Source organism: Somniosus microcephalus, chromosome 34 (assembly GCF_052327205.1).
Source record: "Somniosus microcephalus isolate GS21.2 chromosome 34, FLI_Smic_1.0, whole genome shotgun sequence".
NCBI lineage: Eukaryota > Metazoa > Chordata > Chondrichthyes > Squaliformes > Somniosidae > Somniosus > Somniosus microcephalus.
In genome coordinates, this window is record NC_141020.1 from 18,612,583 (window position 1) to 18,684,251 (window position 71,669).

General features: G+C 49.0%; 1 protein-coding gene across 1 annotated transcript; it reads right to left on the reverse strand.

Moving 5' to 3' along the window:
• Nucleotides 1–16,014: 16,014 nt before the first annotated feature.
• Nucleotides 16,015–59,005, reverse strand: LOC147096854 (uncharacterized). Its single transcript, XM_085973160.1, has 5 exons — nucleotides 58,875–59,005; nucleotides 35,346–35,604; nucleotides 30,965–30,998; nucleotides 21,325–21,436; nucleotides 16,015–17,876 (listed from the first exon to the last, which is right to left on the reverse strand). Exons 1-5 carry the CDS (start codon nucleotides 58,915–58,917, stop codon nucleotides 17,572–17,574), a joined length of 753 nt encoding a protein of 250 aa, XP_085829286.1. The 5' UTR covers nucleotides 58,918–59,005; the 3' UTR covers nucleotides 16,015–17,571.
• Between the last annotated feature and the right edge of the window lie 12,664 nt (nucleotides 59,006–71,669).

Genomic DNA, 71,669 nt, shown 5'->3' on the forward strand with positions numbered 1-71,669 from the left:
AGGCGTGACAGCCCATCAGCATTGCCATGCTGCTTCGTACCTTTGAATTCTATTTGATATTGATGTGCCCCTAGGAAAAGGGACCATCTCTGGAGACGCTGTGCTGTCATCACTGAAACACCCTTCTTAGGGTTAAAAATGGATACCAACGACTGATGGTCTGTCAGAAGTGTGAATTTTTGGCCCTGCAGGTAATGATTAAACTTCTTCACTCCCCATACAAGGCTGAGAGCCTCCCTATCGATCTGCGCATAGTTGCGCTCAGCGGAGGTCAATGATCTGGATGCAAACGCGACTGGCCTTTCCGTGCCATTTGGCAACTTGTGTGAGAGTACTGCCCCAATACCATATGGAGAAGCATCACAAGCCAACCGAATAGGCAGTGTCGGGTTGAATTGAGCCAACACTTCCTCTGAGGTGATCAATTCTTTGCTTTTGCGAAGTGCCTTCTTACAGTTTTCGCTCCATTCCCATGGTACCCCCTTCTGTAAAAGAGCGTTTAGCGTGTGCAGTACCGTGGATAGATTTGGTAGAAATTTATGGTAATAGTTAATCAATCCTAGAAACGACCTCAACTGAGAGACATTATCCGGAGCGGGAGCCTTTACAACTGCCTCTATCTTGTCAGGAGACTTATGAAGCCCCTCCCGGTCAATGACATGACCACAGTACGAGATCCGCTTCTGGAAGAACTCACATTTCTGCCGATTAACTCTAAGTCCATACTCTTTCAGTCTGTTGAGCACCAGTTCCAAGTTTGCGAGGTGTTCTTCATCACCATCACCTGTAATCAGAATATCGTCCAGGTAACATTGTGTGCCTGGAATTCCCTGTAATACCTGCTCCATGGCCCTCTGCCAAATTGCTGGAGCCGATGCCACTCCAAAAACCAGCCTATTGTACCGGTACAAACCTCGATGCGTGTTGATCGTGAGGTATTGGCGTGACTCTTCTTCAACCTCCATCTGCAAGTACGCCTGCGCCAGGTCTATCTTGGTGAAGTGTTTCCCGCCAGACAACGAAGCAAAAATATCCTCAATCCGCGGAAGCGGATACTGCACCGTGTGAAGCACCGGATTAACGGTGATTTTGAAATCTCCACAGATGCGAACCTTCCCTGGTTCTCCTGGCTTGTTGCTCGAAGGACGTTTCATAACGGGAACAATGGGCATAGCCAACTCACTCCAATCTACCTTAGACAGTACACCTGAACGTTCTAGCGCTTCCAGTTCCGCTTCTACAGTAGGTCGCATTGCATAGGGTACCGGTCTGGCTTTAAAAAATTTTGGGTGTGCATGTTCATCAATCTTGATGTTTGCCGTAATTCCTCTCAGTGTTCCCAGTCCCTGCTGGAACACCTCTTTAGCATCATCCAATATTTTGGACAATCGTTTAGGTTTGACATCTGTTTCCCCGGAATCTACCATTAGTGCCTTCAAGGAGTGCCAGTCCATATTCATTTTCCTAATCCACTCCCGTCCCAGTAGTGGTGGACCTCCTTCAGGTAGCACATATAAGTCCATTACTTGGCTTTCTTCGCCCTTGTGGACCACTTTTACCTCTATCTTTCCGATGGGGTACACTCTTTGCCCCGTGTATGTTTTCAATATAATCTCCGTATCCCGTAGGGGAATATGTTGGAATAACCTTTTGTAATCTTTCTTATTCATGACCGTCAATGCCGATCCAGTGTCCAATTCCATCTTTACTTGGACTCCTGCTATCTGAAGGGTGACCCAAATTGTCTGGAGATCTGCATCCTTACCAACGTTGTGTACTCTTAAGCTACCCAGTTCATTACTGCTAGCGTCTGAATCTGACTTCTGTTCGGTCGAACTGTTCTTTGTCACCTTGTGTACCTTTATGTATTTTCCTTGCGGTGACTTTTTGTTGCTGGTCTTCTTTCCTGACCGGCATACTTTAGCTATGTGGCCAAGCCTGCCACACGTTCTGCATTCTTGGTTTTTAAACCAACACTGGTTCTGATCGTGCGTTGTCTTTCCACAATGATAACATTTTACAGTACTCAAACCCAATTTATTTGTACTGAGTTCCGGTGACCGTAGCTGCATTACTGCCGTGCCTCTCGCTGCGGCTTCATGTGCTGCTGCCATAGTGACCGCTTTCTCAAGCGTCAGCTCATTCTCCTCGAGCAGTCGCTTTTGTGTATCTTCTTTTAATAAACCACACACAAATTTATCTCGTAGCGCCTCTGTCAGTCTCGTTCCAAACTGACAGTACTTTGTTAGCTTACGCAATTCCATTAAATATTCAGCATTGCTTTCATCCTTCAGCTGCCTTCTGCTGTAAAATTTAAATCGTTCCGCTAGCATCAGCGGCGTGGGGTTTAGATGATTTTTCAGGACAGTAACAATCTCCTCGAACGTCTTATCCGCCGGTTCATCTGGTGATAAAAGGTGTTTCAATTGCCCGTATGTCTTCGCACCCATTAAGTTTAATAATGTTAGTGCTTTCTCTTCATCTGGGATTTTATTTGCTTTACAATAATTTTGTATGCGTTCTACATACATGGCCCAATCTTCGATGTCGCTATCAAAGGTATTAATGTTCCCATGTTTAGGCATCGTTGCAATTTAATGTATTTTTATTTTTATCCAAGATGGCGGCTTCCCGCTCTTGTCTTCGTCCTCCGCCTTCAAAATGGCGGTTTTCCCACGCTTGGCGGTCTTCACCCGTCCCCCGACGCTGTCTCCGCTTCACCGCGGCTCTCGCGCCTTCAGTTGCCCCAGACGCTGCGCCTTTATAGCCCGAATGCGGCCCGGCCCTTATCACCAGCCGCGATCGATGTCCCCGCGCTGCGCCTTTCGGCCCGAATGCGGCCCGGCCCTTATCTCCGGTCGCGATCGAGCTCACCGCCCTTATTCCTCCGTCTTCCCTCCCCGTCTGTACAGCCAACGCGGCCGACTTTCTGGTCGCGTCGCTGCCCGGCTTACCCACCACCGAGGTAGAAAGAAGATAGCTGACAGCCGCTGATGGAGGCTTCGAGTTCAGGATGTCTTCTGCACTCTGGTTTCTCGCTGTCTGCCGCGCGACGTGTCTTCCAGCAGGGTGATGAGGGTGGAAGCCTCTCTTCGACGTCCGTTCTGTGGATGAAGCCGCCGTGGATATAAACTGCCACAGGGTAAGAATCGGACTCGTCGCCACTGTTAAGTCTGTGTGTTCTAGTTGTAATTACTAACACAGACTACAAGATTAAAGTTCAACAGGTCTTTACTGGTTGGAGGTCAGGACTAATACTAAATACAATATTACTACACAGTGCTTATATACCGGTGGTCACCACCGGTATTACGTATACAGCAGCCAGAGAAAGTCGTACATCTCTTAAGGTGGAACAGGCTTAAGTTCTCTTAAGGTGGAACAGGTTACATACACCACAGGGTGAATGACCACTTTGCCTGTTTTGGGTGGAGTTGGTTGAAGGGGGCGACTGTCGCCAGGACGCCAGCTGGAAGCCCTGCCCTTTGGAACTTCCAGTGGTGGAGCAGGACCTTTACAGCCAATACCTTTTTTGAGTCAAAGGTCTCCTCCTCATTTCAGTTGATGGAAACAACACTGAGGCTTTACACAGAAGCCACTCACCCTGTCCCACCCTGTGGCGCTGTAAGCGGGAGTGAGTGATCAGAAAGTCGGCTCCTTCAAAAACACACTTTGGAAAACTAAGGTGGAAGGGAATCAGTATTGAGAGCATTAACCTTTTCTCCAACCTCAACTGGCTTCAGCTCTCCGCCATGTTGCTCCTGTAAATCACAGCTCGACCATGAATGTAGCTGCTCTTTATGGCCTATGTCAGTCGCTAATCCTGCCAAGTCCCAGCACTCTGGTCTGGGCCCTATATGAGAGGGGAAAAAACAAGAACTCGCACCACCTCAGGACGTCTCAAAGCTCTTCAAAGCCAATGAAGTGTAGTCGCTCTTGTAACGTAGGGAAACAAGGGAGCCAATTTGTGCACAGCAAGATCCCACAAACAGCGATGAGATAAATGACTGGCCAGTCTGTTTGCAGTGGTATTGGCTGGGGGGATAAATGTTGGCCAGGGCGCCTCTCCGAGAAGTGCCATGGGATCTTCTGCGTTGACCTGAGAGGGCAGATGGGGTTTTAACAACTCAACCAAAACACAGCACCTCTAACAGTGCAGCACTCCCTCAGTACTGCCCCTCCGACAGTGCGGCACTCCCTCAGTACTGCCCCTCCGACAGTGCGGCACTCCCTCAGTACTGCCCCTCCGACAGTGCAGCACTCCCTCAGTACTGCCCCTCCGACAGTGCGGCACTCCCTCAGTACTGCCCCTCCGACAGTGCGGCACTCCCTCAGTACTGCCCCTCCGACAGTGCGGCACTCCCTCAGTACTGCCCCTCCGACAGTGCGGCACTCCCTCAGTACTGACCCTCCGACAGTGCAGCACTCCCTCAGTACTGCCCTTCCGACAGTGCGGTGCTCCCTCAGTACTGCCCCTCCGACAGTGCAGCACTCCCTCAGTACTGCCCCTCCGACAGTGCGGTGCTCCCTCAGTACTGCCCCTCCAACAGTGCGGCGCTCCCTCAGTACTACCCCTCCGACAGTGCAGCACTCCCTCAGTACTGCCCCTCCGACAGTGCAGCACTCCCTCAGTACTGCCCCTCCGACAGTGCAGCACTCCCTCAGTACTGCCCCTCCGACAGTGCAGCACTCCCTCAGTACTGCCCCTTCGACAGTGCAGCGCTCCCTCAGTACTGCCCCTCCGACAGTGCAGCGCTCTCTCAGTACTGCCCCTCCGACAGTGCAGCGCTCCCTCAGTACTGCCCCTCCGACAGTGCAGCGCTCCCTCAGTACTGCCCCTCCGACAGTGCAGCGCTCCCTCAGTACTGCCCCTCCGACAGTGCAGCACTCCCTCAGTACTGCCCCTCCGACAGTGCAGCACTCCCTCAGTACTGCCCCTCCGACAGTGCAGCACTCCCTCAGTACTGCCCCTCTGACAGTGCAGCACTCCCTCAGTACTACCCCTCTGACAGTGCAGCACTCCCTCAGTACTGCCCCTCCGACAGTGCAGCACTCCCTCAGTACTGCCCCTCCGACAGTGCAGCACTCCCTCGGTACTGCCCCTCCGACAGTGCAGCATTCCCTCAGTACTGCACTCTCGCGTCAGTCTAGATTACATTGCTCAAATCCCGGTGTGAGGCTTGAGTCCATCATCTTTCCTGGCTAGCAGAAGTGAGAGTCCTACCACTGAGCCAAGTCTGACAGCCCAGCCTCTGTTAAGAGTTATTTATCGCACAGATTTTTAAAAGGAGGCCCCGAACCCCCAGAAGTCCAAACAGGCAGTTCCAGAGATCTGATTGTCATCAAATTCCTGCATTTGTTGTCTTACTGACATCGTATTTCTATTGCTGTATACCAAAATAAAGATTTTCTGCAGCGATGGCACAGTTTCCTTTGGGCATTGACATTTTCCATAGAAAGTCAGGATTGAGGATTCTATTAGTGTCAGTATTTGGAGGGGGTCCCTGGGAGTCTCAGTATTTGCAGGGGGTCCCTGGGAGTGTCAGTATTTGCAGGGGGTCCCTGGGAGTGTCGGTGCTTGCAGGGGGTCCCTGGGAGTGTCAGTGTTTGCAGGGGGTCCCTGGGAGTGTCAGTGTTTGCAGGGGGGTCCCTGGGCGCGTCAGTGTTTGCAGGGGGTCCCTGAGAGTGTCAGTGTTTGCAGGGGGTCCCTGGGAGTGTCAGTATTTGCAGGGGGTCCCTGGGAGGCTCGGTGTTTGCAGGGGGTCCCTGGGAGGCTCAGACAGCGATTGATATCGGAGTGCTCAGTATGATCCAGATTTAGTTATTAATTTTCAATGAAGTTTCATTTACAGCAACCCTCTCTGCTTCAGGATTGAGGCAGTGAGCCCACCCCCTGCCCTAACCAGCCACCTAGTCTTGGCAAACGAAGGTAATCGTAACACGAGTTGCCATGCAGGGCCCAAGTCAAGTCCTGAGACTCAGCATCAATCAGTGGTCTGAAACTTTTCTATACGGGGAGACCCCATACAAATACCCAGACTCTCCCAGGAACCCCCTGCAAAAACTGAGGGCCCAGTATTGACAGGGGTGGGTTTACCGAGTGGGGGGAGGTGGAGTTTCGGACAGGAAACCGGAAGTCCGGGATTCCCCGCATGCTGTAGAGTTTTAACTTTTTTTTGACAGAATCTCTGCTTGGGAGTCAGCCTGATTGACAGGTCAGAGGGGAGCATTCCGGAGCAGGCCGCAACTACAGGGGAAGTCCAATCCTGGGGGGGGGGGGGGGGGTGGGGGGGGGGGCCCGATCCCCAATCGGGGGGGGGGGGGGGTGTTTTGAATTGGGGGGGTGGGGGTCTGATCCCAGAGAACAATTACTCTTTCTCACCCTGGCTGTTCCCCCTGGTACAGCCCTCATCTTTGCCCCCTTAAATCCAAGGGACGCAGACTGGAATGGATATGGCGGACAACTGGTTCAGCCATTCACTGCCAGATCTGGCTGGACCACATAAAGCATTATCGGGTCCTGCTCTCGTCTGCCAAAACTGCTCACTATTCCAGAAACATTCTGGAATGCAAAGATAACCCCCCGGCTTCTATTCTCTACTGCTAACCGTCTTTTTAAACCCCTGTCCCCTGCCTCCTCCACCCTCACCTCCGATAACAAGTGTGAGGAGTGATGCGCCTCAATAACTTCAAGACTCAAAGTTAACTGAATAAAACAAGGCTTTTGTTAGCAAAGAAAGATGCCTGTGTCTTCACCTAGCTTCACCTAGCACTCTGCTGTTCTACTGCAAGACAAGCTTGGGCTTGTCTTAAGTAGGGCCAGGTATGGGCGGAGCCGACACATCCAATGGGGAGAAAGGGGGCGGTGCACTATATACAATACAAGGTAAAAACACCGGAGCAGGCAATACAATATGTGTAGTTAAATACAGAGTCTGATGAATGACATATTTCATCACATTCACCCCTTCTACAGATTTAGTCTGTCCGGGGGTGTGATAGTCCTCTGTGACCGACGTAACGGTTGTGGTGCCGCGGGTGCCGGCTGGGTGTCCCAGGTGACCTCCTGGGTCTCTGCCGGGGGCGCCACCGGGGTTGTTGAAGGAGTAGGAGGTGGGGGTACCGTTGGCTGGTGTTCTTCCGGGGGTGATGAAAGAATAGTGGGTGGAGTGGGTGGGTAATAGTTGTTGTGGTTGTTGTCGTTGTTGCTGTTGTTGTTGTAGTCGTTGTCATTGTTGCTGTTGTTACCGGCTGGGGTGAGGTCTTTTATGGACACAGTGTCCTCCCGTCCGTCGGCGTGCCGGACATACGCATATTGTGGGTTGGCGTGGAGCAGGTGCACTGGCTCCACGAGAGGGTCCATCTTGTGGCCCCTCACATGCTTCCGCAAAAGTACCGGACCTGGGGTGGAGAGCCATGACGGTATGGATACGCCTGAGGTGGATTTCCGGGGAAACACAAACATTAGCTCATGAGGCATGGCATTAGTGGCGGTACACAATAGTGACCGTATTGAGTGGAGCACATCTGGGAGGACTTCCTGCCAGCGGGAGATAGGGAGGCCCTTGGTCCTTAGAGTTAGGGTGACTGCCCTCCATACTGTCCCGTTCTCTCGCTCCACCTGACCGTTACCCCGGGGGTTGTAGCTGGTGGTACGGCTCGTGGCAATCCCCTTGGACAGCATGTACTGGCGTAGCTCTTCACTCATGAAGGATGCCCCCCTATCCGTGTGGATATAGCTTGGCATACCGAACAGGCAGAACAGGCTGTTGAGGCATTTAATGACCGTGGTGCTGGTCATGTCTGGGCAGGGGAAGGCGAATGGGAAACGGGAGTATTCGTCCACAATGTTCAGGAAGTAAACATTGCGGTCGACGGACGGGAGGGGGCCCTTGAAATCTAAGCTAAGCCGCTCAAAGGGCCGTGTAGCTTTGATTAGGTGGGCTCTATCAGGGCGGTAGAACCGAGGCTTGCACTCAGCGCAAGTGCGGCAGTTCCTGGTCAGGGACCGAACTTCCTCAATCGAGTAGGGTAAGTTGCGGGACTTTATGAAGTGGAACAGCCGTGTGACCCCTGGGTGGCAGAGGTCGTTGTGGAGGGTCTGTAGCCGATCCCCGGTGGCGTTGGCACACATCCCTCGTGAGAGGGCGTCGGGGGATTCGTTAAGGGCCCCCGGCCGGTATATGATGTCGTACTCGAAGGTGGAGAGCTCGATCCGCCACCTAAGAATCTTATCATTTTTAATCTTCCCCCTCTGTTTATTATTGAACATAAACGCTACCGACCGTTGGTCGGTAAGTAGGGTGAAGCGTTTACCGGCTAGGTAGTGCCGCCAGTGGCGCACTGCCTCCACGATGGCTTGGGCCTCCTTTTCCACGAAGGAGTGTCTGATCTCGGGCCCCTGGAGGGTCCTCGAGAAGAAAGCTACGGGCCGCCCCGCCTGGTTGAGGGTGGCCGCCAAGGCAAAGTCAGACGCATCACTTTCCACTTGAAAGGGAGTGTTCTCGTCCACTGCCTGTAGCGTGGCCCGCTCAATATCCTGCTTAATGCTTTTGAAGGCAGCATGGGCCTCAGCAGAGAGCGGGAAAGAGGATGCTTTCAAGAGGGGGCGGGCTTTATCGGAGTAGTTAGGGACCCATTGGGCATAATACGAGAATAACCCCAGGCACCTTTTCAGGGCTTTGGGAGTGTTGGGCAGGGGCAGCTCCCGTAGGGGGCGCAATCGGTCGGGGTCTGGTCCGATTTCCCCATTCTCCACCACGCTGCCTAGTATGCAGAGGCGCGTGGTGTTGAAAACGCACTTGTCCTCGTTGTAGGTGAGGTTGAGTTTTTGTGCGGTTTTCAGAAACCTCGCGAGGTTTGAGTCGTGGTCCTGTTGGTTGTGGCCGCAGATGGTGACGTTGTCGAGATAGGGGAAGGTTGCCTGCAAGTGGTGGTGCGGTCCATCTCCCTCTGAAAGACCGAGACCCCATTCGTCACCCCAAAGGGGACTCTGAGGAACTGGTAGAGGCGTCCGTTTGCCTCGAAGGCGGTGTACGAACGGTCCTCTGGTCTGATAGGGAGCTGGTGGTACGCTGACTTGAGGTCGATGGTGGAGAACACCTGGTATTGGGCGATTTGGTTCACCATCTCGGATATGCGGGGTAGCAGGTAGGCGTCTAGTTGGGTATAGATGTTGACTGTTTGACTATAGTCAATCACCATCCGCTTCTTCTCGCTACCCCTCACCACCACCACTTGGGCGTGCCACGGGCTGTTGCTGCGTTCAATAATGCGCTCCTTCAGGAGCCTGTCTACCTGGGTCGCGATAAACCGCCTGTCCTCCCAGCTGTACCTCCTGCTTTTGGTCGCTATTGGCCGGCAGTTAGGGGTAAGGTTCGCGAATAGCGAAGGCGGCTTTACCTTCAGGGTAGCCAGACCGCACACTGTGAGGGGCGGCTGGGTCCCACCGAAATTGAGCGTGATGCTTTGGTGGTGGCACTGAAAATCCAGGCCCAAGATCACGCTCACACATAAATCCTTCATAATTAACAGTTTAAAATTATTATATACAGTGCCTTTAACGGACAATCGTACCGCGCAGTAACCCGCAATAGTCGATATCTGGGTTTTGTCGGCCATAGAGATCGTGCCCTGAGTAGGGACTATAGTTAGAGAGAGTCGTTGTACCAGATCAGGGTGAATGAAGCTCTCCGTGCTCCCGCTGTCAATTAAACATTTAACCTTGCACCCGTTTACCTCGATGTCCACCATCGATTTGGATAGTAAGTGCGGTCTGGACTGGTCCACTGTGATCGACGCCACTGTAGGGCCCTGATCGGGACAAGATGGTGGGCCACACGAGGCCGGGTAAGATGGCGTCCACGATGTCTGCTCGCGAGACGGCAGACCCCACGAGGTCGGACAAGATGGCGTCCAAGATGGCCGCTCCCACGGCGCGCACGCGGCGGTGGCAGTTTTGCCTGCGGGGTTCCCTCTGCACACCTTCCCAAAGTGCCCCTTCTTACCGCACTTACAGCAGGTGGTGCCTTTCGCCGGGCACAGGTTCCTGGTGTGCTTCGGCTGCCCGCAGAAGTAGCATTTGGGGCCCCGATGCGTCGCGGCGGTCGTAGGGCTTCTGGGGGGAGAGCAGGGCCCCGACGGTGTTGGGCTACCGGGCGGGGAAGCAGAGGCGGCGTGGGCTGCGCGGCCTGACGAGTAGGAGTCAGAGTTCTTCTGAGCCACATCCAGCGATCGCGCTGTGTCCACAGCCTGTGTCAGATCTAGGCCCGTTTTCTCTAGCAGTCTCTGCCGGATGTAATTAGAGCTAAGGCCTGCGATAAAGGCATCCCGAATAAGCTCGTCTGTGTATACCGTGGCTTTCACGTCTTTGCATTTGCAGTCTTTGCCAAGCACTTTTAGGGTGACTAGGAAGTCCTCTAGCGACTCTCCAGGTCGCTGTGTGCAGGTAACAAGCAGGTGCCTGGCGTACACCTCGTTGGTAGGCCGCTGATAGTGGGCCTTTAGAATGTTGCAGGCGTCCAGGTAGGTGGCGGCGTCTTGGATGAGTGGAAAAACCCGGTGGCTTACCCGATTCTGCAGGATCCCGAATTTCACATCTCCGGTGGCTTTAGAGGCTGTGACGGCTTCGGAGTTGGCCATAAAAAATTCCAAGCACTGGAACCAGTGTCCAAACCGTGCCGATGCATCTGAAGCATGCGGGTCCAAATCCAAGCGTTCCGGTTTCAAAAGTTGATCCATTGTTAAAAGTTTGCTAATAAAATTGATGCGCCTCAATAACTTCAAGACTCAAAGTTAACTGAATAAAACAAGGCTTTTATTAGCAAAGAAAGATGCCTGTGTCTTCACCTAGCTTCACCTAGCATTCTGCTGTTCTACTGCAAGACAAGCCTGGGCTTGTCTTAAGTAGGGCCAGGTATGGGCGGAGCCGACACATCCAATGGGGAGAAAGGGGGCGGTGCACTATATACAATACAAGGTAAAAACACCGGAGCAGGCAATACAATATATGTAGTTAAATACAGAGTCTGATGAATGACGTATTTCATCACAAGGAGCTCATGGACTTCTTTGTCTCTAAGATTGAGACCATCCATTCAGCTGCCTCAGCCACTTCCCTCCCTTCCCCTAGACCACCGGACCAAACTTTCTCTAAGGTTCCCCCTGTCCTAGCCCTGAACTCACATCTTTCTCCAGTTTCTCTCTGATCTCCCCTCCTGACCCCTCCGAGCTCATCTTGTCGATGAGACCCACTTCCTGCTCCCTTGACCCTATTCCCACCAAACCGCTGACCACCCAACTTTCTTTTCTGGCTCCCATGTTAGCTGATATTATTACCGGTTCTCTCTCCTCAGGTACTGTCCCCCTCTCCCTCAAATCTGCCCTCATCACTCCTCTCCTCAAAAACCAACCCTTGACCCCCTCCGTCCTTGCAAACTACCGCCCATCTCCAACCTCCATTTCCTCTCCAAAGTCCTTGAACGTGTTGTCGCCTCCCAAATCCGTGCCCATCTTTCCCGCAATTCCATGTTTGAATCCCTCCAATCAGGTTTCCACCCTTGCCACAGTACCGAAATGGCTCTCCTTTGTGACTGTGACAAAGGTAAACTATCCCTCCTCGTCCTTCTTGACTTGTCTGCAGCCTTTGACACGGTTGACCACTCCCTTCTTCTCCAACGCCTCTCCACCGTTGTCCAGCTGGGTGGGACTGCACTCGCCTGGTACCATTCTTATCTATCTAATCGTAGCCAGAGAATCACCTGCAACGGCTTCTCTTCCTGCTCCCACATCGTTACCTCTGGTGTCCCCCAAGGATCTATCCTTGGCCCCTTGTTGCCCCTTGACAACATCATCCGAAAACACAGCGTCAGTTTCCACACGCCGCGCCCGGGCGCTAGTTGCTTTGCGCCCCATTAGCGCCCTCTTAAGGTGCTAACGGGAGGTGCAAACAACTGAACCTTTCCCCCTCTGTGTTCTAATACTCCTGCGAAGCGCCTTGGGACGTTTTAGTACGTTAAAGGTGCTACATAAATACAAGTTATTGTTATTGTTGTTGTTGGAAGCAGGTAAGCTTGGGGTCCTGGGGGGGTGGGGTAGCACTCCTGCTCCTCCTGGCCCACAAGCAGTGCTGTAATGCACTCTCCTTTTCCCCGACGCTGCCCTCGCCTCCCTTGAGCTGCTGGGCTTCCCGAGGCCTGAGAAACCCGGCCGGCCAGGGTTAAACCTGTAAGACAAGTTAAATGTCCCAGCCTCATTATAATATTTAAATGGACAACCCGTCTCCTGGGAGCAGGTTGGCTGACTGCCCCCCGTCCTGCCTCCGTTAAACCCAGAAGTGGGCGGGTTGGAAGTGGGTTGGGGTTCTGGTTCGAGATTTAAAATTTTTTTACATCTCTCCCGACCACAGCCCATCAGTTTTTGGGATTAAAGTTCACCCCATAGAATCATAGAATACCACAGTACAGAAGGAGGCCATTCGGTCCATCGAGTCTGCACCGGCTCTTTCGAAGAGCAATCCAATCAGTCCCGCTCCCCGGCTCTTTCCCCAGATCCCTGCTACTTCTTTCTCCTTCAAGCATTTATCCAATTCCCTTTTGAAGGCTACGATTGAATCTATATTCACCAGCCTATGCGTTCCAGATCCTAACCCTTGTTGCATAAAAAAGTTTTTCCTCACGTCGCCTCTGGTTCTTTTGCTGATCACCTTCACTCTGTGCCCTCTCGTTGTCGCCCCTTCAGCCATTGGAAACCGTTTCTCTTTATTAACTCTATCTAAACCCTTCATGATTTTGAACACTTCTATCAAATCTCCTCTTAGCCTTCTCTGCTCTAAGGAGAACAACCCCAGTTTCGCTAGCCTCACCACATAACTGCAATCCCTCATCCCTGGAACCATTCTAGTAAATCTCTTCTGTACCCTCTCCAAAGCCTACATGCTCTTCCTAAAGTGCGGTGCCCAGAATCAAACACAGTACTCCAGCTGGGGCCGATCTAGTGTTTTATATATGTTTAACATAACTTCCTGGCTTTTGTACTCTATTCCTTTATTAATAAAACCAAGGATCCCATATGCGTTTTGTTATGAATCTTATGATCCATGAAGAAAGACTCATGAAATAACACTGGACGGCCAGCTGGTGGCGCCGTCCAAGGAGTATAAATACTCGGGCGTGGGCCCAGCTTGCCCAGGACATTTTGTAAACAGGAACTAGTGAAGTACAACTAGACCTCCATGTTTTGATTAAAGCCTTGCTTTCTACTCAAACCAAGTGCGTAGTGAGGTTTATTACGTCACGTTTTTTTAACAGTCCACTCAACTTGCCCTGCCACCTTCAAAGATCTGTGTACATGCACCTCCAGGTCTCTCTGATCCTGCACCCCCTTTAAAATTGTACCATTTATTCATATTGCTTATCCTTATTTTTCTTACCAAAATGTATCTCTGGCTTACTGCCATTTATCATATGCCAAGGTCTTCTCGTCTTTGTTAAGCGATGAATAATACACTTAATTTATTTGAGATTAAACACGTAAATGAACAACGTGCAGTCGAAACAGTTACCACCAGCTTTGCTATTCTCCAGATAATATCAAATCAACAAAGAGGTTTCCTCTGCACTAACCCAACATAACGTTGGGCCTTGAAACATGGGCGCACATTTGTTTGTGGACCAAAATGCTTCCACAGAGTTTGTGCCTGGTGAGCTCAGTAAGTCTACTGGCTTCATAAGAACATATGAACAATGACAGACAGGTAAAGAGCCTCTGGTCCACCCAGCCTGTGCCACACAATTGCGATACCTGGTGTATCGCAATATACAGGAAACTTTCGATTTACCGGCACCTAAATAACCGGAAATCTCGGTTAACCGGCAAAATTCAGGAGTAGGTTCAGGTAAGTTTTACTTCATATTCTACTTGCCTTCCTCCATCTGTTGCTGTGCAAGGGTGTGGCTGCAGCTGTTGCTAAGCTACAGAGACGCTTGGAACTTGTGGCCATTGTTCTGAACCTATTGCTAAGCAACAGGGTTTGTTGCTTTATACGGAGCTCTGAGCTCTCCTATAGCTTTCGGTTATCCGGAATTTTTGATGAACCGGCACCACGTCAGTCCCGTCGGTGCCGGATAAAGAACAGTTTCCTGTATACACTCTCCACCCCGCCCAAAACCATGTGCTCTCCTGGGCGAGGCAAAAAAAACCAGATAAAACCTCAGGCCAATTTGGGGGGAAAAAATCTGGGAAATTCCTCTCTGACCCATCTCGGCGATCGAAACTAGTCCAGGAGATTGCTCTGGTCCTGAATTCCTTGCAGTGCCTACCTTCTGTAAGAGGTGATCTCCGCCCCAGCCAGAAACAGGTCCAGCTCTCGCTCGAAGGAATTCAACGAATCAGCATTCACCACACGGGACAGCAGCTTGTTCCAGAGGTCCACTATTCTCTGGGGAAAAGAACCACCTCCTGACATCGACACTAGATTTGTGACCCCTGGTCCTCCCCAACCTATTTCATTGGAACAAACTATCGACTGGAACACAATCTATTCCCTTCATTATCTTATAAACCTTAATAATAAGATCCCTCCCTAAGTGTACGCTTCTCTAAAGTGTAGAGTCCCAACTCTTTTAGCCTATCTTGATAACTAAGCTGCTTTACAGGTTCATAGCAAACGTACTTATCTGAGGAAGGATGTTCTTGCCATGGAGGGAGTGCAGCGAAGATTCACCAGACTGATACCTGGAATGGCAGGAATGACGTATGAGGAGAGATTGGGTCGATTGGGCTTATACTCACTGGAGTTTAGAAGAATGAGAAGGGATCTCATTGAAACTTATAAAATTCTAACAGGACTAGACAGACTAGATGCAGGAAGGATGTTCCCGATGGCGGGGGAGTCCAGAACCAGGGGTCACAGTCTAAGGATAATGGGTAAGCCATTTAGGACAGAGATGAGGAGGAATTTCTTCACCCAGAGAGTGGTGAACCTGTGGAATTCTCCACCACACAAGGCAGTTGAAGCTAATTTATTAAATATATTCAAGAAGGAGTTAGATATATTTCTTGAGGCTAAAGAGATCAAGGGATATGGGGAGAAAGCAGGGACAGGGTACTGAATTTGGATGATCAGCCATGATCTCATTGAATGGCGGAGCAGGTTCGAGGGGCCGAATGGCCTACTCCTGCTCCTATCTTCCATGTTTCTATGTTTCTATGTACCTTTGCCATCTCACCGTTGCCCTAACTGGGAATTAGTCTCGTGGCCTGACTTTCCAAAGCCTCAATATCACCCACGTGAGGAGACCAAAGCTGGACGCAGTATTCCAAGTGAGGCCTGACCAAGGTCTTGTACAAGGCCTTGTATTGTTTGTACCCAGCTTCGGGCCAAACTGTGCACAAACAGCGACTATATTCCCACTGTCAGATGCTCCTGGCCACAGAGCTGTCTTTCAAAGGAACATTGGCTTTGCATCTCAGACAGACCTGACTCACTTTGTCACCCAAGCCACAACTGTCAAATCAAAACCACTCCCCAAAAAAAGCTCTCCAGGACATCAGTCACATTGGATATTTGGAATTAAATGGCATGGCTTGATCGGTGCCAGATACTTTGAACGGACTGTTAGAGGGATCTCCTTCCAGGTATGCTGTGAGGAATCGGACCACGCGTAAAACAATGGCGTGCATTTATATAGCGCCTTTCATAACCTCAGGACGCATCCCAAAGCACTTTACAGCCAATGAAGTACTTTTGAAGCGTAGTCACTGTTGTAGGAAATGCAGCAGCCGCTGTGCGCACAGCAAGATCACACAAACAGCCTGAACGTGGAATTCACCCGGAGTTAAAATCAAGGGCCAACTTTATTCAGAGTTTACTGGCCGGGAGCGGGCAATATAAACAAGGTACTGGCAGGCTGGAGTTAATTCTGTATCTGTTGACCTCTGCCAGAATGAAGCTATCTGTATATAAGTTATTACTGTGTTCTGTAGTTAGAGGGAATAAAGACTGACACAAAGGTGCAAGTTATTCACCAGAGTTTGCAAGGAGCAAATTTAATGGTCACAGAGAGAAAGTTCCAGAAACAAGAGAAAAAAATAGGATTTATATACAAAGCAAGGTACAGGAAACTCTCGTTTAAACGGCACCTAAATATCCAGAATCCTCCATTAACCGGCAAAATTCTCGCTCCGAAAACAACACCTCAATAACCGGGAATGTTGCCGAGTCCGAGTCTCCCGCGGTGGCCGAGTTAGTCAGTGGGGGTAGTTCTCCAAACTGCCACAACTCGGCTTCTTGGTGCTGTCGGAAGTCGGAACACCTCAATAACAGGAGTCGGACTCTCCTGCGCTGCCGGGAGTCTCTTCCGATCCGCCATTTTTCTGTGTCTCTCTCCATCTTACTGTATACTGCACATTTCTTGATTTTAAAACATTTTTGTTTGTTAAAAATAGCCTGGGTAGATAACCCTCTCCGTCATCCGGAATTTTTAATCAACCGGCACCATCCCGGTCCCGTTGGTGCCGGATACCAAAGAGTTTCCTGTACCTTTTAAAATAACGCCTTCTAATGTTGCTTGGACATGGCTGGGTAGTTGGCAGCGACACAATCTGGGTCATTCAGCTTTGCTACTTCACATGGGAAAGTGGGTTGGGGTTCTGGTTCGAGATTTAAAAAATTTTACAAATCTAATGAGCCACTGAGTCCCAACTGCGATCTCATGGTTCATAAGTGTACAAAAAGCGAAGGGCCGATTTACATCAACAGATTCGTGTATGTTGGCCCACAGCATTGTACGGTATCCCACTCCCTTCACCCACCATTGCCGGCCATGCCTTCAGCTGTCTGGACCCTAATGGGAGCTATCAAATTGGTTTCACTATCAAAAATACACCCCCTAATTTTTGCAGATGTCTCTCAGAAACATCTAAAAGTACTTCCCGATGAACTACTCTGAAGAACAGTGACTGTTGTTAGGTAGGTTGATGCGTCAGCCATTTTGTGCACACGGCATAGTGAGCAGCAACAAAATGGCTGCCGCGTTTGCCTCCATACGTTTGCTTTATGCTTTGGGACGCTTTCAACTGGTTTCCCTATCGTTACATTGTTAATAACAATCCCTGGGCTTGTTTGCATGATTTTTCAGAAGTTTAGTGAGTATAGTGGCTGACAGCTCTGAATAACAGGCACTGTTATTCAGCTGTAGTTTTGCCAACTCTGGCTGGATGTATTCCAGGAGGTTTTCGTCACGTGACTTCCCATCGCCGACTGCCCCGCCCCACCCGGTCAAATAGCCTTTTCCCCCCCATCTCCATTATTTTTTATAACTAATTAACGAAAGCGTTAAAAGAAAAAAAAATTTTTTTTTAACACCTCTTTGATTGATTTTTTCTCCCGGGTGTTGCTCACCACAGTGTCCTGGAGTTTAACCTTTAATTCCTGGAGACTCCAGGGCGACCCTGGAGGGTTGGCCACCCTAACCAGCTGCCAGTCTGGATATCCAGGCCTTTTCTTGTGTGGGGGGCAATGAGGGGGAAGAGAGCAGAGCGTAGGATAGGGTCGAAGTGGCTCTGAACCATCTAGAACGCAAACCCCCCAAAGTCAAACGCATCAAAGCCCTGATCCAAAGCTTCACAGTCGAATGAGTTGAAGCCCGAGCAGTCGGCCTCTTGGCAGCAATCAGCTGAGTGGATGCCAAGTTCCTTGAAGTCCAGGGCAACGGTTTCGGAGGGTTGCGCACCGGACGAGGTCATCATGTAACCGAGGGTGGGACCGACAGCGGCTCCGCCCACCAGCAGACAGGCGGCTCTGACAACCTTGTGGGACTGAAAGCCATGTCGCAGGCACGTGACCGGGCGCCTCCCTTTACCCCTGTTTGGTTTAGCTGCGGATAGAAAGGGAGCAAAAAGGTCACCGGGAAACCATAAAGATTTTTTAATCCCTTTAAGGTGGAGTGAACATCAAGGTCAATCAATTTCACACACAGGCAGTGTGCGAGGAAGAATTTATAGACCTCCCTGTCCCACTGAAGAAGGAAAGACTTTCATTGATATAGGATTTTATTGGTGGGGTAGTAAATAGCGAGGAGGGAAGCCTCAGGCTACAGGACGATATAGACGGGATGGTCAGATGGGCAGAACAGTGGCAAATGGAATTTAACCCTGAAAAGTGTGAGCTGATGCATTTGGGGAGGACTAACAAGGCAAGGGAATACACAATGAATGGTAGGACCCTAGGAAGGACAGAGGATCAGAGGGACCTTGGTGTGCATGTACATAGATCCCTGAAGGCAGCAGGACAGGTAGATAAGGTGGTTAAAAAGGCATATGGGATACTTGCCTTCATTAGCCGAGGCATAGAATATAAGAGCAGGGAGGTTATGATGGAGCTGTACAAAACGCTGGTTAGGCCACAGCTGGAGTACTGTGTGCAGTTCTGGTCGCCACACTATAGGAAGGATGTGATTGCATTGGAGAGGGTGCAGAGGAGATTCACCAGGATGTTACCTGGAGCGCTTCAGCTATGAAGAGAGACTGGACAGGCTGGGGTTGTTTTCCTTGGAGCAGAGAAGGCTGAGGGGGGACCTGATTGAGGTGTACAAAATTATGAGGGGCATAGATAGGGTAGATAGAAAGGAACTTTTCCCCTTAGTAGAGGGGTCGATAACCAGGGGGCATAGCTTCAAGGTAAGGGGCAGGAGGTTTAGAGGGGATTTGAGGAAAGACTTTTTCACCCAGAGGGTGGTTGGAACCTGGAACTCACTGCCTGAAAGGGTGGTAGAGGCAGGAACCCTCACAACATTCAAGAAGCATTTAGATGAGCACTTGAAACGCCATAGCATACAAGGCTACGGACCGAGTGCTGGAAAATGGGATTAGAATAGACAGGAATAACAACAGAAAATGCTGGAAATACTCAGCAGGTCAGGCAGCATCCGTGGAGAGAGAAACAGAGTTAACGTTTCAGGTCTGGGACCCTTCATCAGAACTGGAAAAAGCTGGAGATGTAAAACGTTAACTCTGTTTCTCTCTCCACAGATGCTGCCTGGCCTGCTGAGTATTGCCAGCATTTTCTGTTGTTATTTCAGATTTCCAAAATCTGCAGTATTTTGCTATTACATTAGAATAGACAGGGCTTGATGGCTGGCATGGTCACGATGGGCCGAAGGGCCTCTTTCTGTGCTGTATAACTCTATGACTCTTTGACTCTATGGATGCCCCAAAGCACTTTACAGTCAATGAAGTTTAATCACTGTAGTAATGTAGGAAACAAGGCAGCTAATTGGCACACAGCAAGCTCCCAAAAAAACAGGAGTTTTATAGTGAGCGTATAATCTGATTTAGTGGTGTTGGTTGAGGAATAAATATTGGTCAGGACACCGGGGAGAACCGCCCCCACCCCGCTCTTCTTTCAATAGTGGTCCTGGGATCTTTTACATCCACCTGAGAGAACAGACGGGGCCTCGGTTTAATGTCTCACCCGAAAGACAGCACCTCCGACAGTGCAGCGCTCCCTCAGCACAGCACTGGAGTGTCAGCCTAGATTTTGTTAATTAGTGTACTTACCTCATCTTTTAATTGTCTTGGAAGACTTGCATTTATAGGTCGATTAGGCTTATATTCGCTAGAGTTTAGAAGAATGAGAGGGGATCTCATTGAAACTTATAAAATTCTAACAGGACTAGACAGACTAGATGCAGGAAGGATGTTCCTGATGGCGGGGGAGTCCAGAACCAGGGGTCACAGTCTAAGGATAAGGGGTAAGCCATTTAGGACTGAGATGAGGAGGAACTTCTTCACCCAGAGAGTGGTGAACCTGTGGAATTCTCTACCACACAAGGCAGTGGAGGCCAATACATTAAATATATTCAAGAAGGAGTTGGATATATTTCTTGAGGCTAAAGGGATCAAGGGATATGGGGAGAAAGCAGGGACAGGGTACTGAGTTTGGATGATCAGCCATGATCTCATTGAATGGCGGAGCAGGCTCGAGGGGCCGAATGGCCTACTCCTGCTCCTATCTTCTATGTTTCTATGTTTCTATGTTATATAGCACATATCATGTCAGGCTGGATTTTGTGCTTAAGTCTCTGCTGGAGAAAGACTTGAACCCACAACCTTCTGACTCAGAGGCAAGTGCGCCGCTCACTGAGCCACTGCTGACACCATGGGATGGGGATGAGACGAGTGTTGCAATTTGCCATTTTGGCCGGGTATTAGGGGGCGATTGCAAAGAAGGCTCCAAGTACCTCTGTGAGGAGAGGCGAGGGAAACAGCCCGCACTGCTTTCATACAATAACCAACATTCGGTTCAGGGGCGCGCTGGGAGACGCCTGGGTGTGAAGGCCCCTCGGCCTCACTCTCCACAGGTAAATGGTGCAATTCACACCATGGGAAGACCTAGAAGACAACAGTATAAAAATGGAAAACCATTTTCCAAGACAATTAAAAGATGAGGTAAGAACACTAATTAACAAATCATAAGCTGAATCATTGGATGAGGACAAGATTAGTCTTGGTTACGATGCCCGCTGACATGAATCAGTCATTCATGAAAGAAAGACTTATGAAATAATACTGAGCGGCCTATGGGTGGCGCTGTCCAGGGAGAGTATAAATACTCGGGCACGGGCCCATCTTGCGCAAAACATTCTTAACAGGAACTAGTGAAGAACACAACTAGACCTCCATGTTGTAAAACAGTTGATTAAAGCTTTGTTTAACGCTTAGACCAAGTGCCTAGTAGTTTTCTTACGTCACCCGCTATGAAAGAAAGACTTGCATTTATATATTGTGCATATCAGGACCTCAGGATGTCCCAAAGTGCTTCACAGTCAATGAAGTACCTTTTCAAGTGTAGTCACTGTTGTAATGCACACAGCAAGCTCCCACAAACAGCAATGTGATAGTGACCAGATGATCTGTTTTAGTGAGGGATAAATATTGGCCAGGACACTAGGGAGAAACTCCCCTGCTCTTCTTCACAGGAGAACTGTGGGATCTTTTACGTCCACCTGAGAGGGCGGAAGGGGCCTCGGTTTAACATCTCATCCGAAAGACGGCACCTCTGACAGCGCAGCACTCCCTTAATACTGCACTGGAGCGCCCACCTAGATTGATCCCACAACTTTCTGACTCAGAGGCGAAAGTGCTACCCACTGAGCCACAGCTGACTGGTCAAAATGACTTGAAGACATCTGCTGTCTAGGCTTACACATGAAGAATGGAAAGCTAGGCCAAGCGGGCAGCGGAGGAGGGTGCAGTGCCCACAGAACTGTCACCTTTAGGCGACGAGGGGAGAAGCAGCAGAATATGAACAACCACATGCTCTACCTTCGTGGTGCTGACACGCCTTCTCCACTGCCGCATGCTTTTTCTCCCGGGAGGATATCCTGTATTGTTTATCAATGTGGATCCTGCACGAGGACACGTTGGGCGAAAAGGACTTCGACGGAAAAGAAGAGACAAAATAAATCAACTGTCAATGCTCAGGTTAAATATGACAGAGAGACAACACTGGGAAAGAAAGCACAACATCAATGAAGATAATCAGAAACAGGCCCTTATTGACCTGCAGTTGGTGCTAAACCTCATGATCCAGAAAGTTTCATGTCCATTTCTAGTGAACCTTCCGTGTTAGGGTGGAGCAAATGGAGCATTTAAAGTGCGCTGTATCTGACCAGGGAGTGTTTGATGGGACAGTGTAGAGGGAGCTGTACTCTGTATCTAACCCGTGCTGTACCTGCCCTGGGAGTGTTTGATGGGACAGTGTAGAGGGAGCTTTACTCTGTATCTAACCCGTTCTGTACCTGTCCTCGGAGTGTTTGATGGGACAGTGTAGAGGGAGCTTTACTCTGTCTCTAACCCTGTGCTGTACCTGCCCTGGGAGTGTTTGATGGGACAGTGTAGAGGGAGCTTTACTCTGTATCTAACCTGTGCTGTACCTGCCCTGGGAGTGTTTGATGGGACAGTGTAGAGGGAGCTTTACTCTGTATCTAACCCGTGCTGTACCTGCCCTGGGAGTGTTTGATGGGGCAGTGCAGAGGGAGCTTTACTCTGTATCTAACCCCATGTTGTACCTGCCCTGGGAGTGTTTGATGGGACAGTGTAGAGGGAGCTTTACTCTGTATCTGACCCGTGCTGTACCTGCCCTGGGAGTGTTTGATGGGACAGTGTAGAGGGAGCTTTACTCTGTATCTAACCCCGTGTTGTACCTGCCCTGGGAGTGTTTGATGGGGCAGTGTAGAGGGAGCTTTACTCTGTATCTAACCCTGTGCTGTACCTGTCCTGGGAGTGTTTGATGGGACAGTGTAGAGGGAGCTTTACTCTGTATCTAATCCATGCTGTACCTGCCCTGGGAGTATTTGATGGGACAGTGTAGAGGGAGCTTTACTTTGTATCTAACCCATGCTATACCTGCACTGGGAGTGTTTGATGGGATCGTGTAGAGGGAGCTTTACTCTGTATCTAACCCGTGCTGTCCCTGCCCTGGGAGTGTTTGATGGGACAGTGTAGAGGGAGCTTTACTCTGTATCTAACCTGTGCTGTACCTGCCCTGGGAGTGTTTGATGGGGACAGTGTAGAGGGAGCTTTACTCTGTATCTGACCCGTGCTGTACCTGCCCTGGGAGTGTTTGATGGGACAGTGTAGAGGGAGCTTTACTCTGTATCTAACCCCGTGTTGTACCTGCCCTGGGAGTGTTTGATGGGGCAGTGTAGAGGGAGCTTTACTCTGTATCTAACCCTGTGCTGTACCTGTCCTGGGAGTGTTTGATGGGACAGTGTAGAGGGAGCTTTACTCTGTATCTAATCCATGCTGTACCTGCCCTGGGAGTATTTGATGGGACAGTGTAGAGGGAGCTTTACTTTGTATCTAACCCATGCTATACCTGCACTGGGAGTGTTTGATGGGATCGTGTAGAGGGAGCTTTACTCTGTATCTAACCCGTGCTGTCCCTGCCCTGGGAGTGTTTGATGGGACAGTGTAGAGGGAGCTTTACTCTGTATCTAACCTGTGCTGTACCTGCCCTGGGAGTGTTTGATGGGGACAGTGTAGAGGGAGCTTTACTCTGTATCTAACCCGTGCTGTACCTGCCATGGGAGTGTTTGATGGGACAGTGTAGAGGGAGCTTTACTCTGCATCTAACCCGTGCTGTTCCTGCCCTGGGAGTGTTTGTGGGACAGTGTAGAGGGAGCTTTACTCTGTATCTAACCTGTGCTGTACCTGCCATGGGAGTGTTTGTGGGGCAGTGTAGAGGGAGCTTTACTCTGTATCTAACCCGTGCTGTACCTGCCCTGGGAGTGTTTGATGGGACAGTGTAGAGGGAGCTTTACTCTGTATCTAACCCGTGCTGTACCTGCCATGGGAGTGTTTGTGGGACAGTGTAGAGGGAGCTTTACTCTGTATCTAACCCGTGCTGTACCTGCCCTGTGGAGTGTTTGTGGGACAGTGTAGAGGGAGCTTTACCCTGTATCTAACCCGTGCTGTACCTGCCATGGGAGTGTTTGTGGGACAGTGTAGAGGGAGCTTTACTCTGTATCTAACCCGTGCTGTACCTGCCATGGGAGTGTTTGTGGGACAGTGTAGAGGGAGCTTTACCCTGTATCTAACCCGTGCTGTACCTGCCCTGGGAGTGTTTGTGGGACAGTGTCGAGGGAGCTTTACTCTGTATCTAACCCGTGCTGTACCTGCCCTGGGAGTGTTTGATGGGACAGTGTAGAGGGAGCTTTACTCTGTATCTAACCCGTGCTGTACCTGCCCTGTGGAGTGTTTGTGGGACAGTGTAGAGGGAGCTTTACTCTGTATCTAACCCGTGCTGTACCTGCCCTGTGGAGTGTTTGATGGGACAGTGTAGAGGGAGCTTTACTCTGTATCTAACCCGTGCTGTACCTGCCATGGGAGTGTTTGTGGGACAGTGTAGAGGGAGCTTTACTCTGTATCTAACCTGTGCTGTACCTGCCATGGGAGTGTTTGTGGGACAGTGTAGAGGGAGCTTTACTCTGTATCTAACCCGTGCTGTACCTGCCCTGGGAGTGTTTGATGGGACAGTGTAGAGGGAGCTTTACTCTGTGTCTAACCCGTGCTGTACCTGCCCTGGGAGTGTTTGATGGGACAGTGTAGAGGGAGCTTTACTCTGTATCTAACCCGTGCTGTACCTGCCCTGGGAGTGTTTGATGGGACAGTGTAGAGGGAGCTTTACTCTGTATCTAACCCGTGCTGTACCTGCCCTGTGGAGTGTTTGTGGGACAGTGTAGAGGGAGCTTTACTCTGTATCTAACCCGTGCTGTACCTGCCCTGGGAGTGTTTGATGGGACAGTGTAGAGGGAGCTTTACTCTGTGTCTAACCCGTGCTGTACCTGCCCTGTGGAGTGTTTGTGGGACAGTGTAGAGGGAGCTTTACTCTGTATCTAACCCTGTGCTGTACCTGCCCTGTGGAGTGTTTGTGGGACAGTGTCGAGGGAGCTTTATTCGGCCCCCAATCTATGCTATTCCGAGACCTAGGAGGGCTCAATACTGTGACTGTTGAAAATGGAAAGCATTCCATTCACCAGAACTGACACCTCGTTTCTCAGCTTGACAGGTAGAAAATTCATGAAAGAAAAAGTAACAATGATAAGCATCTGCTCGTGCTCGGTCTTCCTGTAGGGCTTCTTCTGCCGTAACTTTGGCAGAGAATTGGTGGAAACCCCGGAGAGATCAGCTGGACCCCTGCAGAGATTCCAGGTGCCACAGCATGCATCATCTTTATGAACCAGGGAGATTTTATGGTGTGAAATAAAACTAGTACTACATCACCTGATGCTAGAACACAGGTTACTAGATCGCATAGGAACAGGAGGAGGCCATTCAGCCCCTCGAGCCTGTACCGCTATTCAATGAGATCATGGCTGATCTGTGACCTAACTCCATCTACCCGCCTTTGGCCCATATCCCCTAATACCTTTGGTTAACAAAAATCTATCAATCTCAGATTTAAAATTAACAATTGACCTCACATCCACTGCCGTTTGCAGAAGAGAGTTCCAAACTTCTACCACCCTTTGTGTGTAGAAGTGTTTCCTAATTTCACTCCTGAAAGGTCTGTCTCTAATTTTTAGACTCTGCCCCCTAGTCCTGGACTCCCCAACCAGTGGAACTGGTTTATCTCTATCTACCCTATCAGTTTCCCTTAATATCTTGAAAACTTCGATCAAATCACCCCTTAACCTTCCAGGGATTACAACCCTAGTTTGTGTAATCTCTCCTCGTAACTTAACCCTTGAAGTCCGGGTATCATTCTGGTAAACCTACGCTGCACTCCCTCCAAGGCCAATATATCCTTCCTAAGGTGTATCCTGTCCAGAACTGCTCACAGTGCTCCAGATTACATAGTACAACACCATCCAATGCAAGGGCACCAGTACAACATCACCTGGTGCTCGATCATCGATGCTGGATCACCGGGCTCTACGTTCTAGAACACCGGTGCTAGATCCATCTGATTTAACATCATGTGGTAAGTCACCTGGTGCTAGCTCACCCAGTACTGCATCACCCAACATTCCACCACCCAGCATCATATCATCCTGAGCTAGCTCAGGCCAGCACTATACCGGAAACTCACTTTTAACCGGCACCTAAATATCCAGAAATCTCTCTTAACCGGCAAAATTCAGGAGTAGTTTCAGGTAAGTTTTACTGTATATTAGTGACCGTGTAACTAGGGTTCCTGGGTCTGTGGCCATGTAACCGGGGTTCCTGCACATGTGCCGCGTAACCGGGGCTCCTGCACCTGTGGCCGTGTACGGGGCTCTTGTACCTTGGTAAGTATACCTCTCTGTAATCCGGACTTTTTGATCAACCGGCACCACGTCGGTCCCGTCGGTGTCGGATAAAAAAGAGTTTCCTGTAATACCCAGCGACATGAGTCAGTCATTCATGAAAGAAAGACTTATGAAATAATACTGAGCAGCCTACGGGTGGCGCTGTCCATGGAGAGTATAAATACTCGGGCACGGGCCCAGCTTGCGCAGGACATTCTTAACAGGAACTAGTGAAGGACACAACTAGACCTCCATGTTGTAAAACAGTTGATTAAAACTTTGTTTAACGCTTAGACCAAGTGCCTAGTAGTTTTCTTACATCACCCTGTGCTAGATCACCGAGCACGCTATCACTCATTAGTGCCAGACCATCGAGTACTACTGTACCCAACACCACATTGCCTGGTGCTAGATTACCCATTGCTACATCACTCAATGCTACATCACCTGGTACCACATCACCCAACAGTACATCACCCGGGACTGGCACAATTGCAGTCAAATGCCGAATGAAGCTCCCTCTACATTGATAAACAAGAAAAAATACCTGCATTTATAAAGTTCGTTTCACGTCTTCAAGATGTCCCAAAGTTCTTTACAGCCATATTTGAAATGTAATCATCGTAAGGTAGGGAGATGTGGCAACCAATTTGTACACAGCAGGATCCCACAGACAGCAATGAGATAAATGACCGGATTATTTGATGGTGTTGGTTGAGGCATAAATATTAGCCAGGACCCTGGGAGAACTCCCCCGCTCTTCTTCAAATAGTGCTACGGGATCTTTTACGTCCACCCGAGGGCCTCAGTTGAATATCTCATGTGAAAGATGGCATCTGTGACAGTGCAGCACTCCCTCAGTACTGCACTGAAGTGCCAGCCTGGATTGCGGGCGTAAGTATCTGGAGTGGGACAACATACTGCCTCAGATGCATGAGTGCCACCACAGAGCCAAGGCTTAAAGTGTCCTAGGAATGGAACTTAACTTCAACCTTGAAAGAACAACCCCGTTACTCTAATGTGGCTCTTCCATTTCCCTCAGTTGACAGTCTTAGAACACACGGAACTGGATTTAAAATAAAACGGAAATGTTTGAGAAAATTGGAAAAATTGGGATGGAAAGTTGTGGGGTTTTTTTTGGTCAGCTGGGTGACTGACCCACGTGGAAACCCAACAACGTGTTTCAAACCCCTTAAATCCAGTGGCTGAAATCTACACCCTCACTCTACGGTGTCTGTTTTCCCAATATGGAGACTCATTCCATAGGGATACATCCCACTTATTCAAGTCCAGAGAGTTGAGGCGCAGGATGGCAGAGCACAGGTTTAAGGACCCCAAGCGTACTGCTGGAGTTTAACCAGCTAAAGCCAAGCAGAGTACCATGAGCTACTTCCCACTGCCAGTTCAGCTAGGAGCATCCTACCCATTGGAGCACTGTTTTACAAGCTGACCTGGAGATCCCAGTGACAGGTCCTCCCTTCCAGGTTCCATTACATAGTCTGGCTGATTGGTCAATCAGCAGTGCCATAAAGCACAGCTGTGGCTCAGTAGGTAGCACTCTTGCCTCTGGGTCGGAAGATCGATGGGTTCATAGTCCTACTCCAGGGATTTGAAACATAAAATCCAGGCTGACACTCCGATGCAGTACTGAGGGAGTGCTGCACTGTCAGAGGTGCCGTCATTCGGATGAACCAAGGCCTTGTCTGACTTTTACCAGGTGGACGTAAAAGATCCCTTGGCAATATATTGAAGAAGAGCAGGGGAGTTCTCCCCGGTGTCCTGGGGCCAATATTTACCCTTCAATCAACATCACAAAAAAACAGATTATCTGGTCATTATCACATTGCTGTTTGTGGGAGCTTGCTGTGCAGAAATTGGCTGCCGCGTTTCCTACATTACAACTGTGACTACACTCCAAAAAGTACTTCATTGGCTTTTAATTTCAAAGTTTGCAGATGACATGAAACTCGGAAATGTAATGAACAGTGAGGAGGATAGTGACAGACTTCAGGAGGACGACGAGAGACTGGTGAAATGGGCAGACACATGGCAGCTGAAACTTAACACAGAGAAGTGTGAAGTGATTCATTTTGGTAGGAGGGATGAGGAGAGGTGATATAAACTGAATGGTCCAGTTTTAAAGGGGTGCAGGAACAGACCTGGGGGTGCTTGTGCAGAAATCTTTGAAGGTGGCAGAACAAGTTGAGAAGGCTGTTCAAAAAAGGCATATGGGATCCTTGGCTTTATTAATAGAGGCATATAGAACAAAAAAAAAAGAAATTAACCTAAACCTTCACAAAACACTGGTTAGGCCCCAGCTGGTGTATTGGGCTGGATTTTCCAAGCCCCGAGGAAGCGGGCATGGAGACGGGACAGCCGGTAAACTCGGAGAAAGTGGGGGCGGATGGCAAACCCGCCCCCATCCCGCCTCCGTGCCCTTTCGCCAGGAGGCGGGAGGATGTGCAGCTTCGGGTCCCGTCTCCTGGAGGCGGGAAAGGCTTTTAATCCTTTTAACTGCCTGTTAACAGATAGTTAACAGGCAGAAAAAGGGATTAGTGCCATTTTACCTTCACAGGTGAAGGCTTCCCGACCTCGGAGAACCCCGCCGGGTTGGAGGCGATGTGGAGGAGGTCTGCGGCGGTCAGAGGCACCTGGAAGTAAGGTGTAGAGGTGAGTGATGGGTGCAAGTGTGGAGTGGTAAGTATGCAAGGTGAGTGATAAGTTTAAAAAAGTGTTCACTTACCTTGTTTTAGCCTTTAGCCGTGGTGGATCGGGAGAGCCGACATCCTCCTTGTCAATTTCACAGACTGGCTGTTGGAACCTCCGTTCCCACAGCCATGTGAAATTTACAAATTTGAAAGGTTTGATGAGTCCTGAACACAAGGACTCATCAAACTAAAGAGAATGTTAGTGTTTGACAGCTTCACAGAGCTGTCAAACGCTGACATTTCTTCCTTGAAGAAATCTTGACAGATAGCACGTCTGACGTTGATGTGCTCTGTCAGTGACTTCCTCCCTAATTGGCCTGCTGAGCCCGCAGGGCGGGCTTAACAAGCTCAATCAGGGGAAAATCCCTCTGGTCGGTAACCAGAGGACACAGAATTAAGGTAATTGGCAAAAGAACCAGAGGCGACATGAGGAAAAAAAATGTACGCAGTGTGGTTGTGATTTAGAACGCACTGCCTGACAGGGTGGTGGGAGCAGATTCAATAGTAACGTTCAAAATGGAGTTGGATAAAAACTTGAAGTGGAAACATTGCAGGGATTTGGGGAAAGAGCGGGGGGGGGGGGTGGGACAAATTGGATAGCTCGTTCAAAGAGCTGGCACAGGCACGATGGGCCGGATGGCCTTCTTCAGTACTGTATTATTCTGTGATTCTATGAATGATTCTTTGCCTCTTTTCACTAATATCATTGACAGGCAAATTGTTCATTTTTGTGATAGGTTCAAATATCAGGGGATGAGAGTATAAATGAGAAAGCTGGTTATAAGACAGGCAGATCTTTTTCACACAAAGGGTATTAGACCTGGGGAACAGATTAGCAGGGAGGGACAATGAAGCAGTGATTATAAATGGGTTCGAGACAGTTAGATGAGTCACTTATGAGAAAAGGGATTAAAAGGCATAAATAGGCAGGTGGGGTTGGTCTGTGAGAAAGGGCCAGGCTTACTGGGACTACCAGCCTTTGTCTGCTCATAAATATTCCTGTGTCCTTACGAGAAAAGCATTGTTAATGCTGGGCAAACTCCTGGTCAATCACTGTCTAAAATTCCACGGTCAACCCAAAATCATTAAGGTCATCATGTGGGGAAAACCAAACTTTTAAAAAATTCGTTCCAGGATGCGGGGGTCGCTGGCAAGGCCAGCATTTATTGCCCATCCCTAGTTGCCCTTGAGAAGTTGGTGGTGAGCCGCCTTCTTGAACCGCTGCAGTCCGTGTGGTGAAGGTACTCCCACAGTGCTGTTAGGGAGGGAGTTCCAGGATTTTGACCCAGCGACGATGTATTTCTAAGTCAGGATGGTGTGTGACCTGGAGGGGAACTTGGAGGTGGTGGTGTTCCCGTGCGCCTGCTGCCCTTGTCCTTCTAGGTGGTAGAGGTCGCGGGTTTGGGAGGTGCTGTCGAAGAAGCCTTGGCGAGTTGCTGCAGTGCATCTTGTAGATGGTACACACTGCAGCCACGGTGCGCCGCTGGTGGAGGGAGTGAATGCTTAAGGTGGTGGATGGGGTGCCAATCAAGCGGGCTGCTTTGTCTTGGATGGTGTCAAGCTTCTTGAATGTTGTTGGAGCTGCACTCATCCAGGCAAGTGGAGAGTATTCCATCACACTCCTGACTTGTGCCTTGTAGCTGGTGGAAAGGCTTTGGGGAGTCAGGAGGTGAGACACTCGCCGCAGAATACCCAGCCTCTGACCTGCTCTTGTTGCCACAGTATTTATGTGGCTGGTCCAGTTAAGTTTCTGGCCAATGGTGACTCCCCAGGATGCTAATGGCGGGGGATTCGGTGATGGTAATGCCGATGGAATGTCAAGGGGAGGTGGTTAGACTCTCGCTTGTTGGAGATAGTCATTGCCTGGCACTTCTGTGGCACGAATGTTGCTTACCAGCCCAAGCCATTAAAGGGCAAAAGGTTCACCTCCAAGATTCTCATTCACCAGTATACCGAAACATTAGCCTGGCCGAGCCCAACTTTGGTGCAAGCAGAGTTTCACTAAGTCCCACAAATCTACCCAACCCAAGCTGCAACCTCAGAATTAGGCCTCACGCTCTTATTTATCACCACAGTGATTCTATAAAACCTGCCTAAGGTCTGAGATCCAAAGCAACCAGGGTTGCCAAGACAGAAGAGGGGACCGGATAGGGTAGGATGGAGGTGCGGGGGTTTGGGGGCTTAAGTATTGAGATTTTCGTTTCTGATCATTTTAAGTTCCTTGTAAACCTTAAAGATTTTAATAACTCCTGCCTCAATTTCAGAAGACACAGAAGTAATGGAAAAATTGATTCTACTTTTAAAACGATAGGATTTTTGCAGTTTGCTTTATATTTTAGAAGCTTTCTAAGACATCCTATGTAAAATCTCAACCATCTAATAAGTGGCACTTTGGAGTACAAGTGGACTTCTGCCCTGAACTATGGATGTGGGAGCATTAGATAGATGAACGAAAGATCTTACCTCTTTCATCTTCCTAAGCATCTTCAACCAGTGACTGCATTGAGAGAACAGATAAAAAAGTTAATGTAAAATGCCTATAGAATGAAAGGGTCCTATTGTGCAATGGGCTAGTGGTTTGCAGCATAACACGAAGCTTAAACTCATGGGAATACAGCATCAGATACGTCCCTTTACACAGAGGCCGCCATTGAGGCAGTGTGACTGGGCTGCCCAATTTCACTGGAACTGTTGGATTCCTGAAAGTAATTGATGGGACCCACATGGCCACCTGGGCCACTTGGCACAATGCAATGGCCTACATGATCAAAATGGGGTTCTAATCCAACAATCTGCAGCTGGTCAATGATCACTAACACCATACATAAGGGGGAAAATTCAGTTGTTTGCGGCTCCCGTTAGCGCCTTAAGAGGGCGCTAATGGGGCACAAAGCAACTAGTGCCTGGGTGCAGCGATGTTTGCGCCACTCACGAAATTAACTAAACATTTTGCGGCGGCGCTAAACACACGATCTCCTGCGCCGGCAGATTGTGATGTCAGTCGAGTGCGCAACGCCCCATTAGCGCCCCAGACCGGATATTGAGTGGCGCCCCCTGCCTTACCGTCTGCCGCTAGCAATGACAGGTTGAGGGGAGCGTTATGCAGTCAGAAAGGGACTGGGGAGCGCTATTTAAAGGCGACCGCTTCCTGCCTTTTTTTGTCAGTGACATTTTTGAACCACGCATTCTGAGAGAGAGAGACTTCTGGAGAGATTGAACGCTGTGTGAAGGAGTTTTGGGTACTGAGCAGCACTTTGCAGGTTCATTTTGATTTGCCCTTCCTTGCTTCGCCAGAGCTCTGAGGTAACGTCTCGCTCCTCGGCCTTTGCGCCTTAAGACAGGTGTGCAGCGCCTGATTTAGCGCTCCAATCATCTCCAGGGGCAATAAAAGCCAAGTTTGCTGTCAGAGGCAATAATCTGTCTTCCAGTTTTTGCCACCGAAGTGGATAACCTCGCACTTATCCACATTAAACTGCATTTGCCATGCATCTGCCCAATCACCCAACCTGTCCACATCATACTGTGAAGCACCTTGGGATGCTTTACTGGATTAAAGGCGCTATATAAATACAAGTTGTTATTTTTTAACTGGGAATGCCAGATTCAGGTGAGTGGCTCTTTCTTAATAAGAGCCATGAATGCCACCCTTAGCCAAAAGGTGATGGGGCAGTAAGCGGGGCCTAGCCAGTGACGCCCACATCCTGAGAGCATATGGTGAACTTGCAGCATAGTAGTAGCAGTAGTAAGCATCAGTAGTAGGGAAAATGCTGGAATCTATTATTAAGGATGTGGTTACAGGGCACTTAGAAAATAATAATAGGATTGGGCCGAGTCAACACGGATTTATGAGAGGAAAATCGTGTTTGACGAATCTGTTAGAGTTTTTTGTGGTTGTAACTAGCAGAATAGATAAGGGGGAACCAGTGGATGTGGTGTATTTGGATTTCAGAAGGCATTCGATAAGGTGCCACACAAGAGGTTATTAAACAAAATTTAGGGCTCATGGGATTGGGGGTAATATACTAGCATGGATTGAGGATTGGTTAACGGACAGAAAACAGAGAGTAGGAATAAAACGGGTCATTTTTGGGGTTGGCAGGCTGTAACTAGTGGAGTACTGCAAGGATCCGTGCTTGGGCCTCAGCTATTCACAATCTACATCAATGATTTGGATGAGGGGACCAAATGTAATATATCCAAGTTTGTTGATGATACAAAGCTGGGTGGGAATGTAAGTTGTGAGGAGGATGCAAGGATGCTTCAAGGGGATACAGACAGGCTAAGTGAGTGGGCAAGAACATGGCAAATGGAATATAATGTGGAGAAATGTGAAGTTAGCCACTTTGGTAGGAAAAATAGAAAAGCAGAGTATTTTTTAAATGGTGAGAGATTGGGAAATGGTGGTGTTCAGAGGGACCTGGGTGTCCTTGTACACAAATCACTGCAATTATATAGGGCCCTGGTGAGACCACACCTGGAGTATTGTGTACAGTTTTGGTCTCCTTACCTAAGGAAGGATATACTTGCCATAGAGGGAGTGCAACGAAGGTTCACCAGACTGGTTCCTGGGATGGGGGGATTGTCCTATGAGGAGAGATTGAGTAGACTAGGCCTATATTCTCTGGAGTTTAGAAGAATGAGAGGTGATCTCATTGAAACATACAAAATTCTTACAGGGCTTGACAGGGTAGATGCAAGGAGGATGTTTCCCCTGGCTGGGGAGTCTAGAACCAGGGGTCACAGTCTCAGAATAAGGGGTCGGCCATTTAGGCCTGAAATGAGGAGAAATTTCTTCACTCAGAGGGTGGTGAATCTTTGGAATTCTCTGCCCCAGAGGGCTGTGGAGGCTCAGTCGTTGGGCTGAATTTTGTCAACGGGGACGTGATGGAGGTGGGACTCCCACCTTTTAGGTTGTAGTCCCGCCTCCATCGACTTGTGGCCAACCCACGCTATTTTCCCTTGATTGACCCAGCGGGCTCAGCAGGCCAATTAAGGGACACCTGGTTACTGGTGACGTTAGTGATTGACATTTCATCTGTCAAGAGCTTTTCTAACTTGAGTCCCTCTACTCAGACTCAGTTAGAGATCTCTCCAGACCAGAAAGCAGAGGCTGCAGCTTTTGACAGTTCAGCGGCCATTCTGCTTTCTGTGCTGGTGAACTGAGGGACTCCTGAGAACTGGAGGAAGGATGTCTGCAGGAGAAAGTAAAGGTAAGTAAAACTTATTAAAACACTTTACACTTACCTCACACACTTACCTCTGCACTCATGCACCCATCACTCACCTGCACAACGGACATCTCGAACCCTCCAAGCCCTTCAGCCCGACGGTCCGCCTCGCTAACTTGGCGTGGTTCGGAGCCGTCGGGAAGCCCACACTTCAGGGCTAAAAATAGGGATTAGGCAAAAAACTGCCTGTTAATTACCTGTTAACAGGCAGTTAATTGGCACTAATCCCCTTCCCGCCTCGGGGAGGCGGCTCCCAGCACAAGTCGGATACCCGCTTCCTGGGATATTGGCACGGAGGCGGGTTGGGAGCGGGATGGGTTCGTGCCCCCCGATTCTGCAATTTTCCCACCACTCCCGCCTCCAAACCCGCCTCCACGGGGCTTGGAAATTCAACACCATTGAGCATATTCAAGACAGAGATTGATAGATTTTTGAATATTAAGGGAATCAAGGGATATGGGGATAGTTCAGGAAAGTGGAGATGAGGTAGAAGATCAGCCATGATCTTATTGAATGGCGGAGCAGGCTTGAAGGGCCAAATGGCCGACTCCTGCTCCTATTTCTTATGTTCTTATAGCTGCCTAGCCTGCAGACTCGGGAGGGCCGCACATGGGGATAGATTTACCTGCTGTTGTTTTTGGCTTAAAGGAAGGTTGGGACGCAACGCAAGTAAGACCGAGTTGCCGGCTACTAGAATGGCCGATTAGTTAAGGCGTTGGACTCTAAGATCCAATGGGTATGTGTCTGCTAAAAGACAACAGGAAATACCAAGCAAAAACGAAGAGTTACTAGATTGCCAATAGGACTGGCGTAAGATTGTTTTTCACTATGGGTACCTGTACTGTTAATATTGTTGATTTGTCTGTAAAATTTACCACTGTGGCAAAGCCACCAAGAGACTCTTGCAGTAATGTATATAATTGCCTTTAACAGGGGTTTGTTACCTTTAAATGTTTGCTCTGTATAAATAGCGCGGGTTCGGTAAAATGTCGATCCAGCGCGATGACGTCATCACGCAGGTCACGTGACGTACCCAACGGCGGGAAACGTGATGACGTTATGACGTCAGTGGGGAGAGGCGTGTCCTTTCAGTCCTCGTGGAACCAAGTATTGTACAGACCTGTTTAGAGTTTCTCCTGCGTTTTTGTTTGTAACTTTTACCAGTGCCTCAAACCACGTTTGGTTAACTGCTAGTTTCAATCTCAGTACTTTCGTTAGGAGTTGAGAACTCCTACACCACTGCATTTGTACTGTTAATCCTAAAGCTGTTTTTAAGGCTTTGTTTTATTGCGGCTAATGAATGTAATGGATTTATTATGTAATTGATGAGTTGTAACAAGTACTACCATATTTAAATAAATATGTTTGACTCAAAAAAAAAGACTGAGTTGCCTGGGCGATGTGGGCCGGATCACCAGGGTTCAGGGGGGTCACAGGCAGTGTTCCCTGTAAACTGCGCAGCCGCGCAGCCCTCCAGGCATTCCCCGCGCAGCCGGCTTCTTAGTGCGAAATCCGTCAAAAAAAAATTACCGGGAACATTGGTCAGAGGCGGTCCCCTGGCTTCAGGTTGGGCGCACCCCCCCACCTACCACCCCTGCCCCCTGCTATAAATGTACCTGCAGTCCTCACTGTCCACCGCCAGTAACAGGAGCAGCTTGCCTTCGGTGAGTATCAGGGCCAGGCAGCAGTCTCCCTCCGCTCCCAGGGGAAGCCGGGGCAGGTCACTGATCTGGCTGCCCTTGACGATGGCCTTGCAGCTGGTGTGGAGCGGGATTTCAGCCTCGGGCAGCGAGTCCTGGTCACGGCAGATCACCAAGGACCCCTCCACCGATAAAACGAAGAATTTCTCCTTCCATTGCTTGAAGACAAACCCACCTGCCGTTAAAAAAAAAACCCAGAACAAAATACCATCAGCCTGCGGCCATACAGAACCCAGTGTGCACGATAACCCTATACATACTATAAAGTGTGCCAATCTATCAGCCCAGACAAAAAGAGGACCCGATTTAATCCTAATGTGGATACATCTGGTACTGGTGTCTCAGCACATTTATGCTGTAGAACCATTTGTGATGCCTCAGGGCTGTGGATCAGAGGTTATTTGGGATTGAAGCCCTCATCAAAAGGAAGCAAGAAAGACTTGCATTTCTGTAGCGCCTTTCACAACCTTAGGATGTCCCAAAGCGCTTTCCAGCCGATGAAGTACTTTTTTGGAGTGTAGCCATTGTTGTAATGTAGGAAACGCAGCAGCCATTTTGCGCTCAGCAAATTTAGGTGTTGTTTGAGGGATAAGTATTGGCCAGGACACAGGGGAGAACGCCCCTGCTCTTCTTTGAAAAAGTGGCCGTGGGATCTTTTGCCTCCACCTGAGAGGGCAGACGGGGCCTCGGTTTAAGATCTCATCCAAAAGGCGGCACCTCCGACAGTGCAGCACTCCCTCAGCACCGCACTGGAGTGTCAGCCTAGATTATGTGCTCAAGTCTGTGGAGTGGGACTTAAACCCACAACCTGCTGGCTCAGATAGCGAGAGCGCTACCCACTGAGCCAGGGCTGACACTGTCCAGATGGACAAACAGGCAACAGAGCGTATTGCTATTGTAAACAGATGGGAAAGCACATGGGGGGGGGGGGGAGAATGGCAGCTAACATATTACAATGATGAAGCTGTCACGCAGAATGTGTGAGGAACACTTCAGAGACGCCAAAAGGGCTGGCTGGAAGATCGTGCTCAGCATGAATTGAACGGAGATGGGTCTCCTGGCCTCGGATGTCCATCCTGTGCTGGCAGGACAGAGCCTGCTGAGCAACAAACCTGGCCTTCAGTTCAGGCAGCCTGTCCTAGTTACGTGCTGTCGATTCGCCCTTGCGGACAAGTAGCAGAATGGATTGCTAGCTGGCTTCAGGATGGGGCAGAAAGCAGAGAGTAGGGGTAAAGGGTGGCTATTCACAGTGGCAGAAGGTGGGTAGTGGTGTTCCACAAGGATCAGTGCTGGGGCCACTGCTGTTCACAATTTATATTAACGATTTAGACTTTGGAATCAAAAACACAATTTCTAAATTTGCGGATGACACCAAATTGGGGGAGACAGTCAATACTGAGGAGGACTGCAACAAATTACAGGAGGACATTAATAAACTTGTAGAATGAGCATATAATTGGCAAATGAAGTTCAACACAGATAAATGTGAGCTATTACATTTTGGTAGGAAGAATAGGGAGGTCACTTATCACTTGGAGGGTGCGAGTCTGGGTGGGGTAGAGGAACAAAGGGATCTCGGAGTACAAATACACAAATCACTAAAAGTTGCGTCACAGGTTAGCAAGGCCATAAAAAAAGCAAACCGAGCACTCGGGTTTATTTCTAGAGGGATAGAATTGAAAAGTAGGGAAGTTATGCTAAACCTGTATTGAACCTTGGTTAGACCACACTTGGAGAACTGCGTACAGTTCTGGTCGCCATATTATAAAAAGGTTATAGAGGCACTGGAGAGGGTGCAGAGAAGATTTACAAGGATGATACCAGAAATGCGAGGGTATACATATCAGGAAAGGATGAACAGGCTGGGTCTCTTTTCTCTTGAAAAAAGAAGGTTGAGGGGTGACCTAATAGAGGTCTTTAAAATCATGAATAATTTTGATAGAGTGGATAAAGAGAGAATGTTTCCACTTGTAGGGAAGAGCATAACTGGAGGCCATCAATATAAGATAGTCACCAAGAAATCCAATAGGGAATTCAGAAGAAACCTCTTTACCCAGAGAGTGGTGAGAATGTGGAACTCGCTACTGTTGTGTATGTAACCGTTTACCTTTAAGGGAACTATAGAATGTGACCGTTCGCCTTTAAGAGCACTACTTCAGGGTGGCACTATTTATTGGCTCATGTATACTGTAATACCGATAGTGACCACACCAGTATATAAGGGTTGTGATACGTTAACTAGGGCAGAAATCGCCCAGACCTCTGAATAGTAAAGACCTGTTTTGTTTGTACTTCTAAAGTCTCTGAAGTTATTTACTGCACAACTTACAGACTTTACAATGGCGACGAGGCCGATCGTACCCTGCGGCAACAGTAGTTCCTAAGCAACTAAGGAGCGTCGAAGTGAGGCACCCGCCCTCGTCGTTCTGCTGGGTGAAAACTCGAGGCTGCAGCGATAGCAAAGAGGAAGATTTTGGCATTGAAAACTTCCATCTGCAACAGGCACTGACGGTCCCTTCTGCCACAGTGAGGAGCGAGCCGATCGACAAGAGAGGCAAGGCTGCCACGGACTGTGAGTAAGGGAACAGTAAAAGAAAATAAGGAAGGAGTAAAACCAGAGGATAAGGGCGGTACACTCGACCACGGTCGAGGGGGAAAGGAGCCAGACAAAGTCGGGTCCAGAGGCGCTGAGACCGGGAGCAGGCCGGGTGAGACAGAGCCGAGAAATCGGGAATTGGCCGAGAGCCAGTTCAGAGGCTGTAACTGTCCGCCGTCATCGGGGGTACCCGGAGCCGGTTGCCTGCCGCGGGAAGGAGAGCGCTGAAGCCGACGCGCGGGCTGGGGATCTGAAAGCCAGCGGAGAGCGCTGAAGCCGACGCGCGGGCTGGGGATCTGAAAACCAGCGGAGAGCGCTGAAGCCGACGCGCGGGCTGGGGGTCTGAAAGCCAGCGGAGAGCGCTGAAGCCGACGCACAGGCTGGGGACCGGTAGCCAGCGGCCGTCGCCCGCGGGGGAAAGTGTACCCCTCCCGCCAGGGGAAGAAGCGGGAAACCGCCATTGCCGTGGGCGGGGAGAACAGAAAAGCGCGGGGAAAACCGCCATTAAAGTGGGCGGGGAGAGCCGAGAAGCGCGGGAAAGCCGCCATTTTTCACGGGAAAACCGCCGAAGAAGAAGGAAGAAGCGGGAAACCGCCATTTTGGAAATTATTAAGAATTTCAGAAAAGTAATAAGATTTTTCAGAAAGGCTGGTGTGTTCTCAAGAAGAGAGAAGAAAATTAATAATAATAAGTAAAGTAATACTTGTACTGTTCTCAAAAAGAGAAGAAGATGCCTAAGCGAGGAAATATTAATGACTTTAATGCAGAAATAGAAGACTGGGCCACGTATGTGGAACGCATAGAAATATATTGCGTAGCCAACGAAATTGAGGATGACAACAAGGCAATAACTTTGTTAAATTCGATGGGAGCAAAAACATACGGGCTTTTGAAACATCTAATAGCACCAGTTAAACCAGTGGACCAGACCTTCGAAGAGATCGTAACAGTGTTGAAGGATCACTTGAACCCCACACCGTTGATGCTGGCTGAACGATTTAAATTTTACGCCAGAACCCAGAGGCAAGATGAAAGCAATGCGGAATACTTAGTCGAACTGCGTAAGCTAGCGAAATACTGCCAGTTTGGAGGGAATTTGACAGAGGCGCTGCGGGACAAGTTCGTATGCGGCTTGGCCAAAGAAGGAACGCAGAAGCGACTTCTGGAAGAAAACGACCTCACACTGGACAGGGCTGTCCTCATAGCTTCATCGCACGAAGCCGCAGCGAAAGGGACGGCGGAAATGCAGCTAAAGGCGGCGGCACTCGGGGTGGACCAAATTACAACAAGCACTCCCAAATGCTACCGTTGTGGAAAGACAACGCACGACCAGAATCAGTGCTGGTTTAAGAACCAAGAGTGCAGGAAATGTGGCAAACTGGGTCACATCGCGAAGGTATGCAGGTCCGGAAAGAAGACCAACAAGCAAAGGAAGCCACCACCACAAGGAAAGTACAACAAGGTGCATCAGGTGGCTGAAAAGAGTTCAGATGAACAAAATTCAGACTCAGACCCAAACAGCCAGGAGCTGGATAGTCTGAGAATCCACCATGTGGGTAAAGTAACTGATCTACAGTTGATCTGGGTCACACTAAAAATAGCGGGAGTCCAAGTACGAATGGAGCTGGACACGGGATCAGCTGTATCCGTCATCAACCAAAAGGACTATCACCGGCTATTCTCTCACATACCCTTAAGAAATACAAAATTCGTATTACAGACATACACGGGGCATCATGTATACCCCCTGGGAAAAATACGAGTCAAGGTGAGAGATAGGGGTAAAGAACACCCACGAATGTATCTGTACGTACTACCTGAGGGAGGACCACCACTTCTGGGACGGGAGTGGATCAAGAAAATAGACATGGAATGGCACTACCGACAAGCAATGACGAGTGAGGACTCGGTGCAGACAAGCAGCTCAGACTCCGAGCCGGAAGACGATAAGTCCAGCTTATGTATGAAAAACAAGATTAACATGAACTCACGGACTAAGGTTGGGAAATCGATGGCGTGCATAAAGACAGAGAATTCTGAGTCTGTTCAAGCTACAGACAGATGCATTACGGAGGAACACCGGGCTAGAACTCAACGTTATGTCAAAGTACAACGACAATTAGAACAGTTGAGTGCCCGTCTCCTACAAGAGATGGAAAAGGTGAAAAAGTTCTGGGACACCGAATGGGAGTCCCTGGAAAGACAACAGAGACAGCTCGCTCAAGCAGAGAGCGACCATAGAGCCATCGTGGCCAAGTACCAATCACATCTCCCTGAGGCTGTTCAGGAACTAGAATATACACAGAACGATCCAAAGGAAGAGGAATCTTCAGGAAGTCAGGATGGTATTCCAGTTCACCTCTACGACTTGTTGCAAGCAGAGTGTAACGAGTTGAAAGAACAGTATGAACAGGCTCGGACTACAATCCTGGAAGGGGTTAACTTGGCAACTTCCGAAAAGCTCGTGTTAGTGAAAGAACATGAACGACTAAAGGTTGACCATAAGCAAGAATTACAAAGTCTGCAGGAAATGTTTGATGAGCTTCAGGCCAAGGCTGACTCATCGTTAGGGATTCAATCCATAGGAAAAAAATTAGTGGTGGAAGACATACCAGAACAGGGAATACAGGATGTCCAAGAACTCGTTAAATTATTAAAGGAAACACAAAATAAATATGAAGCGGCAATGGCCGAGGTCCAACGACTTGAAGAACAGATGCAACTGGAAATCTTTTCAGTGGAAGAAAAGGGAACTGTAAGAAACACAGAGACCGTAAAAATGGGCCATGAACATGAGCTTAAATCGTCAGAGGAGAAGGGTTTGGAGCTCTCAAAAGTTATTGAAATAGCCGAGGTTGCAACACAGACTGAGAAGATGGCAGCAGAGCAACCCTTAGATACCAAAAGTACGCTGACTCATGTCAAGGTTGAACAACAGAACGCTGAAACAACTGCTCCGGTAGAGGGATTGAATAGTCCGATCAATCAATCTCCAAAGGAAGTTGAAGTATTAAAATCACAAATGAGGTCATTAGTAAACAACTTGCTGAAAGCCCAGAAAAAGTTAGAGGAAGCGGAACACGTGAAGAAGTCTCTTCAGGAAAGATGTCTGGATTTGGAACAAAAGCTGGCGGACGTCCAGCTGGGTAGGGAGGACATAGAAGACCCTCTCGCTGGCCTAGCTCAGGACGACTCCGAATATTACTATGTCCTGTCCTGCCCAACTTGTAACTTCGACTCCCACCATACAGAAATCATGGAGGAGCACCGAAAGTCTACGGAACATCGGGAGAAGGTGGCTCTACTACGGAAAAAGGAGGAAGAGAAGGAGGAACTGCGCATGCAGCTGGCAGCTGACAGTGGAGCCCAGAGAGTCTCCAAGAAGCAGAAAAGGAAAAGTCGAAACAGAAGATGACCCATCTGAACCATGATTACCTCTACCAGATCACACACGTGGTCCCTCCGAACGGAGCCAATTCAGTTCGGAAGTTCAAACTGTTAAACCCATGGAAGGACTATTGAATGAGTCACTCCAGCAATGTGAACCGACTACACCACAGAGACTGAATCTATGAACTGTTTTCCACAGAGACTGAATCTGTGATCTGTTTTGACATGAAGTTATATATGTTATTATGTTATGTTAAACATGAAGTTATATGACGTTGACTCCATCGAGAGTATATCTGTAAATTGTTATATGACGTTGACTCCATCGAGAGTATATCTGCAACCTGTTTATATAAAATTGAAGATTGTATGTTTAACGGGATTCTGTAAGTAATAAGCTAGGAAGGGAGGAGTGTTGTGTATGTAACTGTTTACCTTTAAGGGAACTATAGAATGTGACCGTTCGCCTTTAAGAGCACTACTTCAGGGTGGCACTATTTATTGGCTCATGTATACTGTAATACCGATAGTGACCACACCAGTATATAAGGGTTGTGATACGTTAACTAGGGCAGAAATCGCCCAGACCTCTGAATAGTAAAGACCTGTTTTGTTTGTACTTCTAAAGTCTCTGAAGTTATTTACTGCACAACTTACAGACTTTACAGCTACCACAGGGAGTGGTTGAGGCGAATGGTATGGATGCGTTTGTCCTGCACTGTTGGAGGTGCCGTGTTTGGGCTGGGAAGTTAAAAGGAGGCCCTGCCTGCTCTCTCAGATGGATGTTAAAGACCCTGTGGCACTATTCGAAGCAAAGCAGGGGAACTTTACTGGTGCCCTGGCCAATAATCATCCCTCAAATCAAGCAACACCTAAAGCTGATCATCTGGTCATTTATTTAATTTCTGCTTGTGGGAGCTTGCTGTGCGCAAATTGGCTGCTGCATTTTCTACATATAACAGTGACTACACTCCAAAAATACCTTGGGATGTCCTGAGGTCGTGGAAGGTGCTATATAAATGCAAGTCTTTTCTTTCATAGAAACATAGAAACATAGCAGGAGTAGGCCATTCGGCCCCTCGAGCCTGCTCCGCCATTCAATGAGATCATGGCTGATCATCCAAACTCAGTACCCTGTCCCTGCCTTCTCCCCATATCCCTTGATCCCTTTAGCCTTAAGAAATATATCCAACTCTTTGTTGAATATATTTAATGAATTGGCCTCCACTGCCTTCTGTGGCAGAGAATTCCACAGGTTCACCACTCTCTGGGTGAAGAAATTCCTCCTCATCTCAGTCCTAAATGGCTTACCCCTTATCCTTAGACTGTGACCCCCTGGTTCTGGACTTCCCCGCCATCAGGAACATCCTTCCAGCATCTAGTCTGTCTAGTCCTGTTAGAATTTTATAGGTTTCAATGAGATCCCCTCTCAATCTTCTAAACTCCAGTGAGTATAAGCCCAATCGACCCAATCTCTCCTCATACGTCACCCTGCTGTGCGGTTAGATGGATTTAAAAACAAAACCTGTACCGCTGTTTCTCTTGGCATTTTCCTGTATTTTGTTCCTGCCCTTCTCTCGTGAAGGCCCGCTACAGAAAATGACGGCCTAGGCCTCCAGCGCTGGTCCAGGCAGCCAGACAGGCTTTGCCTCTGGAGGCTTTTGGGGACCTGACTCACGAGGAGGCCTCGGTACTTCCAGGGACCCGACAGCAACCACAACTACTGGAATTTATATCGGGGAGAAACATCCTCGGAGAGTGAGAGAGGTGCAAGGGCAAGTTGAATGCCCAACCAAAGAAAATGAGATTAGGAAGGGTGACCAAAAACTTGGTCAGAGAAGTAGGTTTTAAGGAGGACCCTAAAGGAGGAGAGGGAAATGGAGAGGCGGAGGGATCGAGGGAGAGAATTTCAGAGAGTGGCCACCACTGGTAGGGTAAAGGGAGGGCTGCCTTGTTTACGTTACAGCATAATTTTCGAAGACAGGTGTATTGATTTCTTTGTGGGTTCAATGATGAGACATTTATGAAAGAGAATGAGTTTTAATCTAAAGTCTGTTCAACTCTTTTATACAGCTTTTACAGGAGACACGATGCTGTGATGCATCTAGAACGAAACCGAAACTAAAACTAACTGCCTTGCTTCTCTCGGTCACATGCCCTCTGCTGGTCAGGCACAAGCAATCAATACATGCAATCATGCTATTAAGGCATCATAATCGAACAGGCAAATACCATCTCTATTTGCTGATATCATTACATCTCCTTTTCTTAAAACAAAAGTATTTTACTTTTAACTAACAACATGTTTTCTTTGTATTAATCTGCATTTTAACTGTAACACTTAATGAACTTACATTATCATTATCATGATCAAGGTTTTTTAACCTTGCTTTGTGTGTTCACATGAAATATGTCAATACACTAGAACTTGAAGAAAGAATAAGATAACACTACTTCCTTCTATAACAATAGTCCTTAAATTTGCTCAATGAGTCTCTCAGGAGGCTTCACGTGTCTTGAGGATTTTCTGATTGATTGTCCTTGAATCTGAGTTGTTGCCTCAGATGATTGGTTCTCAGCTGTGTGATCAGGTTGTTCAACAGTATCAGTCTCTTGACCTGCTGTGGCTGGTCCCATGAGAAGATCTCGATGATTTCTTCTCAGAACAGCACCCTCATCTGTCTGAATGGTGTATGATCTTGGTTGAACTTCACTCAGGACAGTTCCCTTCTGAGTCCATGTGTTTGTTTTGTCTTTGAACCTTACTTGGTCACCAGTGTGGAGTTCAGGTAGGTTTTGTGTTCCTCTGTCATAGTAGTACTTTTGCTTTTCTTTCTGTTGTTCTTTGAACTTCCTCACTTTCTCCCCCTCTTTTGTTTTCAGGAGGTTCTCCGGGATGGGTAGGTTTGACCTTAGCCGACGTCCCATCAGGAGTTGGGCTGGTGACATACCACACTCGAGCGGCGTTGTGCGGTATACAAGCATGCTCTGGTAGAAGTCAGTTCCACTGTCTTTTGCCTTGTACATCAGTCTTTTCACTGTCTGGACCGATTTTTCCACTAGTCCATTGGACTGTGGAAAGTGAGGACTTGACATTGTGTGGACAAAGTCCCACTCTTTGGCAAAGTGTCGGAAACTTGCATTGTAAAACTGAGGTCCGTTGTCTGTGAAGACCTCGCTTGCCACGCCATGTCTGGAGAATATGGCTTTCATACATGTTATCACAGCATCTGCAGTGGTGGTGTGCAGTCTACAAACCTCTGGATACAGGGAGTAATAGTCTGTGACTACAAGATAGTCCTTCCCTTGACATACGAATAGGTCAGCGCCTACCTTCTGGTAAGGTCTGTCTGGTGCTGGGTGTGGCTTTAGTGGTTCTACCGGATTGCTTGCTCGATATTTCAGGCATATTGTGCAGTTTGACACCTCATTTGTCACATCTTGGTTGATTCGTGGCCAGTACATCACCTCTCGTGCTCTTTTCTTACACTTTTCGATTCCCAGATGTCCTCCATGGATCTTTTTTAGCATCTCTCTTCTCAGACTCTTTGGGATAACTATTTTACTTCCTTTGTAGATGATGTCTTTGACCACTGATAGTTCCGCCCTGCAGTTCCAGTACTCTGCTATATCAGGTGAGCAGTCTTGCTTCATGTTGGGCCATCCATCCAAGATGCTTTTTCTCAGTCGTCTCATTGTTTCATCTTTGTTTGTCTCAGTCTTTATGAGCTCCATTTTTACATCTGCTATGGGCAGTGCACTTGTGATCATGTCCACGTAGGCGTTCACTTTGTCATCCATTGTGGTGTTTGCGGGCTCACTTGGGTCTACAGCTCTGGACAACGTGTCTGCTGTATACATCAGCTTACCCGGTGTGTACGCAACATTCAGTGTATAGCGTTGCAGCCTGATCATCATTCTTTGTATTCTAAGCGGACAGCTATTTAGTGGCTTTTGGAACAATGCAATCAAGGGCTTATGGTCAGTCTCTACACTGATTGCTTGTCCTGCCACAAACTGGTGAAATCTTTCACAGGCGTATGTGATGCTGAGCAGCTCCTTTTCTATTTGAGCATATCGCGTCTCTGCGTCTGTCATTGAGCGCGATGCATATGCAATAGTTTGCCAGTAGTCATATTGTTGCAGAAGAGCGGCACCGAGCCCACTCTGTGATGCATCTGATGATATCTTGATGGGTCTCGCTGGGTCATAAAACCTCAGAACTGGTTCCTCTGTGAGCAGTTTCTTTAGATCGCTCCATGACTTCTCATGCTCATAATTCCATTCCCATTCTATGTTCTTTTCAATTAGTCTTCTCAGTGGCGCCACCTTTTCTGAGAGGTTGGATATGAATTTCCCCATGTAGTTGATCATTCCATTAAACCTCTGCACGTCCTTTTTGCATTGTGGCTTTGGCATATTCTCAATGGCGGAGACCTTTCTGGGATCTGGTCTGATGCCCTCACTGCTAAGGATATCTCCCATGAATGTCAGTTCTGTCACCCCGAGCTGGCATTTCTCTCTATTCAGCTTCAGGTTTGTTTTCCTTGTTGCTTCCAGCACTTTTTTCAGTCTCTCATCATGCTCAGTTCTCGTGGTTCCCCATACTATGATGTCATCCATTGATGTATCAACTCCCTCCAGGTGCTCATAGATCATATGGATAGTCTTGTGATACACTTCAGGAGCTGAGGCAATGCCAAATGGTAACCTTAGGAATCTGTATCTGCCAAATGGACTGTTGAACGTGCACAGTCTTGAACTTGCTTCGTCCAGCTTCATCTGCCAAAATCCTGATGCTGCATCTAACTTGCTGAAATATTTTGCATTTGCAAACTGTGCCATGATTTCCTCACGTGTAGGAAGCTTGAAGTGCTCTCTCTTTATTGCTCTGTTTAGATCTCTTGGATCCAGGCAAATTCTGAGCTTTCCATTCTTTTTGTCCACTACGACGAGGGAACTCACCCACTCAGTTGGCTCATCTATCTTCTGAATCACGTTCAGGCTTTCCATCCTGTCCAACTCTGCCTTCAGTTGCTTTTGAAGAGCAAACGGAACTTTTCTGCATGGATGTATGACCGGTGTCATACTTTTATCTACTCTGATCGTGTGTTCTCCTGGAATGCAGCCTAGACCCTTAAATAGGTCGTTGTACTCTTTCATGAGTTCATCATAGACTGTCTCTCCTTTGCTTTCCACAACGAGGACTCTCTTTACCAGGTTCAGTCTCTCACAGGCTTTTAAACCTAGTATGGCTTGCACATCCTTTGGCACCACGATTAATGCTAGCGTGTGCTCTCTGTCCTTGTGTGTCACTTTGACAATGCATTTTCCTTTCACTGGTATATTAGTACCTGAGTATCCTGTCACTTTCACTTTTATTCTATGTATCTTTGGTCTGGGTCTAATTTTCTTAAAATCAGTCTCTGATATCACATTATCTTGTGCTCCAGTATCCAATTTAAATGGAATGTGTATGTCATTCACTTTTAGTGTCAACATCCAGTCTCTTTCTTCTTTTTTGTTTTCAGACACAACATCTACATAGAACTCCTCTATCTCGCTTTCATCTACTGTATGGACCTTGCTTTGTTGCGCTTGGTTCTTACAGCAACGGGCATAATGGTTGTTCTTGTTGCAACTATTGCATGTTTTACCATATGCTGGACACTTTTTTGGTGGATGGTGGAAAGACTACATGACTTTCGATTGTCCCTTTCATTTTCGTTCGCTGGCCACGCCTCTTTTTTCACATTGGCGCTCTTTTTGTTAAACGGTTTGTGTCCGTTCATTCTCACTGCATCCACGTTGCAGCTATTGTCACTGAACAGCTCCTTTGCCTGCAACTTCACAGTCTCTGTAGCCCTACACAGTGCTATGGCTTTTCCCAGGTCTAGATCTTGCTCTCTTAGCAGTCTTTCCCTTAGACCATTATCTGGAATACCACACACCAGTCTGTCTTTTATCAGTGAGTCTGCCAATCCCCCAAATTCACACGATTTGCTTCTGTTTCTCAGTTCAGTCACATACTGATCAATAGTCTCACCCGTTTTCTGTACACATGTGAAAAATCTGTGCCTCTCAAACGTCACGTTACGTTTAGGTATGCAGTAGGCCTCAAACTGTTCCATTATTTTATCTAGCTTCATTTTGTCTCCATTAGCAGCGAATGTGAAGTTATTATACACCTCCAGCGCTTCATCACCCACGACATGTAAGAACAGTGACGATTTCTTTTTATTACTTTTCTCGTCAGCTCCGATTGCCGCTAAATACAACTCTAAACATTGTTTGAATCTCCTCCATTTTTCAGCCACATTACCTGTCAACTGAAGCGTCGCCGGTGGGAGTAAACCTTCCATTTTTCACTTCGTTAGCTATTCTCCAATGGTAAGCAACGATGTTCTCTTTTGGCTTGCTAATTTGTGGAGAGCTGATTTAACTTCAAATTTTTTCTCTTCATCTCTTTCAGCCACTTCTGACACCATGTATTGATTTCTTTGTGGGTTCAATGATGAGACATTTATGAAAGAGAATGAGTTTTAATCTAAAGTCTGTTCAACTCTTTTATACAGCTTTTACAGGAGACACGATACTGTGATGCATCTAGAACGAAACCGAAACTAAAACTAACTGCCTTGCTTCTCTCGGTCACATGCCCTCTGCTGGTCAGGCACAAGCAATCAATACATGCAATCATGCTATTAAGGCATCATAATCGAACAGGCAAATACCATCTCTATTTGCTGATATCATTACAACAGGGTAAATGATTAAAAGCAGCTTTCACAATGAATGTAACGTAAACTCGCTGATGTCGCCAGCTTTGGATAAAGCTTCAGCAGATTTCATCTTTAAGCTGCATCGCCCTCTTCCTATTGGAGAAGCAGACTTCATCCTTTGTCAACAGAGTTGTACTCGATGTGAAGTGCTTCACATCCATTTACAGAACCCAATCCTGCCTTTTTATGGCTTTTGTTCAACGGCATGAGGGGATTAATTTAACTTCTCACTACACAATAACACTGCCTGCACAGGTTTATGCCGACTCTTCTGCCACTAGCCCTGAGATTTACTGAGCTTCCTCCGTGCATCAGTGATTCTACTCCCTCCAGTCTTCGCCCCCTCCTCGCCTGAAGGTGATGACCACGGCTGTGGCCTTTACCCGCCTCGGTCCCACTCTCTGGAATTCCTTCCGTACACCCCTCTCTACCTCTCCACTCCCCTCTCCGGATCCTCGACCAAATGCCCAGTTTTTATGTGGGAGCCAAACTTTACTTCCTCCTCTCTGAATAATTTCCGTTTTATTGCCCTGAAGACCAGCGTTGCTAACTCTAGTAGGCCACATTCCCCGAGGATTCATCATGTGACTTCTTATCTCCTGCCCAGCCAAACAACCTTTCTTCCTATTTCCAATATTTTTTATAACTAATGAACAAAAATGTTTAAAGAAAATGAAAAATAAAACACACCGTTTTTTTTTAACACCTCCCTGTGATTTATCACATCAGAGTCCAGGAAATTAATATTTAATTCCTGGAGCCTCCTGGACAATCCTGGGGCGTCAGCGACCCCACTGAAGACACGACACACAATTCCAGCACGCCACCCAGAGAGAGGAAGGCAGGCATTAAGCTCCCCTGATGCCTCAGTGGGTTTATGCAGCGTAGCTCAGCCAGAGAGACTATGGAAGGCACTGGGTTCAGTCCACAGTCAGTATTGAGTTAGCTGCCGTCAATATAAATCTTAGAGCCATGCAGCACAGAAGGAGGCCAATCGGCCCATCGTACCTGTGCCGGCTCTCTGAAAGGGCTATCCAATCCGTCTCACTCCCCCTGCTCTTTCCCCATATCCCTGCAAAATGTTCCTTTTAATCAGTCACAGGTTGATACCGTAAACATGTTTACATTGCTTGAAAATTCCCTTGTCCAGTTCTTTTCTTTCAACCAATCAACATTCAGTGGCTCAGTGGGTGGCACTCTCACCTCTGAGTCAGAAGGTCGTGGGTTCAAGTCCCACTCCAGAGACTTGAACACAAACATCTAGGCTGACACTCCCAGTGCAGTACTGAGGGAGTGCTGCACTGTCGGAGGTGTTGTCCTCTGGGATGAGATGCTACACCGAGGCCCCATCTGCCCTCTCAGGTGGATTTATCTTATCTCCTTTTCTAAGGAAGGATATACTTGCCTTGGAGGCGGTGCAACAAAGGTTCACTAGATTGATTCCTGGGATGAGAGGGCTGTCCTATGATGAGAGATTGTGTAGAATGGGCCGATACTCTCTGGAGTTTCGAAGAATGAGAGGTGATCTCATTGAAAAATACAAGATTCTGAAGGGGATTGACAGGGTAGATGCTGAGAGGTTGTTTCCCCTGGCTGGAGAGTCTAGAACCAGGGGGCATAGTCTCAGGATAAAGGGTCGGCCATTTAGGACTGAGATGAGGAGGAATTTCTTCACTCAGAGGGTGGTGAATCTTTGGAATTCTCTGCCCCAGAGGGCTGTGGATGCTGAATCATTGGGTATATTCAAGGCTGAGATCGATAGATTTTTGGGCCTAGAAATTCAGTGGGCTGCGCCACCAGTTAGCGCCCAAAGAGGGCACTCAGTGGCTTTAGCGCCACTGGCCACACCTCCCACGATATTTAGCGGGGCGCTAATGGCGGCATTAGCCTGTAGCGCTGCGCCGCCACCGATGACGTCATCGGTGTGCGCAGCGCCCCGCTCCCGCCCCGATGATCATATTTGGTCGCGCCCGCCTCTTTAACGCCGGTCGCAAATTGCGACCGGTTCACAGGGCCTACCTGTGGCGGTCGTGGCGCTAGTTAAGGTGGAGGTGCGGGCGGCCGCTTTTTCGGCGGCCGCCTGCCAGCACCTCCGTCCCCGGCCTCCTAACCCCCCCCCCCCGCGGCATTGCCAGCTGTTTCCTGAGAGCCCGGCACTTCTCCTTGGTGCCGGGCTCATTTGCCGGCACTCGCGAGCGGGGATCGCGCTGTTGCAGGCACCTCCCCCTTAACAGTGGGAGGAAGGCCTGCAGTACCGCAGCGTGCCGTGCCGCAGCGTGTGGCGCTGCGGCACGTTGCGCTGCGGTAATCAGTTTCAGTGCCCCAAGCGGGACGCGGGGAGCCTCGAGTAGCGGCCCGCTTCCGTTTGGGGCGCTGAAACTGAATATCGGGATGGCGCTAGTGGCTCCGCTCGCAGCGGTAATTCCGGCGCCCAGGCGAGCTTGGCGCCCCAAACGGCGCCCAACTGAATTTCTAGGCCTTGGACTCTCGGGGAATCGAGGGATATGGAGATCGGGCGGGAAAGTGGAGTTGAGGTCGATGATCAGCCATGATCTCATTGAATGGCGGGGCAGGCTCGAGGGGCCGAATGGCCTACTCCTGCTCCTATTTCTTATGTTCTTATGTAAAAGATCCCAGGGCACTATTTTGAAGAAGAGCAGGGGAGTTCTCCCCAGTGTCCTGGTGAATATTTATCCCTCAACCAACATCACTAAAAACAGATTATCTGGTCATTATCACATTGCTGTTTGTGGGAGCTTGCTGTGCGCAAATTGGCTGCTGTGTTCCCTACAGTACAGCAATGACTACACTTCAAAAGTACTTCATTGGCTGCAAAGTGTGTTGGGACGTCCTGAGGTTATGAAAGGCGCTATATAAAGGCAAGTCTTTCTTTCCTTTTCCTTTTTGTATGAGATATTGCACTGAATGTTGTAATGAAGTGAATGCTCATTGGTCCCCGCACAACACCAACAGACAAAGCTCATTGGACGAGATGTTCCATCAGTAGCCCAGGTAGGAAGAGGAAAGGCGGTGATTGAGGTGAGGGTTAAGTTTGGAGTTTGGGGTTTGGAGCAGCTCAGCCATGTCCCCACCTATTTTAAAGCCCCTCCTGTAACAGATCCCTGAAGGTAGCAGGACAGGTAGATAAGGTGGTTAAGAAGGCATATGGAATGCTTGCCTTTATTAGCCGTGGCATAGAATACAAGAGCAGGGAGGTTATGCTTCAACTGTATAAAACACTAGTTAGGCCTCAGCTAGAGTACTGCGTGCAGTTCTGGTCACCACATTACAGGAAAGATGTGATTGCACTAGAGAGGGTACAGAGGAGATTTACAAGGATGTTGCTGGGAGTAGAGAATCTTAGCTATGAGGAAAGACTGGATAGGCTGGGTCTGTTTTCCTTGGAACAGAGGAGGCTGAGGGGAGACCTTATTGAGGTGTATAAAATTATGAGGGGCCTAGATAAAGTGGATAGAAAGGACCTATTTCCCTTAGCAGAGGGGTCAAAAACCAGGGGCACAGATTTAAAGTAACTGGTGGAAGGTTTAGAGGGGATTTGAGGGGAAATGTCTTCACCCAGAGGGTTGTGGGGGTCTGGAACTCACTGCCTGAAAGGGTGGTAGAGGCAGGAACCCTAACCACATTTAAAAAGTACTTGGATGTGCACTTGGGATGCTGTAACCTGCAGGGCTACGGACCAAGAGCTGGGAAGTGGGATTAGGCTGGATAGCTCTTTGTTGGCCGGCGCGGACACGATGGGCCGAAATGGCCTCCTTCCGTGCTGTAACTTTCTATGATTCTATGATAGTTCACGTTGGAAATGATGGGTGATGTACAATGGGGAGGGGGAAATCTTAACCCCCAATTTAATACAATTTAACCCCCACCCCGATCTCACTGCCTTCCCGCAGATCCCGAAATGATCCTGTTCATTTTAGCAGCCGAGCCGGACACCCACTGAAAGGCGGAGGGGTTCTGCCTGCTTTAAGCATGAAGATTGGCTACCAACGACGTCAGTGGGGCCCGACTGCAATCTTAACCCCAGGGGTACGTGGGGAAGTTCTCGTGGCTTCCTCGCCAGACCTAACCGGTTGGGAAGAGGAACTGGGGACCAGAAAAATCCCAGAAAGGTAAGATTGTTTTCACTTTTTTTCTGATTTCTCCTGGGTCTGGAGGAGCAGGAATCAGCCTCCGGGCCCCACAACATAAGAACATAAGAAATAGGAGCAGGAGTAGGCCAATCGGCCCCTCGAGCCTGCTCCGCCATTCAATAAGACCATGGCTGATCTGATCCTAACTGCCAATCCACTATCACAGAACCATCTCCTGAATCTAACAGAATCAGACACACGAAATAGGAGCAGGATCAGGCTACACGGCCCCTGGGCCCGCTACCCACAGGGCCATGACCGATCCGAACCTAGACTCATGTCCAAATTCCTGCCCGCTCCCCGTAACCCTTAATTCCCTTTACTTCTAGGAAACTGTCTATTTCTGTTTTAAATTTATGTAATGATGTAGCTTCTACAGCTTTTTGGGGCAGCATATTCCATGGACCTACCACCCTCTGAGTGAAGTAGTTCCTCCTCATCTCAGTTTTGAAAGAGCAGCCCCTTATTCTAAGACTATGCCCCCCAGTTCTAGTTTCACCCATCATCGGGAACATCTTCCCTGCATCCACCCGATCCAACCCCTTCACAATCTTATATGTTTCAATAAGATCGCCTCTCATTCTTCTGAACTCCAATGAGTAGAGTCCCAATCTACTCAACCTCTCCTCATATGTCCATCCCCTCATCCCCGGGATTAACCGAGTGAACCTTCTTTGTACTGACTCGAGAACAAGTATGTCCTTTCTTAAGTATGGACACCAAAACTGTACGCAGTATTCCAGGTGCGGTCTCACCAATACCTTGTACAACTGAAGCAATACTGAAGCAATACAACTGAAGCAATACAAGATAGTCTTGGGCCTCCCTTGTGTGTCTGATAAAGAATCCTGCACTGGGAGAGCGGTAATCAGCGGATTGGGATCCCGCATGCGCTTAAAACACCCATGATAGACTAGCAGCGGCTGGGCAAGCCCTGTGCCACTGGGGCAGGGAGGAGAGAGGAGCTCGATAGATTGTCCCAGGCTCCGTTATTTGGCGATTTACTTGCACTTCTTGCAATCTAGTATACTGTATTCGCTGCTCACGATGTGGTCTCCTCTACATTGGGGGAGAGCAAACGTAGATTGGGTGACCGCTTTGCGGAACACCTCCGTTCAGTCCGTAAGGGTGACCCCGAGCTTCCGGTCGCCTGTCACTTTAATTCACCGCTCCACCCCCACTCTGACCTCTCTGCCCTCGGCCTCTTACACTGTCCCAATGAAGCTCAACGTAAGCTCGAGGAACAGCACCCCATCTTTCGATTAGGCACTTTACAACTTTTGGACTCAACATTGAGTTCAACAATTTCAGACCATAACCTCGGCTCCCATTTTTTCTAACAGTAGGTGCTGGTCATGGTTCTGCCGTTAGACCTCCTCTAGAGCCATCTTTTGTTTCTTTACTTGTCCCATTACCATCTCCTTCTGCCTCGCACCATCATCCCTTTTGTCATTTAATCTCTCCCGCCTTTCACCCTATCACAGACCTTCCCTTTTGTCCTTTCCTCCACTCCCCACTGTCCCTGACTCGGTACTTGATTAAAACCTGTTACATCTCTAACTTTTTCCAGTTCTGACCTGAACTGTTAACTCTGTTTCTCTCTCCACAGACGCTGCCTGGCCTGCTGAGTATTTCCAGCCATTTCTGTTATTATTTCAGATTTCCAGCATCCGCAGTATTTTGCTTTTCAGTTATTTACTTATTGGCTTCCCACCTCTTTGCTTCAGGCCTCACTCTGTTCCCCCGCGGTGAGTGGGGCACCTGCTTCTAAAGCCTCCTGTCAATATTTATCAATTAACATCACTAAAACAGATTATCTGGTCACTGTCACATTGCTGTAGAGCATCTACCAAGGAAGCTACCCCTCTGATCGCCCCCTCCCTCTGAGTGAGAGTCAGGCCTCGATCTGGCACCTCCTCCCAATGCCACGACTGAAAGCAACAACAAGTGGAATGAATTGTGGGCAGACCAAATCTATTTTTAATACTTGTCCTAGGATGTGGGCGTCACTGGCTAGGTCTGCATTTATTGCCCATCCCTAGTTGCCCTGAGAAGTTGATGGCTGTGCTCCATGGTTGCGGGGCCTGCTGTCATGGCAACAGTCCCTCCGACAGCAGAACTTTAGTAAGGGACCCCCTCAATGTAGACATTGTAGTGTCAGTTGTGTCTCAGTGGGTAGCACTCTCGCCTGCTGAGTCAGAAGGTTGTGAGTTCAAGTCCCACTCCAGACGTTTGAGCGCAAGAGCACCTCCCAAACCCGCGACCTCTTCCACCTAGAAGGACAAGGGCAGCAGGCGCACGGGAACACCACCACCTCCAAGTCACACACCATCCTGACTTAGAAATATATCGGCCGTTCCTTCATCGTCGCTGGGTCAAAATCCTGGAACTCCCTCCCTAACAGCACTGTGGGAGTACCTTCACCACACGGACTGAAGCGGTTCAAGAAGGCGGCTCACCACCACCTTCTCAAGGGCAATTAGGGATTTAGGGATGGGCAATAAATGCCGGCCTTGCCAGCGACGCCCACATCCCATAAACGAAGATTAAAAAAAATCTAGGCTGACGCGCCCAGTGCAGTGCTGAGGGAGTGCTGCACTGTCGGAGGTGCCGTCTTTCGGATAAGACGTTAAACCAAGACACCGACTGCCCTCTCGGGTGGACGTAAAAGATCCCATGGCTCTATTTCGAAGAAGAGCTGGGGAGTTCTCCCTGGTGTATTAGCCAATATTTATCACTAAGACAGATTATCTGGTCACTGTCACATTGCTGTTTGTGGGAGCTTGCTGTGCGCAAATTGGCTGCCGCATTTCCTACATTACAACAGCGACTACACTTCAAAAGTACTTGATTGGCTGTAAAGTGCTTTGAGACGTCCTGAGGTCGTGCAAGGCGCTATAGAAATGCACGTCTTTCTTTTTTAAAAGATCACCATTAAAAGTTTAGGTGATAGACTTAAAATCCTATCAGTTTATGATTATCAGTGATTTATCTTTAAGGAAAGGAACCCTTGGAATCAGCAACCTTCTATTGTTACTCTTTCCATTGTCCTAATTGAACAACATGACGGCGGGTGCTTAATCCGACAGCCCCTAATAATCCCCACCCATTCCAGCAATGAATTCTGACCCATCTTTCACATTAAAATAGTTCAACAGCATCTGGCCCAGTGTGAACTAATAACACTGGGGGGCTGCGCCTGGCCAGAGAGAGCAGATTAAGGAATGATTAATTTATGTTTTATGGGGCCACAATTCTTGCTCAGATTAGGAAGCAATCAGCTTTTTGCAGTGCTAATCCTTAATGCTCTCAGAGGCCCGTGTGGGCTGGAGCTTGGCTGGGAGAGGGATGGTGTAATGTTTGATTGGAAGCTGTGTAATCTGGAACAGAACTCAATTCCTGCCTGTTTTCCATCCCCCCACACTCTCTGATCGCTCTCCACGGATTCGCGCGGAGTAGTGCCTTACGACGGATCCCATCTCCCCTTCCCTCGCCGTGCCTGGCGTGATCGGTTGCTCGAGTAACAAGCCCCGGAGGTCTGATAACATCACTTTCTCAGCTCTAACTAATTATTCCGTCTAATCCACGATTTGTTGAGAAATTTTAGGGCAAATATTACGAATGATAAAAGGAAGACTTGCATTTCTATAGCACCTTTAACGACCTCAGGATGTCCCAAAGCGCTTTACAGCCAATGAAGTACTTTTGAAGTGGAGTCACTGTTGTAATGTGGGATACGCAGCAACCAAGTTGCGCAAGATTGGGTTTATACTCGCTGGAGTTCAGAAGAATGAGAGGGGATCTCATTGAAACTTATAAAATTCTGTCAGGCCTGGACAGACTAGATGCAGGAAGGATGTTCCTGATGGCGGGGGAGTTCAGAACCAGGGGTCACAGTCTAAGGATAAGGGGTAAGCCATTTAGGACAGAGATGGGAAGGAATTTCTTCACCCAGAGAGTGGTGAACCTGTGGAATTCTCTACCACAGAAGGCAGTTGAGGCCAATTCATTAAATATATTCAAGAAAGAGTTGGATATATTTCTTAAGGCTAAAGGGATCAAGGGATATGGGGAGAAGGCAGGGACAGGGTACTGAGTTTGGATGATCAGCCATGATCTCATTGAATGGCGGAGCAGGCTCGAGGGGCCGAATGGCCTACTCCTGCTCCTATCTTCTATGTTTCTATCCCACAAATAGTAATAAGATAAATAGCAGGTCATCTGTTTTAGGTGTTGATTGAGGGATAAATATTAGCCAGGACACCGGGGTGAGCTCCCCCCGCTCTTCTTCAAAATAGTGCCATGGGATCTTTTACACCCACCTGAGAGAACACACGGCGGGGCGGGGGGGGGTGGGGTGGGGCCTCGGTTTAACGTCTCATCCGAAAGACGGCACCTCCGACAGTGCGGCACTCCCTCAGCACTGCACTGGGAGTGTCAGCCCAGAGTATGTGCTCAAGTCCCTGAAGTGGGATTCGAACCCACGATCTTCTGGCCCAAGAGGAGAGTGTGCTACCCACTGAGCCACGGTCGGAGGTGGAGTTCGCGATACGTATTCCTGGCACGGAGCGCATATCAAATAATTGCTTGCATGCCCCCGATATATTTATATATCTGTGGGTAACATTTGGTAGATATCCCCTCCCCCCGACTATGAACCCGGGGGTGGGGGCAGGAGGTATTGCTGAAACCTGGTACTGAAATTAACGCTGATATTACTTACATGAAAGAAAACCATCCGCATTTGTTGCCTGTTGGTTACAGCCCACCCAAAGACAAATTGACCTGTTTGATGATGTAGGAATGACCCTGGAAGTTATTGGATAGGAAGAATGAGGAGAAGCAATATGAACTAAATGGTCCAATTTTAAAGGGGGTGCAGGAACAGAGAGACCCGGGGGTGTACGCACACAAATCGTTGAAGGTGGCAGGACAAGTTGAGCAGGCTGTTCAAAGGGCGTGTGGGATCCTTGGCTTTATTAGTAGAGGCATAGAGTACAAAAACAAGGAAGGTGTGCTAAACCTTTACAAAGCACTGGTTAGGCCTCAGCTGGTGCACTGTGTTCAATTCTGGGCACCGCACTTTAGGAAGGATGTCAAGGCCTTGGAGAAGGTGCTGAGGAGATTTACTGGAATGGTGCCAGGGATGCGGGACTTCAGTTATCTGGAGAGACTGGAGAAGCTGGGGTCGTTCTCCTCAGAGCAGAGAAGGTTAAGAGAAGATTTGATAGAGGTGTTCAAAATCATGACGGGTTTTGATCGAGTAAATAAGGTGAAACTGTTCCCAGTGGCGGAAGGGGCGATAACCAGAGGACACAGATTGAGGGTGATTGGCAAAAGAACCAGAGGCGACATAAGAAAACATTTTTTTTACACCGCGAGTTGTCGTGATCTGGAACGCGTTGCCTGAAAGGGCGGTGGAAGCAGATTCAATAGCAATTTTCAAAAGGGAATTGGATAAGTACTTGGAGGGAAAAAATTTACAGGGCTACGGGGAAAGAGCAGGGGAGTGGGATTAATTGGATAGCTCGACCAGAGAGCCGGCACAGGCAGGATGGGCCGAATGGCCTCCTCCTGTGCTGAATCATTCTATGCAGAGCCGTGAGAATCCAGGGAAAACAGCATCAACACCGTTTTTCCGGGGTTTCTGGGGCTGTTCCGCCAAATTGATCCGGATAACACCCCCCCCCCCCCCCGCCCCCGGCAGAAATTCACTCCTGGTGAAACTTGTTTGGTTGAAATTGTCGAATCTCGGGCTGGGGAGGGACCTCAGTGCTGGGGAACAGAACACCTTCGCATTTCAGGCGTCAAGCACTCCTAAGCCAGCTGAATGCAGTGTGCAATCTGTTGACGTGTGTTTCGAAGCCAGGACTGTCCCTCACTGACTTATCGATCAGCGCCTCTCGGTATTTTCACCCTCTCTCTTATCTGAAGAAATCGAACTGGCTGGGGTCAAGGGGGAATATCGGATTTCTGTTGACGACTTTTAAAGCCATCACACAGTCTGTCTCTTTCCATGATATTAACGCATAAAGGTTTCTATTCTACCTCAAAGCAACTGGCAAAGAAAAGCTTTAAGCACGCAAGTAGACGGATGAATTTCACCAGATGAATATAGGCGGAGGTTAGAAGAGAAATTTTCACACAGAGGGGTTTCTGAGAGCATGCGATGCTCCACCACAAGGAACTATTGAGGTAGAAACTGCAATAATTTAAAAGGGAATTGGATAAGTATTTGAAGAGGAAGAATATAAAAGGACACGGGAAAGGATAAGGAAATGGGTTTGGAGTATAACTCCAGTTAGACAGCTAACACAGGCGCGATGGGCTGAATGGCCCCCTTCTGTACTGTAATTTTCTGTGATTAAACAGATATGCTTTTTAATATTTAGTAATCGTGACTTACCCAGTAAATCATTGTTTGAGCCTGTCCCTGGTCTAGTTCCCCCCGGGTCACCGTGAGTCTGATGTAATCTGGTCTCCTAGCCGTCGGGGAAAAAGACAATGGCATGTTTTACTACCTTACCGTACTTCTTCAGGTAGCCCTGGTGAAGCCCTCGACTGCACATCCTAGAACATTGCCGTCGCCAGCCCTGCAAGCCCACAGCCGATACCGACAGGATCTATCAATTTCAGGCAAGTGTGGTGGGGCTGGGAGCAAACTTGCACTGACATCATCGTCTGAGGCAGCCAATCGCGGCAGGGTCCGAGGATTTTCACCGACACCACAATCGGAGCGCTCTGATTGGGTGTAACCCTTTTGCTGGCTGCACAGACACAGACACTGGCAGAGCATCAGTGATTCAGAGAGGGAGCAGGGAAGGTGAACGGAGGGACCCGCAGGAGACTGGGTCCCGTTTACAGACTCTGACAACAGATTTCCATCTTCAGCACTTTAACAAAACACCGAGGGGGCATTTCCAGAAGCTCACCGAGAGCCCACTTAGAGTTGTCAGCTGTGGCTCAGTGGGCAGCACTCTCGCCTCTTGAATCAGCGTGGATGTGGGTTCAAGTCCCACTCCCGAGACTTGTGCACAAAAATCTAGGCTGACACTCCCAGTGCAGTACTGAGGGAGTGCTGCACTGTCGGAGGTGCCGTCTTTCCGATGAGACGTTAAACCGAGGCCCCGTCTGCCCTCTCAGGTGGATGTAAAAGATCCCATGGCACTATTTCGAAGAAGAGCAGGGGAGTTCTCCCCGGTGTCCTGGCCAATCGACATCACTAAAACAGATTATCTGGTCATTATCACATTGCTGTTTGTGGGAGCTTGCTGTGTGCAAATTGGCTGCTACATTACAACAGTGACTGTACTTCATTGGCTGTAAAGTGCTTTGAGATGGTTGTGAAAGGTGCTATAGAAATGCAAGTCTTAATAATTTTGTTGTTCTGGTTAGCAGTAGGGTTGTTAGATTGGTCCCTTCATTCCTGAGAAAAGGCGGGGGTGGACAGTAGGGGTTCCTGCTAATGACATCCCTGCTGGACAGTGCAAGTGCATGGACGTCAAGTGAGGACAGAATTGGGTTTAATGTGATGCCCTTCACAGTCAAAGAAACTTGCTCACACTCAGGGTTGGCTTTGCTGCCCAGTGAATGGGCGTTTAAATCCAGCTTGCACTGCCCGGCCTCACCAGTGAAACATGGCCAACTTTGGGCTGGGTCCCCGAAGACAGTTGGGGGAAAAGATTCGGTTGCTTTGCGTCTCCCATTAGCGCCCAAAGCGACTAGCGCGCGGGCGCGGCGATGTTTGCGCCGCTAGCGAAATTGCCCAGACATTTTGCGGCAGTGCTACACGCTGCCGCCACGATCTCCTGCGCCCGCAGATCGTGACGTCAGTTGAGCGTGCAACGCCCCGGACCGGATATTGAGTGGCGCCCCCATCTTACCACCTGCCGCTAGCAACGACAGATTGAGGGGAGCGTTTTGCAGTCAGGAAGGGACTGGGGGAGCGCTATTTAAAGGCGACCGCTTCCTGCCTTTTTTTGTTGGTGATATTTTTGCACCATGCATTCTGAGAGAGAGAGAGAGACTTCTGGAGAGATTCAACGCTGTGTGAAGGAGTTTTGGATACTGAGCAGTACTTTGCAGGTTCATTTTGATTTGACCTTCCATGCATCGATTTAGAAGAGACTGTGGGGGCTGCACTCTGAGCTCTTTCCCTGGGTCTCTCCATTGTTCTTTCCAGCAGATTTGATGTACAGGTCTCTCCAGGCCGAGATTCAAGGCTGCAATGAGCAGGGTGTGGATGGAGAGCAAGATCGACCCTCCCCTTTAAGAACTGGCCGGCGCCAGTGTGTCTGTGTTCCATTGCTGACTGACATCACATGAGCTTCGCCAGCGCTCTGAGGTAGCGCCTCACTCCTCGGTGTTAGCGCCTTAAGAGAGGTGTGTAGCACCTGATTTAGCGCTGCAATCACCTCCAGGGGCAATAGAAGCCAAGTTTGCCGTCGGAGGCGATAATTAGCGCCAGGCGCTAAACTTTGCACCCGGCCGATAATCGCGCCCCAAACGGGGCGATACTGAATTTCTCCCCACCCCGGTCTCTGTAGAACCATTAGTGAGAGGCAGAACCTCTTAGAAAGGGGGATAATTGTAGGGAGTCTTCACAGGGCAATGTGCAGGAGTGATGAGGTCCCCACACCCGCTCCCGAGCAGAAATAATCCCAAAGGAGGCTCTTCCAGAAATGTCTGCATCTTCAGATCGACTCAAGTCGGTGGAAAATCCGGCAGCAAAACTACATGAACACTGGTGTTCAGGGAAACACAAACCCATGGGACGGTGTGGGGGGCTTCACTAGCTTTCTTATGAGGGCCTCAGTCACATCTCCCCCACAGCCCTGAGGAAAGAAAAAAGAAAGACTTGCATTTCTATAGCGCCTTTCACAACCTCAGGACGTCCCAAAGCGCTTTACAGCCAATGAAGTATTTTGTGAAGTGTAGTCACTGTTGTAATGTAGGAAACGCAGCAGCCAATTTGGACACAGCAAGCTCCCACAAACAGCAATGTGATAATGACCAGAACATCTGTTTTAGTGACGTTGATTAGCAACATAGGAACATAGAAGATAGGAGCAGGAGTAGGCCATTCGGCCCCTCGAGCCCGCTCCACCATTCAATGAGATCATGGCTGATCATCCAAACTCAGTACCCTGTCCCTGCTTTCTCCCCATATCCCTTGATCCCTTTAGCCTCAAGAAATATATCCAACTCCTTCTTGAATATATTTAATGAATTGGCCTCAACTGCCTTCTGTGGTAGAGAATTCCACAGGTTCACCACTCTCTGGGTGAAGAAATTCCTCCTCATCTCTGTCCTAAATGGCTACCCTGATTGAGGGGTAAATATTGGCCCAGGACACCGGGGAGAACTCCCCTTGCTCTTCTTCCAACTAGTAGTCTTTACGTCCACCTGCGAGAGCAGACGGGGTCTCGGTTTAACATCTCATCCAAATGACGGCACCTCCGACAGTGCAGCACTCCCTCAGCACTGCACTGGGAGTGTCAGCCTAGACTTTGTGCTCAGGTTTCATGGAGTGGGACTTGACCTTCTGACTCAGAGTCAAGGGTGCTCCCATTGAGGCACGGCTGGTAACAGATTGAGAGAAATCAGAGCGCTTTCAGATGCAGGTTCGTCCCAGAGCTGTGCTTTCCCGTGAACACTCTCCGCCCAGTGGAACGCCCAGGAACTTTAAGCCGAAGGAAGCGACCTGACCGAAAGGCAAAGAGTCCCACTTTAAACAGGAGCTGAACCATATTTCCCTGAACTGTCGGCCAAAGAACAGAATATAATCCTTGGGATACGAGGCCCCACTCAATGGAGAGTCAGAGCCACTGAGTGGGTAGCTGCTGCTATTCTGGGCTCCTTTCCCTTTCCTTTGAGTGTTCTTAAAGGGGACACGTGCGGGAACAGGCAGAAGCCGTATGACATTCTGGAGTGGGACTATGAACCCACAACCTTCTTGAGCCAGAGGTGAGTGTGCTGCCAACTGAGCCACAGCTGACACTGAAAGGCTCACGGTGTTAGATACAGCGGCAATGACTGGCGCTGATGGCCAGTTGGGTGACCACCAGAAAGAGAGAGAGAGAGAGGGGGTGCCCGTTCTTCCCAACGTGAGCCTCGCCAGTGATTGTCAGAAGGCTATTTGACCACGGGAGGCCATCGCTGTCAAGCCCGATCCAGTCTTCATTTGACATTCACACACCTTGCACGCTCCAGCGGGGTGGGGAGGAGGGTCACTGGATACTGATCAGGAGCAGGAGTTATTGCTGGTTGTTTTTATCCTTCCCGAGCCCAGTGGAAGCCGAGGCCCATTATATCAACCCCGGAACGTGCTGCCTGAAAGGGCGGTGGAGGCAGATTCAATAGTAGCTTTCAAAAGGGAATTGGATATAGAACAACAACTTGCATTTATATGGCACTTTTAACATAGTAAAATGTCCCAAGGCGCTTCACAGGAGTGTAATCGCACAAAGTTTGACACCGAGCCACATACAGGAAACTTTCGATTAACCGGCCCCTAAATAACCGGAAATCTCGGTTAACCGGCAAAATTCAGGAGTAGGTTCAGGTAACTTTTATTACTTGCCTTGCTCCATCTGTTGCTGTGCAAGGGTGTGGCTGCAGCTGTTGCTAAGCTACAGAGATGCTTGCAACTTGTGGCCATTGTTTTGAACCTGTTGCTAAGCAACAGGGTTTGTTGCTTTATACGGAGCTCTCAGCTCCATATCTTTTACTATAGCGTTCGGTTATCCGGAATTTTTGATGAACCGGCACCACGTCGGTCCCATCCGTGCCGGATAAAAGAAAGTTTCCTGTATTCAGAAAGGTGAGGCAGGTTTTAAGGAGCATCTTAAAGGAGGAGAGGCGGAGAGGTTTAGGGAGGGAGTTTGAAAGTTTTGACCCAGGCAGCTGAAGGCACGGCCGGCGATGGTGGAGCGATTAAAATCGGGACTGTGCAAGAAGCCAGAATTGGAGGAGCGCAGATATCACGGGGGGTGGGGGGTTGTGGGCTGGAGGAGGTTACAGAGATAGGGAGGGGCGAGGCCATGGAGGGATTTGAAAACAAGAATGAGAATTTTAAAATCGAGGCGTTGCCGCACCGGGAGCCAAAGTAGGTCAGCGAGCGCCGGAGTGATGGGCGAACGGGACTCGGTGTGAGTTAGGACACGGGCAGCCAAGTTTTGGATCACCTCAAGTTTACGGAGGGTGGAATGTGGGAGGCCGGCCAGGAGTGTGGTGGAATAGCCAAGTTTAGAGGTAACCAAAGCATGGATGAGGGTTTCAGCAGCGGATGAGCTAAGGCAGAGGCGGAGACGAGCGATGTTACGAAGGTAGAAGTAGGCGGTCTTGGTGCTGTAGAGGATATGAGGTTGGAAGCTCAGTTCAGGGCCAAGTAGGACAGCAAGGTTGTGAACGGTCTGGTTCAGCCTCGGGCAGTGGCCAGGGAGCAAAGTTTGTGTCACGGACTGAAGACAATGGGCTCGAATTTCCAAGCCCCGTGGAGGCGGGTTTGGAGGCGGGAGTGGTGGGAAAATTGCAGAATCGGGGGGCAGGAACCCATCCCGCCCCCCAACCCGCCTCCGTGCCAATGTCCCAGGAGGCGGGTACCCGACCTGTGCTGGGAGCCGCCTCCCCGAGGCGGGAAGGGGATTAGTGCCAATTAACTGCCTGTTAACCCTATTTTTAGCCCTGAAGTGTGGGCTTCCCGATGGCTCCGAACTGCGCCAAGTTAGCGAGGCGGAGCGTCGGTCTGCAGGGATTGGAGGGTTCGAGATGTCCATTGTGCGGGTGAGTGATGGGTGCATGTGTGCAGAGGTAAGTGTGTGATGTAAGTGTAAAGTGTTTTAATAAGTTTTACTTACCTTTACTTTCTCCTGCAGGCTTCCTTCCTTCAGGTCTCGGGAGTCCCTCAGTTCACCGGCACAGAAAGCAGAATGGCCGCTGAACTGTCAAAAGCTGCAGCCTCTGCTTTCTGGTCTGGAGAGATCTCTAACTGAGTCTGTGGCGAAGGACTCAAGTTAGAAGACAGATTGTCAGTGTTTGACAGCTTCACAGAGCTGTCAAACGCTGATTTTTCATCTGTCAAAAGCTCTTGACAGATGAAATGTCAATCACTGACATCACCAGTAACCAGGTGTCCCTTAATTGGCCTGCTGAGCCCGCTGGGCGGTCTCAACAAGGTCAATCAAGGGAAAATAGCGTGGGTTGGCCACAAATCGATGGAGGCGGGACTACAACCCAAAAAGTGGGAGTCCCGCCTCCATCACGTCCCTATTGATAAATTCGGGCCCAGTGGCTTTGGTCTTCCCAACATTCAGTTGGAGGAACTTTCTGCTGTTCCAATAATGGATGTCGGACAAGCAGCGTGAGAAATCAGAGACAGTGGAGAGGTCAAGAGAGGTGGTGGTGAGGTGGAGCTGGGTGTCATTCAGCGTATATGTGGCACGTGATGTGTTTTTGGATGATGTCACCCAGGGGCAGCTTGTAGATGAGAAAGAGGAGGTGGGGTCAAGGATAGATCCTTGAAGGACTCCCGAGGTAACGGAGCAGGAGCTACAAGAGAAGCCACTGCAGGTAATTATCTGGCTACAACTGGACGGATAAGAATGGAACCAGGTGAGGGCAGCCCCACTCAGCTGGACGACGGTGGAGAGGCGTTGGAGGAGGATGGAGTGGTCAACCATGTCAAAGGCTGCTGACAAGGATGAGGAGGGTTAGTTTACTAGGATGCCATTGTGACTTCGATAAGGGCTGGTTCAGTGAAAAGCAAAAAAAATTGCAGGGCTATGGGGAAAGAGCATAGGAACATAGGAACAGGAGGAGGCCATTGAGCCCCTCGAGCCTGTTCCACCATTCAATGAGATCATGGCTGACCTGCGACCTAACTGCCTTTGGCCCATATCCCTTAATACGTTTGGTTAACAAAATTCTATCAATCCCCGATTTAAAATGAACAATTGATCCAGCATCAATTGCCGTTTGCGGAAGAGAGTTCCAAACTTCTACCACCCTTTGTGTGTAGAAGTGTTTCCTAATTTCACTCCTGAAAGGTCTGGCTCTAATTTTTAGACAATGGCCCCCCAGTCCTAGACTCCCCAACCAGCGGAAATGGTTTCTCTTTATCTACCCTATCTGTTCCCCTTAATATCTTGAAAACTTCCATCAGATAACCCCTTAACCTTCTAAATTCCAGGGAATACAACCCTAGTTTGTGTAATCTCTCCTCGTAATTTAACCCTTGGAGTCCGGGTATCATTCTGGTAAACCTACGCTGCACTCCCTCCAAGGCCAATATATCCTTCCTAAGGTGTGGTGCCCAGAACTGCTCACAGTGCTCCAGGTGTGGTCTAACTAGGGCTTTGTACAGGTGTGGCCGAACTGCTACCCCAGGGGAGTGGGACTAATTGGATACCTTCACTAAAAGAGCCGTCACGGGAACGATGGGCCGATTGGCCTCCTTCCGTGCTGTAAGATTCAAAGTTGTCGCTATTGAATGACTCAGGGTAAGCATCCTTTGATGAAAACACTGAAAATGGGTTCGGTCGAAAGATGAACGGAGTTTGGTTTTGTTGTCAGTGACTTCCTGCAACGTGCGACTGTGGTCTGAATTTTGCCTGTGTGTTTACACCTGTATTAATATTGATACTTGAGAGGTTAAAGCACTGCATCCAGTGGCAGTGGAAGGAAGCTTGCAAGTTGGGGCCACCCCACAGTGATCCAGACCTCCGATTCACAGCCCATGAGGTCTCTGTAAATCTTTCTTTGAAACTTACTACAGGAAACTTTCGATTTACCGGCACCTAGATAACCGGAAATCTCGGTTAACCGGCAAAATTCAGGAGTAGGTTCAGGTAAGTTTTACTTCATATTGTACTTGCCTTCCTCGATCTGTTGCTGTGCAAGGGTGTGGCTGCAGCTGTTGCTAAGCTACAGAGACGCTTGGAACTTGTGGCCATTGTTCTGCACTTGTTGCTAAGCAACAGGGTTTGTTGCTTTATATGGAGCTCTCAGCTCCGTATCTTTTACTATAGCGTTCGGTTATCCGGAATTTTTGATGAACCGGCACCACGTCGGTCCCGTCGGTGCCGGATAAAAAAAAGTTTCCTGTAAGAGGCACCTTAATGGCTCAGTTTTTTTAAATTCGTTTATGGGATGTGGGCGTCGCTGGCAAGGCCAGCATTTATTGCCCATCCCTAATTGCCCTCGAGAAGGTGGTGGTGAGCCGCCTTCTTGAACCGCTGCAGTCCGTGTGGTGAAGGTGCTCCCACAGTGCTGTTAGGGAGGGAGTTCCAGGATTTTGACCCAGCGACAATGAAGGAACGGTGATATATTTCCAAGGCAGGATGGTGTGTGACCTGGAGGGGAACTTGGAGGTGCTCCCCTATACCAGTCACGCTGAAATGCATTACGGCTGTCTTTAGGGGTCATCCTTGACTTAGTGAGACTCTGAGTCAGGTGGTTGTTGATTCAAAGCCCCACTCCAAAGACTTGAGTACGTAATCTAGGCTCACACTTCAGTGCGGTACTGAGGGAGTGAGGCGTTAAATCGAAGCCCCGCCTAACCTCTCAGGTGACTGTAAAGAATGCCACGGCACCATTTCGAAAAAGAGCAGCGGAGTTCTCCCCAGTATCTATCCCTTAACCAACATCACTAAAAACAGATGACCTGGTCATTATCACATTGCTGTTGGTGGGAGCTTGCTGTGCGCAAATTGACTGCCACGTTTCCCACATTACAGCAGTGACTACACTCCAAAAAGTACTTCATTGGCTGTAAAGCGCTTTGGGATGTCCTGTGGTGGTGAAAGACGCTGGAGAAATGCAAGTCTCTCTTTCTGTTGTGAAGTAAAAGTAGACATAATTGTCAGGGGTTTTATAGGATACAGTTTCACTTTCAATGAAATATTAATGATAGTGTGCAGGTTAAACTGAGAATGTTGATAATCAGATTAAACAGGGGATAATATAGAATCACAAGCCTGCAACTCTAAATCTGCAAGGTAGTGTTTACAAAGCTCAAATTATTCATATTTGTTTACAATTATTGGAGGGGGGAGGTGTTTGTGCAGAGGTGACCCATTGTTCTTGATACCCAGGCCCCCTAAGAATTCTTAATCTTGCTGTGGTGAACAACATAACTGCACACTCCTATACATATTCTGCTCATTCCCTCACAGTCGCCCCTCTGGGAAACTACGAGAGGTGACTGTTTGCTATCACTGCCGCAGTGGTGTCTATTCTTCCCATATTCCGTATATTTCCGCTGTCAGATCCTAGGGTTTAACGCACTCTTTGCCTGGGGACTCGTGCTTCCTGCTGCATCTCCCGTATAAATACATACAAATACATTTTTTTCTGAGGGATGCTTGTGTGGGAAAAGCTGGAACTTTGACCCCTGCGGGGGAAAGGCCGAGCTGGGGGATAGGCCGGGCCCCAGGCTCCAGCCTCTCTGCTGTAAAGTGCAGGCCGAGGAACGGCTCTTGCCCTCGGGAATGTGCGCGCCTGTAGATAGTGTCACTCGCATTCCATAATACAGCTGGGAGGACAGAGAGAAGCAAATCACGGCCCCGTGGTGGGAATGAGAAAATAGCTTGAGGTCAGGTTTCCTAAAAATAGGATTCATTTTCTCTTCAGCTGCGAAGCTCGGATTTTTAATACGTCGACAACCCGTCTGTTAACGCTGCATGACATACAGCCATGGTTCTGTTAAACTGGTAAAACCAGGGGTGTGGGGAGGTTGGGGGAGGGGGGTTGGGGGATTAGCACTGGGAATCTGTGCTGAGCTGAGGCAATCCAGACCCGTCCAACACCACCACAAGGCTAATGTTGCACTGTCACTTTTCAAAGTGGGCACATTTTATTCAGACAATCAGAAACTACAAGGCGGGGGGGGAGGGGGGTGGTGGGTGGTGGAGTGGCGGAGGAGAGAGGGGTTGGGTTGAAGGTTAAACGAATGTTAAAACGACAGCCTCACCATCAGCAGGGTATTTAGATATCAAAGAGTTACAAATAAATCGGATGAAGGCTAATGTTGTTTGTTGTTGGTCGGCCATTTAGGACAGAAATGAGGAGGAATTTCTTCACCCAGAGAGTGGTGAACCTGTGGAATTCTCTACCACAGAAGGCAGTTGAGGCCAATACATTAAATATATTCAAGAAGGAGTTGGATATATTTCTTAAGGCTAAAGGGTATAGGGAGAAAGCAGGGACAGGGTACTGAATTTGGATGATCAGCCATGATTGCATTGAATGGCAGAGCAGGCTCGAGGGGCCGAATGGCCTACTCCTGCTCCTATCTTCTATGTTTCTATTACTGTGCAGTGAGTACTGTTGCTCTGAGCGGGAGAGGGTTGCTAGGAGAGTTACTAAAAGTGCAAAATAACGGGGTGGGGGGGGGTGCAGGGCAGGATTGCCGACTCTGGAAGGACATATTCCTGGAGGGTTTCCATCACATGATGTCCCGCCTGCCACTGCCCCGCCCCTACACTCCCGCCATTGGTTGCCCAACACGCCCATCATCGGGCGCACTGCCTTCCCAGGCCAATTGGTCTTCATGATTCAACTCACTGATTCTTGACGGTCAGTCAAACAGCCTTTCTCGCCCAACTCCGATCCTCTTACAACTGATAAACGAAAGTCTTCAAAGAAAGTGACAAGAAGCAGCACAACGTTTTTTTAACGCTCCGATAATTTTCTCTTGCGGGTGTTGCTGGGGGCAGCGCCCTGGAGATTAATCTTCAATTCCTGGAGACTCCAGGCCAATCCCGGAGGGTTGGCGACCCTAAGTGGGAGGAAAGGGTGGGAGGGATGGGCTGCTTTATTTCCCGACGATCTATCTTGCCCCCTCCTGCAAGTGTTGATTGCTCGGTGGGCATGCTTCCATAAGTTACCCTCTGGTACCTTGCACAAAATGGCCTCTCCACATGTGCGAGTCTTGCCAGTGTGTCGAAGGACCATTCTCCAGCAGAGGGCATCACAGGTCCACCCCCCACCTGAGGTCCACCCTCCTGCCCTTCCGCTTGTAGTCGCTGGATGGTGATCAGGAGCAGGCCACGAACGGTGGCTTCCTGCAACAGTGTCTGTGCCAGTCTGGCAACGCCTCGAATTGAAAATTCTCATCCTTGTGTTGAAATCCCTCTCTGGCCTCGTCCTGTCCCTGTCACCCGCTCCGGCCCTACAATCCTCCGAGATCTCTGCGCTCCCCCAATTCTGTTCTCTTGAGCATCCCTGATTTTCACATCGCTCCATCATTGGCGGCCTTGCCTTCAGCTGCCTGGGCCCTAAGCTCTGGAATTCCCTCCCTAAACCTCTCCACCCATCCACCTCTCTCTCCTCCTTTCTTCTTAGGCAATCCCTCGGAACCGAAGATGACTTGCTTCCACACTAAAAATGAGTTCTCAGGTGACTGATGAGTCCAATGCGGGAGCTACAGTCTCTGTCACAGGTGGGGCAGACGGTGGTTGAAGGGGCGGGTGGGTGGGGTGCTTGGGTCGACGTGTGCTCCTTGCGCTTGGCTTCCGCTTGCTCCCGATGAAGAGACTCGAGGTGTTCGGCGCCTTCTCGGATGCTTCTCCTCCACTTTGTGCGGTCTTGGGCCAGGGATTCCCAGGTGTCGGTGGGGATGTTGCACTTTTTCAAGGAGGCTTTGAGGGTGTCCTTGAAGTATTTCCTCCTTTAAGACGCTCCTTAAAACCTACCTCTTTGACCAAGCTTTTGGCCACCTGCCCTAATATCTCTTTATATGGCTCGGTGCCAGATTTTGTCTGATAATCGCTCCCGTGAAGCACCCTGGGACATTATACTACGTTAAAAGCGCTATGCAAATGCAGGCTGCAGCCACTTGGGGGCACTGCTTCCTTCAGAGGAGTCCGTGGAACCTCTTCAGGTGGGCCTGGGAGCCTCTGGTTGCACTAACACCATCTTGGTTACTTTATCGAACTGTGGCTGACATCATTGCCGCCATCGCAATAAAGTAACCATGGCGCCAAACTGTTCCATCAGCACTTGCGGCTGCTCTCGACCAGCTGATCTTCCGGCTGGATGGTTGATCATAACCTTCTCTCTGGTGGTTACCTTGACCCCATTTGACCATTCCTTCACCTCCTCCTAGGTCCTTTAGTTCTTGGAGATTGTGCATCCTTCTGCAAGCCACCCACTTGGTGCTTGGGCTTGGGAGGGTGGTTGGGGGGGGGGCGGGGGGGGAGTGGGGGAGTGGGGGCGTTAAGTGAGACCTTTCCCAAATATGGCCGACCTTCACCAGTCTGCCCTGCCTTCTTTTTTTGGTGCTGCGGTTGTTTATTTCTGGTCAGGCCCCGTTGTTGTCATTCCCACATGGTGACTTCTTCGACAGCGCCTCCAAACCCGCGTCCACCGCCGCCCAGAAGGACCAGGGCAGCAGATGAATGGCAACAGCACGAACTTCAGGTTCTCCTCCTGACTTGGATGTTTATCGTCGCTGGGTCAATATCCTGGAACTCCCTCCCTAACAGCACAGTTGGGAGTACCTTCACCCCACGAACTGCAGCGGTTCAAGAAGACGGCTCATCACCACCTTCTCAAGGGCAAAGGGGGATGGACAATAAGCACTGGCCTCGTCACATCCCGAGAATTAATTTAAAAAAAGAAACCACCGACTCCATTTGCTCCTTCACAAAAGCAAAATACTGCGGATGTTGGAAATCTGGACTAACAACAGAGAATGCTGGAAACACTCAGCAGGCCAGGCAGCATCGTGGAGAGAGAAACAGAGTTAACGTTTCAGGTCGATGACCCTTCGTCAGAACTGGAAAAAGCTGGAGATGGAACAGGTTTTTAAGCAAGTGTCGGGGCAGGGAAAGGGGGGAGGGGAGGAAAGGTCAAAGGGGAAGGTCTGTGATAGGGTGGAAGGCAGGAGAGATTAAATGACAAAAGGGATGATGGTGCGAGGCAAAAGGAGATGGTAATGGGACAAGTTAAGAAACAAAAGATGGCTCTAGATGAAGTGTAAATGGCAATGGCAGAATGATCGACAGCTGCCATGTGAGAGAGAGAAGAAAAAATAGGGGCTGAGGTTATGGTCTGAACTTGTTGAACTCGATGTTGAGTCCAGAAGGCTGTAAAGTGCCTAATCGAAAGATGAGGTGCTGTTCCTCGAGCTTACGCTGAGCTTCATTGGAACAGTGTAAGAGGCCGAGGACAGAGAGGTCAGAGAGGGAGTGGAGCAGAGAATTAAAGTGACAGGTGACTGGAAGCTCAGGGTCACCCTTACGGACTGAACGGAGGTGTTCCGCAAAGCGGTCACCCAATCTGCGTTTGGTCTCCCCAATGTAGAGGAGACCGCATCGTG

Bases quoted from the DNA above. Each gene is read 5' to 3' on its own strand.
- LOC147096854 (XM_085973160.1), bottom strand. From the start codon at position 58,917: ATGTGCAGTCGAGGGCTTCACCAGGGCTACCTGAAGAAGTACG. The intron at 21,437-30,964 runs GTAAGATCTTTC...TTTCCGTCGAAG, and splicing joins TGCTTAGGAAGATGAAAGAG to TCCTTTTCGCCCAACGTGTC. The intron at 17,877-21,324 runs GTAGAGCATGTG...TTCTATCCGCAG, and splicing joins GGCGTGTCAGCACCACGAAG to CTAAACCAAACAGGGGTAAA.